Source organism: Tympanuchus pallidicinctus, unplaced genomic scaffold, assembly GCF_026119805.1.
Source record: "Tympanuchus pallidicinctus isolate F22 unplaced genomic scaffold, pur_lepc_1.0 scaffold3, whole genome shotgun sequence".
NCBI classification, from domain to species: Eukaryota; Metazoa; Chordata; class Aves; order Galliformes; family Phasianidae; genus Tympanuchus; species Tympanuchus pallidicinctus.
Window position 1 is genome coordinate 87,332,935 of NW_026294747.1, and position 56,404 is coordinate 87,389,338.

Consider the following 56,404-nt stretch of genomic DNA (forward strand, 5'->3'; position numbering starts at 1 on the left):
TATTACGGTCTATGGTATTTATGCATATAGACATATACACATGCCCTAGATATTTACCATATGCAAAACTGCACAAGATTATTGAAAAAGTTCAGTGATTCTTTTGCCATAAATATCTGGATATTCGCTCTTAATCTGCTCAAGTGGCAGCTGCTTTTTCACTTATGAACTTATGAATAGGAAGTTCTCTTCCTATTAGGAGGAATGTGATCGCCACATTTAGTGAGAAAAATCTGAAAACCTAATATGCAACACTGTATCTATGAAGAGTCAAGGGCTCAAGAGTGACTCATCTCTGAGAAAGAGATGGAAAATAAGGATTCGTAGGGAAGAAGACACAGATTTGGTTTTTCAGCTTTATAAACTGTCTTCTTAATGCACACTATATTGGTTGCTTGCTTTACTGAGTTTTGACAATCTCTATTAAATTCTTTTTTCCAATACTGAAAATATTCTTTATGTGTTTTCTTTACATATCTGTGTTTTCTTTACATATCTGTCTTGCACTATCTTGCATCTTATGTACAAGTCTAAGAGAAAGCCCAGATGTTCATATATTCTGCAGAAGAGTACCTGATAGGATACGCATGGAATTGTTTCTTCTATACATACTTCACAGTACAGGTTTTCTTAGTTTCCTTATCCCCTCAAAAAAACATAAAAATAATATCTCAGTGATATTATTTTGATAAGCAGATATTGTGTTATTCTACCAATTACATGCATTTTATCTGGAACCCTGTGCAGAAAGGTAGAGTTCAAACTATAAGTTCAAGCTGTGGGCAGTCCACCCCCCAGAAAATCCTATAGTACAATAGTTTGCCAGGAGAGCAAGAAACGACTCTGGAATTTGGATAATTCAGTCTGACTACTAAGCATTGCTGTTTCTATCAGATTTATACTACTAAATAATCCAGAAAAGTAAATTTAATGTTACTGACCATAGAATCACAGTCTGGTAGAAGCTAAGAACATTGCTAGACCCAATGTTGTAAGATGAAAGCACAGTTTGATGTACTTTTCTGCTTGAAACTTGACATAAAGGTGTTACTTCTAAACAAGAGGTCCCTGTTGATTCTAAATGATAGCATTCCACCACAAAGCTTCTTACAAAAGGAAAGCAACAAAATTTAAACTTGAAATAGCTTTTAGAGAGCTGTTGGAGGCCATTTCTTAAGAAGCACACAGCTGGAAGCACACAGAGAGCACAAAGTGTGCATAGTGAGGGGGGTTGGCTCAGCTGGTATAAATCAGCCTAATTCCAAACTTATAGAGAGATTTCAATTTACACCAGATGAGTACACAACTCTAACATCAAGAGGAAAAATGAAAAGGAGAAGAAATTCAACTTCCAGAAATTAAGATAGGGATTTGGCATGTTTTATTTGTACAAGTGATGCCTGCAGCCATATTTATCTTTTTGGACCTGGGATTACTTTAAATGATTTGATCAAGACTAGTATATTTCAGATTAAGAATTTCCATGTTTCCTATGGTCAGTCTACAGTGACATGCAGCATAATTTGCCCAAAGATACATAAATGATTGAACCCAATAAATAAATAAAGTGTTATGTAGATAAATAAATAAATAAATTTGTTCTCCAATGTAAATAAAAGAAATAAAACCACAGATCATGCGTAGGGACAGAAGTGTAAGGAAGCAATTAAATATTTAAGATACACTTGAAATATGCAAAACACTAAATCTTCCAGGGACTATCTTCCAGGGACAGCTTGAGGAAGCAAGTTCTATTTTCAGAATAAATGCTAGTTTGTTGGCCTGAAGCATAGGAAAACAGGACAGAAAGAGGAAGTCGTTAGATGACCTCAAAATTTCAAGGTTAGTAAATTTTTTTTGCATTGAAATGAAATTATTTATTAGTCTCAAGAGAATGTAGTTTTTAAATAGCAGTGCTTTAAGATTTTACTTCTTCACTTCTTATTGGCAATACAGTTTTATATTATTTCTTTGTGAAAAGCAAATTAAACCAATGCCTTAGCTTTCAGCAGTTCCTGTGGATGGAATGAATTTGTATGAGCAAGAGACAAGAAATCTTACTTTAAAATTTCACTTAGAAAAATACAGTTTTGTTTCACTTCATGAGCATGGGGCTTCCTGAAGTTCTCAAACATGTTGAATGTACCAAGTTACCCAAAAAATCCAATCTGTGTCTGTTTATGAAAGGCTGAAAGGAAAGACATGGGAGAAATCTTATGAGAACAGCATGCTGTGATATCACCTAGATAAACAGGAAACCAAGAGCGTAGCATTATGTCTGCTTGCAGCTTTTTAGAACATCCAGATCACAGGACCAAGTAAGTGAGCAAGTCCTGATGACAGAGGTGGGATGGGATGGGAAGGTTTCTACTGGCAGAGGAAAAGTATAGCCTAAAGCAAGAGATGGCTGCCAACCCAAGGAGAACCTAATAGCTGCAAGCAGAACTCAGCAAATGGCATCCTTTTTCAACATCCTCACAAAGAATCCTAAGCAGACCATGTGGATACAGCACCTAGATGCTTGAATGCTGAACGGAATACCTGTGTTTACACATCTTGTTGTTAATGTGGGAATAAGGGTCTGAACACGAATGGGTGAAATCGGTTTTAATTAAGGTTTAATTTGAATCAAAAATCATCTTCTCCTCCCATAAGAGCTTGCACTGACCTTTGCTAAATTGTTGCTGCTATATTTCAACACTATTTCCTGCAGCAGGACCTGAGGCATAACTATTTCCAATATTCAGAAGCTTAAAACTCACTCTTAGTAGCATACTTGCCTGGGAGGCATCGAATGTCCTCGCATGTCTGTATTTCTCTCATTAAATTCTCCAGACAAGTGATTTTTCTGGATCTGTCCAGGTCTATGTCACATTTGTCTTGCCTGTCGGACATGATCCTCTAAATGTACTCTGAACAGATCCCACTAGAGTCTGGCCTGGGATAGCTTTAGCAAACCTTCTCAACACGCTGCAGGATGTTGTATGTTTTCATAGGAAGGCCTAGAACTCTCTTGAAGGAGTTTGAAATGTAAATTTTGAGCCTGATTCAGCCTACACGTGTGCAGTATATTTGGCATTTCCATTTCAGATCTATGACATCAGTGCATAGAAACTAGCACATTCCTGAAGTACAAGACTTATCCCTACACTTCTGGTAGAAACCTATGCTACCACTGGCAATATTTCTGCTGAGCTTCTTGATATTCAAGCACACAAATAAAATGTATCCAGAACTGGATTTGATAATAACAGTCTTTTACCTGAGAGCCAAAATGTGTCATTCACCCACAATGCTGCTTTCCCTGCTCTGTCAGAAAAGCATACCTTCCAAGCAAATACTGTAGCATCCCAAATGGAACTCATACTTACATAATGTTTTCTCAGCCCCTGCTCTCAAAACTGAGCCATCTTGTAGAAATACCTAAAAGATTTTTGACAGACAGAATAAAATTTACTGTTTCACTTTCTCTGCGTTTTTGACTTTGAGCATCATTCTATAAGTGGCTTTCGTGAGACAAAAAATGTGTAATTAAAACATTGGAGAGACATATTCTTTCCAGTCTTTCTCTGTCCCATCCTCTGCACTTATACCCAATGACAGAATTATTAAACTTATTGTGCTTGCTTTATGGCAAAGACTCATGATTCAGCAAGAAATGCAGGGAAATTAATCCTCTTATCTTACACTCGCACTAATATCCAAACATTGAATTACTGAGTTAAAGATGGGCATTGTAGTACCACCACTGCCACTGTATATGGAATGGGTAAACAAGAAAAGCCATCTGATAGCAAGGAAGAAAGCTAAAAAAAAAAAAGCATAGCTTATATATAGTTTGCATAATTAAAGCTTGTGGTTTGTATAAGACCAAAATGATGGCTCTCATGTAAGCTTTTTACAATTTTCCTTATTCAATGAGTCTAGCTTCTCATAACTCTCTGCTGGTGGTCTGGTTATATGACCACAAACTCATTAAATTCTCTTACCTCATTGCTGTGAATGCCAAGGAAAACTTGTCTTTAGCTTTTCTGGAATGCATGTTACATTTGCTGCTGGATTTGGTAATTTTTTAGTAATTAAATTGTTCTCATAAATATCACTAAACCTGGCTTTACAGCCAGAGGGAATGTGAGTATCTACAGCAGAATACTGGGATGTTATACAACAGTGAAAGGAAAACTGCATGGAGCAGGATTGAGCAGTAGGACAAATACTGGTTATAGACAGAGCTGCAGAATGTCAGTTAGGAAAAGGAGGGAACCCAGAAAGTAAAGTTCCCTTTACTTTGAAAGGTATGTAAGCATATCTTACATATCTTTCTGATCTGTCTGATCAAGAGATCAGACATATGCAGAAAGTCTCATAGATGATTGTAGTAGGTGTCTAAGAGGCATAGTTATAAAAAGAGGACAGTAAGCAGAGTAGTCAGAGATTTAAAAGGGCCAGAGAAGAGCTGAAGTCTCTAAATGATTAGTCCTGAAAGGAACAATACGCTTCAGCTTCCAGAATGCAAGCACCCAAATGGAATATGATATGTGCACAAAATTAAAAATTGGTTTTATGTTGATAATTTTAATACTGATAGTTATAAAAGCTGTGGTAGATACTTATTTTCCCTTTTTTATTTTTTATTTCAATATCTTAAAAAAAAAAAAAAACCCAGAAAATTAAAAAAAAAAAAAAAGGAAAAAGTAAAAAATTAAAAGATTATTAATATGCTAATGAGGATCAATAGAAAGCATTGCGTTGCTGAATCAGCACCATGAACATAAAGCACAAATATTTAGTAAGAAAAATCAGAAAGTTATTTTGAGACATAACCAATTTGGGGTGTTGTTTTTTTTTCCTCCCTCAGATACATTCTTATTATTTTATTTGTATGGTGTGTTTGTTGTTTCTTTCAGTTCGTTTGTTGCTTTTTTTGTTTTTTCTTTTGTTTTTCTTTGTTTTGGTTTTTCTATGGGTTTTGTTGTTGTTGTTTTTTGGTTGTTTTTTTTTTTTTTTGAGTGCTCTTATGAGGACTCAAAGGAGAAACTCTAAAGTAGAAAGTAGCTGCATGAAGATGAAAATGGTTCTGTAACTTAGTAGGTATTTGTAGAGAAAACTGTAGAATTATTTGGGGTATTTAACAAGACATTTTAATACCGTAAAATATTCTTTCAGTTTATCAGCAAGAATTTTCTGCATTTGGCATGTGGAATTCTGGTGAGGTTTTGTATGACAATCAGCTCCAAGACATAGAGGAGTTTCTTTCCAAGGTCCCCCACAGCAGAAAAATGATTCTATTAAAAATTTACGTAAGACTGAAGTTCCTTCTCCTGCAGTGCCACCAGTGACAGGGAAAAGCAATAAATAGCACAGGACAAGAACTGCCTTTATCACTGTTTTGGACTGTGGTTGTTGCAGAGTTAAGCAGAATGCCTGTACTTTGACATCAGGATTAAAAATAACCACAGAATGTAGTGATACTGGGAAGAGATTGCAGAAATATACCTGATTTTTGAAAAGGCTGTCTTTGTTTTGATAAATGTCACCACTAAATGTCACCTCACATTTAGAGCTATAACACTGGCAAAAGGAAAGATTTCACAAAGCTGTAAACAAATTAACAGGTCTGATAATCCCTTCCACTCCTTCTCTTTCACAGATGACATTTCTGCTAGAAGGCTCTCAAAAAAATGTTCTCTGATGTGTATTTCAGCATGTCCAAACCCAGCATCACTGTGCCTTGAGATTTTTTTGGCATAAGTGTCTTTGTTTTTCCACAAAGGAAAACAAGGCATGGAGATTTAGTTATTCTGTTTACAGACTATTTAAAAGAAAGAATCTGAGGTAAAATACAGATATGGATATTTTTAGGTTTCTCTTACTGTTGATGCAAAACACAGCACCAAAGCTTATGGAACTTAATTGGCCCAATATCCTGAAAAGTTGTGGATGGTTTCCTGCAGCTAGTTGAAATAGTCGTAAACCTAATTTTTATATCTTGAATACGAAGTACTCCAAACCAAAACCTTACCTCAGCCATCTGCATCCTGATCACCTTCATTGTATTTTGTATTTTCACTGCTCAAGAAATGGCTTTGTTCTTTTGTGCTTAGAACCACTGAAACTTAATGGAGTTTTCAGAGAGTGCCTTGAATCTGTGCTCAGGCTGCAGGCCCATTTACACGATGGATATTTTAATCCAAATTTTAAACTCTTTAATTGCTAAGCAGAACAACTCACAGAGATCTTGAAGATATTCATGGCCTTTGCAATTTGGGAAGGCTTGGTATCCCATCAGCTTCCCTTGGTGGCTGGAACACATGTGGCCAGCTGGCTGTCCCTGGCTGAGGGAGCAAGTTCTGCCTCCACTTTCTGTAAGGCTGGGTGAGCTATTTTTTCTGAGGGACATCTTGGCATCTGCAAATAAACAGTGCTTTCAGGAAAGCCTGTGTGTACACAGTCTTAGGCGTTTACACAAGGACAGGATGCTTCTGAACAAAATGCTAAATTTAGACTGAAACTTTTCAGCCACCAAAAATTTCTGTTCAAAATAAATCTTCTTTCTTGCTCCAAACCATTTTGAAATCTGTCCTCACAAGCTCCTAAAATCTATGTGCTTAATGATTTTCTCCTTGAGCAAAACAGAATGAGTGTTTTAATCAGAATCAAAGAAAATGTAAATGGCAAATAGAGCAAATCTACTTTTTGTTTGTCTGAGGTGGTCTTCCCAGAATAACAGTATGACAGACTGGCTGAGGTGGGTCCATCTGGCCCAACTGCACCTCAAGCAGAGACACCCAGAGCAGGGTACCCAGGACCATGTCCAAGCAGCTTTCTGTGGAATACGAAGGTAATAAGTGGTGTTTGAGCTAATTCCAGGGCAAACTGGAGGACAATGAGGTGATTTCTAAGCAGATCATACTAATGCCAAACTATTAAAAAAAAAACAACAAACCACAAAACAAAACAAACAACAAGAAACAAGTCATTATATGTCATGTAAGTACATATACTTCATTATGTGTACTAGGAAAAAGCAGATACACATAAAATACATAGCAGAGGAGACTGTTTTCTTTCAAGAGAACATATATTTTTCATTTCCTGGATGCACCAAAATTTTTATTTTCTCACAAAAACTTTCTAGTTGATGTAGCAAAATGACAGTATATTACCATATGTATTGTTACACAAACATTATTACATTTTATAGGAGGAAAAACAGATTTTGCAGATGCAGGAAAAGGATAGGAGTGGGTAAATAGAGAGAACTTCAGTATCAGTTGCTGAGAGAGAGATCTTTGAAGCCCTCACTTTTGTGTCATCAATGTTCACATTGACAAGACATCAATTTTGAAGTCATTCAGAATGTAAGTATGTGGCATGAGATTAATAATTTTGAAATCTTATCCTCTATTATAAGAATGTAGCCACAGAAATTGTGCATTTCTGTGTGATCAGGAAACAACTCAGGCACATGTGGCTTGAAAAGCAGAGGAAGGTGCAAAGCTTACAGCATGAAAGACATAAGACAAGACATCTGAAGTTGTAATGGGGATAGAACTGTGTGCAACCTCTATGACTAGTTGTACTAATCCTTCTGTATGATTCTTCCTTCATCTTATTGCTGCATACAGTGTGCTCTATACCCCAACACAGACTGTCTTGATTTGGGTCTCTACACAAGCAGGAAAAGCAGAATTTCTTGATATTTCTTAGACATGGAAACAAACTACTTGAGTTGATTCTAATTTTTTAATCCTGTTGAAGTCATCACTGGATAAATATGGGTGTTACTCATAAGATTTCCTTTGAATATAGTCATTCTGGCTGCAGAAGTTCAGCACTTTCTCCTTTCACATGCTAATGTAGATATAAACCAGTAAGTTTGCATAAATTATAGGAAAGGAAATGAATCAAGAGTGAATCGCTGCTTCCACCTTTGAAGACTGAAAGCAGCGGAGTTGTGAAGCACTTTCCAAAATAAAAATCACTATGCACTCCTCATTATGATAAAGCCAACAAGTACAAATCTGTTTTTCCAGGCAGTATCTTAGAGAGAGGTTCTATGGGGTCTGTCTCCAAGAGAAGAGACTGTAGCAGAAATTACAAATAACATTCCAGTTACTGTGTAGCTTCTTTTTGAAGAGAGCATTTTTTTTCTGAGTATATACCTAATGGGTTATCTCAGCAGCCAATGTATGTATGAACAATGAATGTATGTACTGAATGTAGCATTTCAGTTCTGAACATTCAAGCCATCTGTGTATTTATGCCTCAGGCAGCAGCTGTAATTTCATTAGGCAGAAAATAATTTGGGTTTGCTGTCACTGATAGCTGGGAATAATTCTAAAGAAAGTAAATGTACAAGCTGTCCTTTAATAAATGTATTTGTGTGGTGGAGAGGGTAGAATTAACCTGACAGATGGCATGAAAAATTCACCAATTATTTTTGGCTAAGGCAAAGCCTTTGCTACCCTGCCTATTTTCAGTTTTAAGTCCCTGAATGTTGCAAATTTTGACAATGTATCTTCTTACACAAGATTCTTCAGAGCAACAATTCACTGGTATGGTGACCAGAGTGAGTGGGGGTAGCGTGGTGCCTACCTCCACTGTGCAGGTAGAAAAAATTAAGGCATTGGAACCCCATTCTGTCCAAGTAATGGGGAGAGGAGAGTAGCGGAGCACTTCTCACCTTCGAGTTGCTCTTGGGAAGGCACTTAGCCCAGATTTCCTCGCTGTAGCTTGAGCAGGGATTGCAATAGGCTTTTTTACAGCTACACTGTGTTATTGACTAGTGTGGTCATGCCTTGTTCAAATCCTCACGCCTTTTGTCTCAGAAAACATTGTTTACCAGAGAAATCTTATTTCTTATAGATTTAGTTCCCTTGTTCATTCTAATAAGCCACTATGAAGATCTACTCTTCTGTTCTCGGAGATGATGAACATCAATTTCATCTCACTCAAGAAACTACGCACTTTCCCCGTAACAACTCTAGAGTACAGATAATTTCTGATTAGAATTAATTATATTTATTAAATCTAAGATGTACAAATACTTTTTTAAAGGATCCAAACTCAATTATTTTACTGCTAGTATCACTTGATGATATTAAACATAACACAGAATTTCACAAAGTATTCTTTTTATGGTATGTGAGCATGACTCCAGTCTTAGAAGAAATTCTTTGCTGTTTGTATTTTGTGATGCCAGACTTTTAGGAAAGGCACTGTATGCAGGGGAGTTTGCTTTCTGCTTTCACATCTGTAATAGGAATTTAACTCCTGAGATTTAAAGGTTCCCTGTGAAGCAGGCATGGCAAAGCAGGATAACATTCCTGAGGTAAAAAAGGGATTCCTTCCATCTGATTTCATGACCTCTATCTAAGTCCTAGCCAGTTACATGCATACAATAAATAGTGCTAAAATATCTTTGCTCTGTATCAGTGATTTCTTTTGTGGTGGGAGTATGGACCGTTAGGCCCTTCATAATCTGATGCTACTCAGAAAAGAAGGCCTAATGTAAAGTTTAATTGCTGGTAAAGCCTACAGTAAATATTTGTGATGTTCTTCAACTCCTTTCCCACAGTTTTGTACAACAGAACAAACAATAGCAAGCTCAAGATTCGAATGGAGATGCAGAAACGATGCCGTTGAGATAAGTTTAATGTTATGTGCCTAACGCAGTGTTACCAGGATGAAGCTCCCTGTTGCAGAGATAGATGACCAACTTGCAGCTGAATTCTCTGTTAGATGAATCACAAAAAAAGTTTTCCTAGTGACTTTGAAGGAAGAAGAGATCAGCTGCCATGACTTCTTCATTCTGCATTATCTCTGAGACCTGGAAGCATGATAGTTCTCAACATCTCTCAGGGATGCTTCAGACCTTGAAGAAAATACTCAGCACCTTTTGGTTCGCACCCAGCCATGTTTCTTAATGGCTACACTAAGCAAAATATTTGTCAGAAAGATATGACTGTAACTGTTGCGTAGTTGTAATAGACGCATAGTAACCATTCTCATTTCCCAGAAACATGAGATTTCAAGTGGGCTCTGAGCTGGCAAAGCAGTGAGTTTTTTCTTTCTCATTCTTTATGGCAGAACAGGTAATATCTATCTTCTCCACTCTGGAAGCCCCAGATAGCTCAGGAGCCTTATTCTAGCACAAGCTGTATAGACAAGTGCTGCAAAGGGTGTTCAAATAATAATAAAGGCCTGCAACTTCATGTTTGAAATCAGTTTGAAAACTTATATATACCTTACCATACTGAATTTAATGAGCCTGCTTACCTGAAATATATCATGGGAATGTGTGCGTGCATGACTCAGACCTTTGACAGAAATGTAGGTGGAAGAAAAATATCCTGAGTAAATATGCTAAAATGTTTAACAGTCAGATGCTACAAGCAAGCCCATCCTCCAGGCCATCATTCCTTTTGAAAAGCTATCACCCTTTATTACAGTGGAGCAAATGGAATTCTGAATGGGCATGGCCACAGCATAAAGGGATGATGAGTACCCTGCTACCTGGCAGGGCAGGCCAGGGCAGTGGTGTGATAACTGTGCCAGTCACTGGGAATTAAGAAGTAAAAGGAAGAGAGAGAAGGCAGCCTGAAGGCTTTCTATGCTACTTATTTGAACACAGAAATGATTGAGTACATCAGCTTAAGGCATATCCAGATTGCAAAAGCATATATATGTGTGGTCTGAAGATCCTTTGGTTTGAAAGTCCATTGAATGAATTTCATTCAAAAAACTCATCAGTAAAATCTCATTTCTTACTATATTTTCACTAACCTTCCAAAATACAAGGAATTCTCCCGAAAATGTTCACAAAAATGTTTTAAATCCCATGTACACAAAATATATTCAGAGAAAGCTTCTTTTGTTTTTCAAATATGTCTAAATTATGAAAGAAAAAAAGCAGGTTTAGTAAGATTTTTTTGTAAGGGGAAGATTGTAAATGGTTGTGAAACAGTCCATTCACAGAGCCTTAGTTTTCCTTTGAAGAATTCCTTTCTGTAAAAAACTGGAGATTCCTGTGGTGCTATGGGCAGAGGAGATTCTCTTTCAGTGTAGACAGAATGTGGGATACAGTGCCACAGAGATTTATTGACTGTTTTTCTGGATATGAAGGTCTCTCTTGCCTCCCATAGACTCCTTTCTCTAACCAGCCAAATGTCAGGAAAAAAATGGCACGTGTAGTAGAAATGCTGTCACAGCTTGAAACCATGATTGAGCACCTGGTACGAAGGCAGGACCAACCCAGGGCAGCTCAGGTGCAAGCTATGCACCTGATCAGTGGATTCAAGACCCACCCCTTCCCAGACCTCATTTAAGAGTTGGCAGTGGAGGTGAGAATATTGTGCTGGAAATCCCTGTCTACCTGAGTCCTTCCAAGGGTAAGTACATTTTTCTTCCTTCATTTTTGTCTACAGCTGCTGTATTTGAGCTTGTTTTAATTTGTTGTGGCCTAGGACTTTTCTACCCCTGCTATTATTGCTGTACTTTTCATCATGTGATGCTGTAACAATGTGGAAGAAGGAACTGGAACTGGAGTAGTAGCGTCTGGATCCTTAAACAAAAGCAAAGGCTATACAGTTTTCTTCAAAAGAGCAAAATATAAGGCAAAAACTTCAGTCATTGCTCCTCAGCATGCTCTGTGTTAAGGAGTTCTTGAGGAACACTGTCTAACCATGGTTTTCTGGCTGGAAAGGATGCTCATTGGGTGTAAAGTTTGTTTCCCAGAGGAAAGCTGCTAGAACAGAAGACCTTATTTTGCTATGGAGCCACAGAAGCTGCATCCTTTGCACAATCTTTATCCAGCTAATTATTCATACAGATACATGCCCATCTCTGGAATATTGCTAAAGGAAGAATGAAAGTACACTCAAGTAAACCCCATCTCAATGAAGTACCGAAGTGTTAATGTTCAGTCAGGTGAGGCTTTAGAGTAAAATGGATGAGGTGATCAGTGTTCTGCACATTACAACTGAAAGGTTATAGTGAAAACTATAACTTTAAAAAAAAAAAATAATACAATCCTTTGTATAAAAAAAAAAGTATCAGACAGCGGCCTTACTTTTGAGCTGTGTGAGATGAAAAAAAAAATCTGTAGGTAATCTCCATGTTTGCCTTACTGTAATTCATCAAGGAGTGCAGTGTGTTGCTTTCCCATTCTAGAAAGCAGTCCCTTGCAGGTATCTTATACTTGAAGGGCTCTCTCTGCTGCAAAAGGAGTGTAAGCTGTGCTGAGATGTGGTAAGCTTTCTGTGATGGACATTTTCCATACAGCGTGTACAGGGAGCTTAGATTATTACATTCTCATTTTTATAGGTTACTTGACACCATTTCTGCATTAACTGATGTGTTGATGTATGCACATACTTGGAAGTTCTCCTGAGCTGTCAGATTTAAGAAAAATGGAAAGTTCATCAGTAGTCCAAAAATGCTTTTTGTGAGCCATTGTTGTTTACATTGGACTGCTCACTCCAGGGGTTATTTTGGAATGTGCTTTGCACTGGGATTTGAGGTTTTTCAATAGGGAAACTCCAGTTAATATTTACGTTCAAAACATTCTTTTTTAGTAAAAAAAAAAAAAAAAAAAAAAAAAAAAAGCCAGAACCATTTGGGTATTTATCCAAGATGCATTTTGTTGTTGTGCGTTCAGTACTTTATCCTGCTGTGCTGTATCTCTTTGTTTAAGGTTTGAGTATAAGATATGTGGTATGGGTCACTGAGAGATTTTATTTGTCCTCTTTTTCCCACCTCACTCCTCTCCAAAAAAAAAATATGGAAATTGCCTTGATAAAGGGCCCAGTCTTAAGTAAATGGCAGAATAATATATATATATATATATATATATATATATATATACTATTATTATTTATAATACATATCTGTATTATATATAGACCCAGCTATGCATGGTTGCTGTGGGGTTCCATGTTCTATCCATATTGTCCAGGGCTATTTTGGACCAGAAGACTTTGGAAGACAGTAAAAGAAAGGACTAAAACTTTCTCAGGAAAAAATATTTTAAATAGCATAGAAAGTATTTAACATCCCACTTCTTCAACAGGAAGAGGTCTCTTTAAAGCACAAACAGGAATGATGATTATATGTTGGTTAGGTGTAGTAAGGGAGTCAGTAGTCTGAGATTTGATGCAGAGTTATGATTTTGCTTAGCTGCAGTTAAAAAATGATAATATCTTAGCTATTGTACAGTTTCTGATTTCCTGTGAAATAATTTTAAGCATGAATAGTTTTCATATGCCAATAGCAAAATGCTGTTAGGTCTAATATATATGATTTAATATATCTATTGTATGTAGAAGCACAAGTACAGATTTCTAGCAATCAAAGTGATGCAAAAAATCATTTCTACGTAATTACAAAAAACAGATTACTTTAAACTGGATGCTTCAAACCTCTACTTGAGAGACTGAAACTTAGAAAATGCAAAGGTTGACTCATTATACTGTAGCTTCGGTCAGTACTTCTCATGGTGCAAAGGAATGAATTCCCTAACAAATAAGAAGGAACACAATATCTCTGTTGCAGCCCAAGTTTAAGATGCATGCAGTGCTCATGTTTGCTGTATAGAAATCTTCTCTGCTTCACCATCATTTATAGTTAAGTCAACTAAATTAAACTTACTAAAATGTTGCACTAGTTTGTTCTCACCCATACTATGGAGAATAAGAGGCTAAGAATTGGTCTGAAATATTGTTTCTTTCTGTGTTCTTCACTGGGAGACAGAAAATATCTTGGTTGGGTCAGAGTATGCTTTTATTTCAGCATGACCCATTTAAACTTGGGGGAAGGATATTGCTTTCAAATGGGTTTTTAACACAGACCACAGAGAGGCTATTCTGCAGTTTAAATTAACAAGGACATGCCTTCCAAATTGTATTCTGAACTGGATCTGGCTTTGGTAGGGAAGAGAGGTTTGTTGCTCCCACAACAAGGGCTTATGAAACATTTTAATAAACAGTAAGGCTTTCTCTGAAAAGAGTGCCTTGACAACCAGTATGCAGTACTCAGATATATGCATAATACGTTCAGACTGAAAAGCCATTGTATTCTAAGAAACCATGGCAGACTAGTGGATGAAGTCCTTATTTTCACAGTTTTATTTATATATATATATATATATATGTATATATATATATATGTATGTATGTCTCAAAATCTTATCTACCACAGTTTCCACTTGTTCAGGTTACCAAACCATATCACTTGAAAAACATTTGAATATAAAAACTATAGCTTCTTGAAAATCTCTACAAAAACATAGCTTTTGATATGAGAGAGTCAGGTTAGACAATCATAAATAAGTCTTACCAGACCTCTGCCCCATTCTAGGCTTTGAATACCCTGAATCTGACAACTGATGAGACACATCCAGCTCAAAAAAAAGCTGGAAAGCAATATCAGACCTTCTGGATACAACATGGACTTGATGTTGAACTAGTTTACTTTTTCAAGTCCCAGGATGAAATGAACTGTGTCAGAAGATGTTGCTCTCTGTATTGGTGCGCTCCTTAAAGTACGAAATTTGTTTTGTTTGCTTGCATGGAGGCTTAACAATGTAGACATTCTTTTGGAGTATGGTTCCAGATTTCATGACTCACTGATGGTGACTTTTTCATTTTATTTTCCAAACTGTCTCATTGTTTACTTCCAAAATTTCCATTGACTTCAGAGGAAGTAGGATGGCGCCAATGAAGTTCTTGCAGCTTAAGAAATCTGTCCAAATTTGTCACTAGCTTGAATAATTTGGTTTAAGAAGTCCTTTTATATGCGGGCTAATTGCTATAGTAATTAATACAACCATTTGTATTTTCCAGAATTCTTTCTCTTTTGCTCACATTATAATTATATACGTATTATCTTACATCAGTGATTAAATTAAAATGCTTTCTTCTTAACCCTTTAATTAATAACCCCCGATAATGAGCTGTAAAGCACTGTCCAGAGTAAAAACTAAAGAAAATTATGTGAAGACCACTTGTAAGAGCATGTTATCTTTTTTTATTGCTGGATTTCAGATAATGCCCCAGGGGCTTCATTTGGGTGGTCAAGTAACTCTGTACGATGAGTAATAAACAAATAGTTCTACACCCAATTCTGTTTTACTCCCACTGAGCTGAAATACCTTATGCAAGTAGTTCCACTTCAGTATTCAGGCATGCAGTTAATCCTAGCTATTTATATGGCTTGTTACCACACCCTTAAACAAAGGATACAGTAGAAAAGTAGAAATCTGACCGATAAAATGTTTTTTTTTGGTTTTTTTTTTTTTAAAGGCAAAAAAAAAAAAAAAAGACACTATATTTGTGACTCAGGGCCATCTTTCATGGCCCTGTTCTATATTGTCTTTCAGCAGTACATGTTTAGTAATATTAATGAGTTCAGCTTGATTTTTATTTTTTTTCCCCTTGGGAAAAATACCTAATTGAGACCTGCTTGTTTTACTTTTGCTGCTACTGAAAATCATAAGACCCACAGGATATTCAGAGCTGTGGGATGCAGTTATGTTGTAGGAACTGAGTATCTTAAAATCCTGTCAGATTTTGCAATTTCATATGTCAGAAATTCTCTTTTATTATATTTTTAATTATAATTTTTAGTTACTTTTCCTTCTAGCCACCCACTCCAAAAGAGTGGAAAGTTCAGTGGAAAATCTAGAAAGATTTACTCTATTAGTGTTTTAACTGAAAACAGAGTTTGGCAGCTAATCTCCTCCCAAATATCTAAACATCAGCAACTACTCTGCTTCCCCTCTGGAGCAAAATGTATGCTGTACTCTAGACAACAAAACACAGAATGTGAAATATGCATGCATACATTTTGGTGTGTGCATACTCTGGCAAGGCTTCTTAGAAAGTACAACTGCAGCTCAAGTTCAATGAAAAACTGAATACTATACTGAGTACCATACTATCTGCTTTTTTTTAGGGGTCAGATTTTCACCACCACCCCACCCTCCCGTTATAAAGGCTAATTCATCAGAACTACAAATGAGACTTGATTGATACTAATCAAATATGGAGGAGGCTCCAAACTGAGTCGACTGGGTCAAAATTTCTGAAGGAAATACACTGGTACTTCCATCATAACCTGACTGGACTTTATCTGCAGGCAGAAAATATGGTAAACTTCACTTCCCATAAACATTTAGGAATCATAAAAAGTACTGTATGTGTAGATACCTTCTGAACATTTCATAAGGTACTCGTGTACATGACTACCCTGCCAGTACATGCTGATAAGCAGCAGTCTCAAAGGGTCCTGCTACAAATTGCCTTTTATTGGGAATACTTTTTTCAGCTTTCAGTTTAGCTAAACCAAGAATTAAGAAAAAAGATCTGTGGCTGCTCAACCACTTTAAAAATTGGATTTAGAAGATCTTTTGCAGCTGTGGCTAGCACTGTTTTGGCTCTACATTGTGACTGAGTGCTACCATCTTGTCACAGGTCTTAAGCATAAGCAACTGTTCTCCTTACTTTAAGATTCAGCTATCCAGTATTTAAATGTAGCTGTATAAAAGAAAGACTGTGTTGTTGTGCCTTAAGAAAAATTCCCTCAGGAATAAATTTCTCATTGCTCCTTTATGTTCCAGGGTAGCAGAAACATAATGAAAAAATGTATTTGAAAAACGTCATTGTTCACACTTCTAAAAAATAAGTAAATTAATGGTTCTTTCTGGGTGGGCACTGTTTCCACAGCAGGATTTCCAGTAAGGTCCTTCTTTGTCATCCAAGAAACTGTCTAAATGGACCAAGGAAGATGACAGCTACTAACCTGTAAGATATATTTGTTGGTTTTAGATGTACCCAGCTGCCTGTTAAGATACTGTCTTGAAGCTTTTGTAGCTTAGCTTACCCAGTGCTAGTTCTATCTAATTTTTTTTGAAAGTTCAAGGCATAGGCTGTGTGTTGACAGGAAGATTGGGGTTTTTTTTCTTTTTTTTTTTTTTTTTTTTTTTTTTCCAACTGTGAACTGTGGTTGAGTGAAGGAGACTTTTTTTTTTTTTTTTCTTTCCCGTTTCTCTGTTTTCTTGATGAATTTACTGAGAATAGCAGAATTTCAGTATCTTCTCTCCCCTTCTCCCCCCAGATCTTAAGTCACTTAAATGGTTGCAAATCAGATTCTTGTTGTCAGAGTTCATTAATTCAAATTAGTGTAATAAATTGTACATTTTTGGTTTGGCCCAAGGGAGCTTTTGAAGTCCTTTTTGCCTATGGATTCCTCAGATGCTAACTATTTTGGTATTTCACTGTAAAGTAGTCTATGAACAGAATGGCAGTGAGAGGGGCTTGACAAGAAACAGAAGTATGTAACACAAAACACCAAAGTACTCACATTTCCGTTCACCTCTGCTAATAATTTTTCTCTTTTTTTTTTTTTTTTTTCTATGCCCCAGAAAGTAGAACTTTTATAGCAGGCACCCCAAGCCTGTTATGAGCCTCTCTGTAAGGGCAGCTGTTGCTTCATTTAGTACAGAGATCAGAAATACTTCCTTTTTTTCCCCAGATACAGCCATAAATCTCAACAGAATGCATCAACTCCAGTTCACTGTGCCACAAGGCCAATTGTTTCATTTTCTTGGTTTCTTTGAAGTCATCTGAGCAGAGGAGGGAAGTGATTTGGGACATAGCTGTGCCCTGTGATGGAACTCTTTTTTTTTTTTTTTTTTTTTTTTGAGTTCTGAAAACATCCTCAGAGTGTGCAGACCAGTCACATTGCTATTCTGTTTACTTTAGAGAGCATTCATTCTTTTGAAGAAGCTACTGATGTCTTGAGTGATCTATTCTGAACATAATTTATTTTTTTCTTTTAAAGAAAAAGGTGCAAGGCATGAAATGATTTGTTGACCATAGCTGCATCACTGTACAGTGATGCTGTCAGCTCCACTAGCAGTATTTATGATGATAATGTGCTATGAAAGATAGGCAACTGTACTTTAAGGTCTACATGCAGAAACATAAGGCTTTGCTATACTTAAAGAATGACATGAAAACCAACCACAAATGTGTAGTTAAAGGTAAGGGACTGTAGTATTTCTAACTCCTGGAGATTCAGTGGAGCATCTCACACTAGAAGAGATGCATAGACCCTGAACAACTAGAAGTCCATAAAGAGGCACCTAGCTAGATGATTGCTACCTCATAATATCCTTCTTCAACAAGCAGTAAGAGGGCAAGATGCAGCATGTGACTAAGGACAACTGTACTGTACTCCATGTCCTGGCAATCACACAACTCATTTAACTGCTAACAGTTTTTAGCACATTATCCTCATATAGGCAAATCCAGATAGAAAGATGATGGGAAACATTTTTTTCAGTGACTCAGGTTATCTGTATGCTTAATGAGGGGGAAAGCTCTGCCTTCTTTCACATAAATAAATAACCACCATGTGCCTAAAATTCTGTCAAAATTATAAATATTTTATATGAAAATGTTTCAAGGCAGATGGTTTATCTAAAAATAAATGCTATTTCATTTCAGTGAGAAGTAAAAACATATCTGAAGACATTAAAATGGAAAAGAAAAATACTTGGGGAATCTGCTTCAATTAGAATGGCATTAAAGAGTTTGTTACTCTATCTCAATTTAAGTAGACATGATGTCACGCTAGCAGACTGGTTTTAATTTCTTCCAAATACCCAGTTGGGATGATTTATATCTCAATATTTCTGGCAAAGACACTTAGGAGAGTTGACTATCTTTCCTGAAAAGCATAAGAGGCTTTTGTTGACTGAATTGGGGTGAAGAATATCTACGTGCATTTTTAATTAAAATATAATGAGCTGTTTAAATTGGTTACTCTTAAGCTTCTCCAACACAGGCCTGATTGTAGCTCTATCATTTTCTAAAGAAGGCCTTTTAACTTCTTTTTATTCTGACTTTGCATTTTCTATTCACTGTTCAGTTCTGGAAGAAATTTACAGGATGGAACTTAGGATGGACAAAGAACCTTGTTGACCCTGCAGGTGTAAGTACTCTGCTGCAGTTTTCTATCTCTTCAGACACAGTAGTGCAGCTCTTTACCAGAAGGCTTTTTTAAATATTTCTTTTTTAAAAAAATTATTCTGATTTTATTTTTTTTTTTTGGTAACTCTTACTGAGCAGCCACGCATGGTGTTGTTCTGGTGCAATGGGAATGAAGTTTCTCAACAGACTAAACCAATCTAAACCAGCTTTGCCATGATCTTTCCTTCCTTTCTCTGGTGTTCTCCATTCCTCTTATGCTGGCATTGATGATTCCCAGTGACTTGGAGCTGGTTCAGAGGACTTAACAGAAATCTATTAGGGTTCTCCATAGTTTCAGAGCTAGCACAAGAGAGGAGGTGGAGGACCCAAAGCAAAATATTAAATTGTGATTATGTCTGTGCTTAGATTGGCTTAATTCGTCATGGAATTGAAACTTGAGGGTATGGCAAACACTAACATGGGGGACACAAACTGCCAGGGCAGAAAAGAAAACTGGAAACTTCTGAACTGGCTTTTACAGCAATGCCAGTATCCTGAATAATTTCATCCACAGGGTTAAGATCAGCACAGATGGAGCCCAGAATCACTCATAATATGGTCTGTCACAGTTTGGTCCCCTCCATGTCCCCGTGCTGTCTGCTGCAGCACAAGAAGCAGAGGACCAGCAGATTTTCCACAGGTAAGAGACTGTCCTCTGAAGGAAATCTCTATGGATCATGCTCAGATAGGGAAAGAATCTTAAGAACTCCCATAAGTAGCATAGTTTTTGAAGACGCTGCCTGTTGTATGACTTCAGTGCTTGAGCTGCTGTCTTCCACTTTTTTTGTCCTCAGTGTATTAATAAGTATTAAGTGCTAGCCCTGTTAGTTGAATTCTTTCTTCAGGTGACTTTTGTCTGGGATAGTTTTTGTGCTTTTTGCAAGCAAAGCTGTACAATAGTGAACATTCTGGATGCATGTTCATCCAGTAAAGGCTACTTGTGCTCATGTAGAAAAAATACACTCAAGCCTACGAGGACAACATCATGTCTGATGTATGGAGAAGGGCTGTGGAGTCCCTTGGCAGGCATAGCATTGCTAGAAAGAGTTTTTTAAACTCTCTTTTAAGGAGTAAGTTTAAAAGCAAGCATTGCTACATTCTCAGTATTTATGCTTTGAGGAGGATAATAATTTCAGAATAAATTCAATCTCTGTTCGAAGTTGGAAGGGTTTCTTGGAAAAGTCTTAGACAACTCATTAGGGACAAAATTAACAGTGGCATGGAGGATTTCAATTACTTTACATACAAATTAATCTACAAGAACAAGGAAGAAAAAAATGTCAAAATGATGTCGCTTTTGTAAGTTGATTGCTTTGGCATATGTATTTCTCTGTGTTACTCCATAATAGCTGCCATAAATTTAATGTAAGTTTCAATATTTTTAATTCAGTGTATTTGGCCTGACTGGGAAGACAAAGATCAGTGGGAAATATTAAGTATACTTACTCAGAAATAAAGTCTAAAATATCACTGTGCCCTCTGGATGTTAAATTAAGAAGGAAAAATGAGTTAAATTCTGGCTATGACCAAATGTGGATGACAATAGTTAACGTGGGATTCCCATCTCAGTAGAAATTTACTTCAGCATCAGCGACATTCAACAATTGAAGGAAATAGTGGAAATCAATAGCAGGATTTCCTTTGACAATTCACTTTTATTCTTTCTTCCCTTAAGTCCCTTTTTTCTTGACTAGTAAAAATTGTATACATCAGTGGCAGCTGGAGGGAATGTAACTTTAGGTCTGAAAATACCTCAGTCCATCAACAAGGAGGTGTGGCAGCTGGTTGCTGCTGTCATACAGGAAGGAAACTGCAGCCTTCACTTTGAGCCATGAGAAGCAAGTCAAGAAGGGGACACTCATGCTTACACTGTGAACACAGTGGGGCCAAGATCCAGAGGAAAATTGTGAGTAAAAGATATCATCACGCAAAGTTGCTTAGTCACTTGTTTCCAGCAGAAACCACTGCATATGTAGGTATGTTCACAACAAGAAAATGAGATGCTGCCTGTACCTGCTCTAGCAGGAGTATCTCTTTAGAAATTAAAACTCCCTCTTGAAGATCCAGCTTCTCCACTCCTTATTCATAGTACTGTGAGCACCCTAGAAGCTGAACTAGATCTCATTTCTGGGTTTTAAATTTAATCAGTTTGACCAACACTGTCTTGTCATTTTGGAATGAAAAATCTGCAAAAGGAAATAATGGGAGATTCATTTCAGAAGGGAATTCCTGATATTTTTGTTTATAAGACTAATGCTCCTACAGTAGCTCGTTCTCCTCTGCTTCACTGGAGAATAAGTCATGAGATGAAGATCCCAAGGACAGGAGGAATGGAGATATGCTGCACTTGGGTGGGAATTATGATGGACCTTTGTAGGTTGGATCCTGTTACTTGCTTTGGGCTCACATCAGAGAGATCAGCCTTCCAATCAGGCACTGTGTGATCATAGCTAGGATACTGCTGGGGATGCCTAAGCTGCTACAGTGTGACAGAAGCTCTCCACTGTGATCAAAACCATCTCTGCAAGAGAGTACATGGCTTAACCACATAATACACCTCCAAATAAAGTCTTTTGCTATCCATTAGCTTTACATGGTTTTTGAAGTTGCTTATGAACAAAAGGTAGGAAAGAAAAAAAAATTATTAAGACAAGAATAACATGTTCAGAGCTGTAGAAAATTAATACCTGTTTTCTATTTCATTTGTTTTTCAGAGATCTACAACATCCCATTGATGAGCTATGTGTGCAGCTAGCAGGAGTGTTGCACAAGGCAGCTGAAGGATACTGAATCAACAATTAATTGGCTGCCTGGCTTTTCTTGAGCTAGCAGCAGGGTCTAAAGAAAAGCACTTGGAAGAGCTCAGAAAGATTATTGTGAAGGACAGTATCTTGTGCAGTAGTCCTCTTACACAGAGAAAAACAGCAACAAACCCAAACCTTTAGAAATGCAAGTCATTTTTCTTTAGAAGACTGCAGGAGAAGCAGTGCTTTTTAGAGGAAACGTGAGAAAGGAAGCTGGTAAAATTCATACTATGGCCCATTCTCGTGACACATCATACAAGAAACACAAAGAGAAGTTGAACATCTTGCACAACAACCATGCTATCTTTCATTACATCCTGTACAAAATATAGCTAAATGTACTCACTAAAAAAAGTAGTTAAACAGTTTTGTTATGAAAATGTTATTAGTGCTTTGACTTGTATGTAGATAGGGAAAGGAAGTTGTGACTTCTGGGTGGAATACCTACCTTGACTCACAGAATAATTAGGGTTGGAAGAGACCTCTAGAAATCCTCCTGGCCAGCCTCCTCCCAGTGCATGTTCCCTAGAGTAGGTTGCACAGGAAAATATTTTGGGTCTTGAATATCTGCAGCGGAGACTCCACAAACTCTCTAGGCAACTTACTCCAGTAATCTGTCACCCTCAGAGTAAAAGAGTTTTTTCTCATGTTCATGGTTTGTTATTTGTGTTTCAGTTTGTGCCCGTTGCCCCTTGATCTCCTGTGGGCCACCACTGAAAAGAATCTGTGGGCCAGCCTTGCAGTTATTTGCAGGTATTGATGATAAGATTCCCCTCAGTCTTCTCTTGTCCAGGCTGAATAACCCCAGGGCTCTCCATCTTTCCTCATACAGGAGCTGCTGCAGGATTAAGTCAATCCTCTGGAACCTAGAAGTTCCCCATCTTTTTTGAACTGTGTAACCCAAAACAGAAAATAATAATTGAGATGTGGCCTCATCAGGGCAGATCAGATGGGGAGGATAACATCCCTTGACCTGATGGCCACTCTCTTCTTAACTCACCCCATCATACCATGGGCCTTCTTGGCCACACACCTCATCGTAACATGTTATTCGCCAAAATACCTCCGTCCTTCTCTACAGTGCTCCTTTCCAATAGCTCAGCCCCTAACCTATATGCAGTTATTTCCTCCAGGTGTCAGATTCTTCACTTGCCTTTTTTGAACTTGCCCAACTTTCCAGCCTGTTTATGTCTCCCTGAATGGCAGCACAGCCTTCTCGTGTGTCAGTCACTCCTCCCAGTTTCATATGATCAGCAAACTTGCTGAGGTCACAGATGATGATGCAAGACCAGACTCTAAACAAGACCAGACTCAGCACTGACCACTGGTGAGCACCTTTAGGCCTCCAATTGGACTCTGTGCTGTTGCTCTCAGTCTTTTGTGCTCTGTCAGCCAGCCAGTTCTCAATCCACCTCAGCCAGTTTTCAGTCCACCGTACAATGATGTTCAGACTTCTTTCACAATGCTTGGAATGCTTATTTACTTAGTTAAGAATATGTTGATCTAGAATAATTATAAGAATTTCATCAACTTCTTCATTTCCTGATTTAATATTAAGGTTTGGGTGTTGTGATTTTTTTGTTGTTGTTTTCTAATTCATTTCATTCTTGTGATTTTTTTTCCCCTCAAATAAGGTAAGATAAACATCAAGCTACCATCATATAGATAGTATTAGCTATTATCATTATGACTTCATTTAATGCACATAAAGATACAGACTGAAGTTCATCATGCATTACACCTGGGAAGGATATTCAGAGGACCAATTTGAATTCAGTATAAAAAAACATTAATATTATTGATGCTGAGATTTTTCTGTGATCCACTACCAGAAAAAGGACTGAGACCAGGTCTTTTATTTCTTCCTTTCTAACTCACCACGCCAATACCATGCCACTTCACTGCAGCTAGTATTTAGTAGTTTTCAAACAGCATCCCCTTCACTATAGTAAAACTCTTTTATTTTAAGAAGAATTATTTATTGGGATCATTATTGGGATTATTGGGATCCCTGTCTCTCCAGAATTACATGTTCATGATGCAAACCTTATCCAATGACCATTTTCATTCACACAAAATAAGAAATCTTTGTCTGTAATGCTGCAGCTCTTGCTTTTGATTATTTCCCTAACTAATGGCTTCCGAAAAAAAAAAAAAAAGTCAGATCAAGTAACAAAACCTATTTTCTTTTTATTTCTATATCTATTGAAAAGTGCTTCATTAATTCATACTTCGTTAACTTCCATCTTTCCATCTGAACATACTGTTCTCTGGTTTGGGGGGGGGGGACACAGAGAAACATTTGCACACTGTGGCCAAAGCACGTGTACAAACCTAAGACACTGTTAAGTCATCCTTTGAGTTCTGAATGTCATTAATAAAAGCTGTTTTTCTTCCATCAGTGACCGAAGCCTCCATTAAGACTAAATGACTTATATAAAACTGAACTCACAATCCAAAGCCTTAAGGGAAACATCCAGAGCACAGATGCACCACTGCTTTTCAAAACGTTTCTCAATGACTGATCTCAGCACAGATCGATGGATATATGAAATGTGATATGATCGTACTACAACTGGGGCCTAAAATAAGCAAATAGGCTTGCTTGGACCAACTTGCCTCTCACACTCATATCATTGCAGATTAAGACTTACACTGAATTAATTTTTTCTAACAAATATTAGAAGCTGTATCAGTTTCCAGGTTCTCATGAAACTGTAAGTATTTCTAAATTCTAGGTTTAAAGCTTTTCTTCTTTAACTTAAACAGCAATAAACATGGCTTTCAAGAGACTCACTGTAAAGGTGTGATCCTCTTAAAAAAATATTTTTTTTTTAAAAGGGAAAGTGTGCACATCCAGCCACTTACCAGGAAATCATACAATATTCTTGATTACTGAATTGTTAACATACAGGACTGATATTTTCTACTCACATAATACACCCACTTCACCTTGTACGCTTGAGAAACCTTCAGCCCTCTTATAACTATTTACCAGTATTGCTGACTAAATGATGTAACCTGAGAGGTGACCCAACATCTCCTAATGACAACAGAAATTTCCCCATGCTTTAAAGGATTGCTTTTTAATTTTCTTTTGACTGTGTAAAATAAGCCAAACTTTATTTTGTGTTCATTTTTCCTTGAGAGGAAAACTTCCTCTCAAGGAAAAGCTTCCATTAAGGTTTAAATAATTCCACAAACCATAACATGAGCTGATTTGTGAGGTTTAAAAGCTAGTGAAAATAGACACCCTCGTGATTTCATTTTCTTTGCTGCTTATTTACCTGTGTTACACAGGTAGACAACTACCCAGATTAGGCAAGTAGATATCTGATGTCTAGAAGGAAGAGAAGTAGAGAGAAAGGGAAAAGGAGAGATTCGTATGATCAACAGGACAAGAAACACCGATTTCAAAGGTTGGGAAATTTAACTTTAGTAACAGTATTAGAGTCCTATATGAACTAGATGGATTGAGGGCACTACTAAGGCACTTGACTAAGCAGTTTAGAGAAAACACTCAGGAAAACAATTTTAGAAACCTTTTTCTTCGATAAAAAAAAAAAAAATTGAAGATTTGAGATACATTTCAAGATCCTAGATGGCTTTTGCCAGACTAAGTTCCTATTGAACATTGTCATCACACATGTAAGTCAGTGGGAAAAAGCATGAGTGAAGTCATAAGAGTGAGTTATGTGTTTGCCAGCTCTATAAGGAGAGAAAGGATATTGCCAGGTCATCACTATTAACAAGTTCTCAGACTTCTCATGCATGCTGTGAAGGACTAGGTCATTGTTGAAGCTGTTGAAGCTGCAGTCCATTTCCTTCAGAAACCTGAGACAGGAAACAGAAGCACAAGGGAACAAAAGAAGCAGCAGAAGTCCAGAGACAGTTCCATTATAATCACATGTGATTTTGCAAAATATTTCCCTTCTCTTCCTCCATAAAAATACGTACATTAAACAGAGATAAGCTGCTCAAGGAGGAGGACTTCAGTCTTTCATGGATTTGCCCTTTTTTACTTCATATTCAAACTTTTGACACATGATTAGTATTACTTATCCTTGCAAGCAAAAAGCCTGAAGTGCTTGGCTATTCAACCAGGAAAGACTGATAAAACACACACACACACCAAAAAAAAAAAAAAAAAAAAAAAAAAAAAAAGCCCTCTGGATTCCCTCCCTCTGATTTTAAAGGGCATTCAACAGATTTATTGCTTAAAAATATAATTTTTTAAAATTGTTTCTTTTTCCCTGAGCTAAGTATTTGCCCTCCTTTTTTACTGGAAAGATACCACCACAATATGGCAACTGAGTCAAGATTAATAAGTCAGTGTTATTGCTGAACTGAAGACACTAAAAGAATATTTGCATTCCAAGGCTCCACTGACTCCAGTAAGCTCTGTACTGAGATCTCTAGGGATGACATAATATTAAACTAAACAGGTTTTCCAATAATCACAGTAATTCATCCTTCCTAGTGCAACAAGACATATAAGAGATCACTATTAGCCAAGAAACTTTTTAGATTATTAAATACATTTTCTCCCAATTAAATGCACTGAGGACACATTTTAATTGCTCCCCTCAGCATTTATCATTGAAACAAACAAACAAATTCTCATTCCCACTGAAATGGTTAAATGCTGAAAGTTATCAAGGACCTTTTCATAATAGAATTGGCAGTATTACCCCTGGGCTAATGCATACAGTAAAGGAAATTAAAAGAGGCTGCAAAGGAAAAGTAGAAGTAGAGCTGGCTCTTACCGAGTCAATGGCAAAAATCCTTAGCACTACAATAAGACAAGAACAAGACCCAACAGCATGAATTTACTGCAAAGCCAAAAGAAATTTTAAAACATAAGTAATAAAGAACAGCAAAATGATGAATCCTAAGAAGTTAGATATCACATTTATTAATACATGAAATAATTTTCCAAATATACATTTTAATTTGTTTTTAGAATTAGTATGCAAGTTATTAATACAAGAAAGAATTTATTTTCTTAGTCCATTTGGTTTTTCCCCCCCTCACAGTATACATGCAGCATAAATGCATTCATATTTGTGTATATCTGTACCATGTGTGTCTGCAAAGAAAGAAGGACAATAATAACATGGGCAGGAAATAGAAAATGTTCCATTTTCTAAACTTACCCTTGCCTCCAAATCATTACAATGCCAGATTTTATCAGGAACTCTTCTTTAAAAAAAAAAAAAAAAAAAAAAAAAAAAAAAAAATTAAAGAGAATTTCAGTTCCAGATGGAGTCTACAGTGATGCTACAAAGATAATATAAGGAAGAGAAAGTGGAAACAGATGCGTCATTTTCACAGAGATGGATTACATTAGCGTAAAACTCTCCAAACATTATGTGTGTTGTGACATCTGCAGCAATAAGCTCAGACCTGAGCAGATCTTTTCCCTTCCCCCTGTAGGTATCCTGGTTTGAATAGCCACTTCTAACTTTTCAGCTTCACAGATTGTAAAGGATCCTCTAGCCTGACACCTCATAGACTTCAGATTTTCCAGAATTAATTCTTAGAATCACAGAATCATTAAAGTCGGAAAAGATTGCTGTAATGCTAAAATGGGATCATAATAGCAAGATGGTAAAGTCTCTGGCCACAGCAAATAAGAACAAGCCCAAAAGCATACATGCAAAAACAAAAAAGGGAGAAAAAAAAAAACAAACGACAATGACAACGACAAACAAACAACTGCTTATCTTTAGAAGACCTCAGGTAGGGAGTCAAGAGATACCCTCACCTCCACTGCCAGCCCTTAAATGAGGTCTGGGAAGGGGTGGATCCTGGCTCCACCCATTCCAGTTACTGAATTGCATAGCATTCACCTGAGCTCCCTTAGGTTGCCCTCTCTTCTCCCCAGGTGCTCAATCACTGTTTCAGGCCATAAATTAGCATTTCTGCTACAGCCTCTAAGATCATCTAATCCAACCATCCATGTGCTACTAATGCTGCTCACTAAATCATATTCCATGTCTTGAAACATGCTTGCCTTGAATTGTGCCAGTTGACAGCATGACTCTACTTGCTATCTGTACTCATGATTTTTTTCTGCCAGGTTAAAATTCTGCCTATTCCAAAGCTTTTTTTCTCCACATACATGATATTTAGTTGCAAATCTTCTCTGCAATATACTAAATACCTCCCAGAGGCTTTCACTATCCATAGGTACAAGGTTCTCAGGCCTGACCTCCTGCTCTTGAATCTGCAGGCCTTGCACATCTGAGAAGAGCCACCTCGAAGGATTACCAATGATTTTTTCACAGTCATCATTTTCTCTGTTGCGTTGTTGTCATTTAGACAAATGACCTTCCATTTAATCACATGAAAAGAAAACATGTATATATATATATATACATACACATATATATATACGTGCATCAGTACTCCAAGCTTTTTTGCATGGATATCTCGATACTCAGTTTCAGTACTTTCTGAAAATCCCAACATTCTATTTTTTCATATTAGTGACTAAAATGTTACCAATGCATAGGCAAAGAGCCACTCCTCCTGTACTATTGTCAGCTCTCTAAGAAGCTTACAATTCGAAACCCACTACTGAGGTTTTAATATGTATCATATTATTGATTGTCCCTTTTAACTCTTGACCAGAATGCCAAACGTCAAATGCTTAGTTTCCATTGCCTTTAGCATTGTCCTTTTTTTTTCCTGGATTGTCTGATGCTGAAGACACCCTCTTCAATTCTCACACAGAAGTTGTTCAGCATCCCCCCATGATTCTTCCAACTATTGGAAGCATTGTCTTACTTATTAAAAATATTGGTACTGGCATAATTTTCTTCCCAGTTCTAGATGAGAACTAATGTTTAGATGGTAGTTTATTAAGCATAAGCTTACCAAGAAAAACAAATGCTCAATGTCTTTAAACATCAGATGCTTAAACAGTTTAAACATCAGTTTGGTGTGAATGTATCTCTTAGTTCTTTTTCCATTCTCAGGGCATGAATATTTACTGAGCAATTCTACTCCTTTTTATAATTATAGACAATTCTCTGAATTTCTTTTAATGATGGAACAATGCAATAGGTGGATTTCTTATCAGTATTTTTTAAAATTTCCTTCTGACATTCTAGAAATTACCCAGAGTTCTCTCTTCGTGCATTTGTATTGAAGTATTGAAGAAGTCCTATCTATCTATCTATCAAATTTCCCTTTCTTTCATTTATAGAAATGTACATTTTCCTGCTTTTTTTTTTGTTTGTTTGTTTTGTTTGTTTGTTTTTTTGTTTGTTTCATATCTGCTTTTACTTTTTCTTCAAATAAAAGTTTGGTTGTTTTATTATTATTATTAGTTTGTTTTCTTCTGGCTGTTTTGTGTCTCTATTTTTTTAACCAATATGGCCTTGTCTCAATTATGGCTTTTGGAGTATTTGATAAAATATTCCTAAGTAGCTCCCAACTATCATTCACAATTTTCTTTTAAAATGTTTTCTCCCATATTATTCAGCTCTTAAATTTTTTCAGTTTTATCAAGCTGTTCTTTCAAAACACCAATACAACATGCGGGAAGGTGAATGCATGTTTTTTTTACTTTTTTTTTTTTGCTACTTTGAAAACTGTTTACTTTCTCATATCTGATATAATATTGCTGAAGATATATAGCAAAACATCAGCAATGGTATTAACAGCAGTTTGAATTTCCCTTTTGTGTATTGAGGACTTAATGTTCTGGAAGTAGAATTCTGAGAATAAAGGAATAGAAAAAAAAGCCTACCATTCTAATAACGTTGAGAATAGCCACGTAAGTCATTTAAAGATTCAGTCATCAAGTTCTGTCCTATGACTTGGTGCTTCAATATTCTTAGCATCACAGCGAAACCAAAAACAGATTTTGATTTGTAATTTGTTACCAGATAAACAGATTAACCTTATTCCCGAGAGACAGGTCACATCTTTCCAAGAGACACAGACCTTCACATTTGAGATTTCCACCTTTCCTCTGACATGTGTATCTTGACATCTGACAAATACTCGGTGGTAAGTCAGCCAGGCTTTTCAGGAGAACAATTGGTCTCTTTGGAAGCTGGTAGGGAAAAGGGCTTGAGTGAGTACCATTAAATCAATTTATATATCCAAAAGCAATAAAGTTTATATATTCTAAAATAAAATAAAATAAAATTTTGATTTTCATACGCATTCTGTACTGGACTACATTTGATCAGCAGGTCAACAGTGAAGGTGCATCACCAAGATGAGTTGGGTAACATTTCACTTTGTGAAAAAGAACTACATTTGGACATCATTTCATTTTTTAATAAATTATTCAGTTGTAAATTTTTAAATCAATTTGCTAATTTAGCAAAAAATAAGAAACAGACAAAGAAAATCATTCTTCTTTATGCCCTTGGTCAGTGTTTAATACACTAGAAACTGATATTCATTGCTGACCCTTTGGAACAGAAATTTCTCCCAAGTATTACATAATTCAATTATGGGCTTTGTTTAATGATTCAGAGAACAGTTTAGATCATTTTTCCAGTGAGCTCCTTAATGAAATAATCACTGTTCTCTTGTTAACAGGATTAAAAGATATGCAGTAACTGACATGAATTACAAGAGAATTAGTTGAAGAAATCACTCGAAGAGATCTAGTATGGAATAGGTAGAAATAATTTGAATGCCAAGATCTATTTCCTTATTATTTTCAGGGAGAAGGGGCTTCTGAAACTACTGATGGTGAACTGAAAGACTGTCAAGATTATCCTGCCAAACTGTTTATAAATTAGTTCAAAGGGATGAGAGGTGGCTATCTACAGGAAATTTGCCAAATCAAGTAACCCTTCAGATATACTAATGTACCAAAAAACAGTTCCAGACAGCTTTTAAGTGTGTGAAATGTTTTGTCAGTGCCTGGTCAGTAATAATGCTCATTAGAGAACCAGGGCAGCTATAGGAGGGAGTGCTTTTGCACAGATGTATTAATTATTCACTGGCAAATACATTGAGACAGCAACAACTTTTTGCTGAATGCTGCTAATCAAGGACTATTTCTGGAGTTAGAACAGACATTCTGGTAAGCCATTTCCATTTTGTGAACCATAAGAAAAGCACAAAATTTCTCAAAGTAGTTAGCCTTAATTTCATTGGTCATGACAAGAATGAATGAATTCAATAGGTAAGCAGAAACGATCTCATAACTGCTTTTCTGTGTTTGAAGGCTGGAAAAGAAAACAAAACAATGTAGAGTGCTTAGAGAAGAAAATGTTCTTGTTCATTAAAAAAACCCCAAGATTTTACAAAGAAGATACCACAAAGCTAAGTTTCATTTTGAGAGAAAATTTAATTCCAAATGTTTGTAGTATGAATCTAAGAAAGAAAAACTAGGTTTAAGGAGAATAATTAACCTTTTCTCTGATCGCTTAACAATTAAAATAATTCCCATATCTGTTAGGAATTTGGTTCCATTTATTAAGATGTTGTAAATCTACCTCACCCTGTTTCTTTATAAATGACTGATAAGCCAAGATGTAAACACTCAATCTCTCCCAGATTTTCTTCATTTCATATTAAAACATGAAGTAATAATTCACAATAATCACAGAGTGGAAATCTGTTTTCCTATTTCCTAAGGTGAGGAGTCTAATTATTATGCTGGGAAGTTTTTTCTTCTCTGGTTCAATAAATATGTAGATGACTTGCACAAAGAAATACATCTACGAAAGAGCATAGCTTTAATTAGGATACTTAAAAAAGATGACTACAACATTCTTCCAAGTGTAAATTGTCCATTCTGTACATATAACATTATTTAAATGCTTTTTGTTTGAGAAGTGTTTGGGATCCAAATCTCCCGCTTTCTGAAAACGTCCTCTGACTACATATTACTATTTAAAAGACAGCTTAAGCCCAATAAGAAAATAAAATGAACCTCAACCAAGCTGAATATAGAAGAAAGATTTGAAGAAATATTAACGAAGGTGAAAATAACCAAAAATGAAACCAGTGAGATATAGGAAACCATTCAATTAACCACATATTCAGCAGTCAGACCAAAATAACAAATAAAAACCTTTTTAAATTAAAAATTCTATTTAAAAATTCTTTTTTTGAATAATGCTGAGACATGATGCATTTTTTTTTCCCTTAGAAGTTCTTTTTCTTTCTTTTGTAAATAAAAGCACTATCAAAGAGTGTTAAAGTTTTCTTATTTATGTGCAAGCTCCCTCCCAACCTCTCTTTTATTTCCACTGATGTGAAATGGCAAAACTGGGACCATTATTGTACAGTAATTTCATCCATGATTTTACCAAAGGAACAAGCAAAAGAAATGTTTCCATCTGATCAGAACACTAGGGATTAAGAAGGTATAAAAAGAGAGGAAAAAATAATACAGCCTGAAAAATAAAACAGGCTGAATAAGTTTAATCAGAAGATCCTAAAGGATTGTGCCAGTTCTGCTCCTATTCAAAATTTACACTGGTGTAAATCCAAAGCTGACATGTATGGAGTAATAACAACTGGGAGAAAATAGAGAGCAAATGCTCTTCTAATTTCATTCTAATTTATGTATTGTTACGTGAGTCAACTGGATCTCAAAGAAATTAGGCAGTGATAGAGATTTTAGAGAAGTAGCAACTCATCTGAATGACAACAGTTTTCCAGAACAATGAGAAAAACCAAGACTCAGCTGTTTGAAAGTGGCAGAAAATATCTGCAAGAAAAAACTGCTATGTTGAACACAGTTAGGAGACTGACGCTCTGCAACTGAAAAAGACTCTTCTTAAATGGATAAGACATATAGGAGATCTCTTTCCTTTGCTGGTAATGGGCACAGACAGCGATGCAGCGTCAGAGCTTCCCCTTCCCCATGCTAGTGACAGTAGTGACGCTACCGATGAAGATGAGATTTCTTTGGATGCACACATTATCCAAAAAACAAATAGGAAGGGACAGCAGCAATGAGTTTTTTTAATAACTGTAGGAACGCTAAGGAGGTTGTCAGGGAAAACAGAGAGCCACAGGGAGACAGGCTGCATTGTGAAGGCTGAAGTTGATGTCATGAATTCCTGGAGTCAAGGGCAAAACCTCTCCTGGCATCTGCAGAGCCAGGAGCTCACCCTCGGAGTGCAAAGCACAAAGGGGTGAGCTGTGCTCACATCGAGCTGACTGCAGAGCCCAGACAGGCAAGTACAGCTGCTCGTAACAAAAGCTGTTCTCCTGAGATATTTTGATTTCTGAGAGGCGCAGACATTTGCCCCAGTCCTGTTTCCTTAAAAACAGTGAATGCAAAACTTTATACAGGAAGCAACTCATTTCCACATCAGAAAGAATTCCATCAAGAAATCATTACTCCGCTAAACCTTACATAATCATTTAAAAGTAAATCTTCTTATTCTCTACTAATAGCAGGATAAATGGAACATAAAATGAGCATGAAAAAGAACTTTCTGAGCTCAATATGACAGCATGCTAATTTGTGACAGCAGTTACTTCTCCCTAAGTTGAAAGATTTAAAATGAATTTCAGAGCACAGCAGAAGTATGTCAGTCCTAATATGTCAAGGGAGTTACTTTGGAAAACCTCCCTATATACCCAGAGATTGATATGAGTGAGGGTATCCCTATGTTCTATTACAAGTAATGTATCTGTAGCCGGCCTTTGTCAGAATGCACATATTAATCATCCAATTTTACTGAGTAACAGGAGTAACATTGCCACTGGAAAAAAAGACTTGCAAGATGGCTTTTAGGAACACCAGCAATCCAGAGAAGAATTAGCCAGGATGAAAATTTAAGTCCCAGTTTTCAAAAGCTTCTTCCATCTCTACTCATTTTCCTTTGTTGAAAAGTGACAGTGATTGATGTCTTCTCCCACCCAAAGTATGCCGTGGTTATTGCTCCTTATGGTTAGAATTAAGCTAACAGCCTAGCTCAAACACTCACCCATCTAGATGAAGTATTTATTAGCCATGAATCCCTCTGTTCTTACACCACCTCAAAGTTCTTGTGTACGTCACTGAGAAAAACAAAGGGAAGGACTTTGGCGTTCAGTCAGAGGACTCCAGCACCAAACCCTCTAATAAGGCAGGCAGGCATGGAACGACTCTGAGGGAACAGATGTTTAAACCATATAAAGCTGAAAAAGAAAATAAAGAGCAGCTGAATTACAAAGGAGGGAAGGACACAATGTTTGTCTATGGTTAAACTACTGTAAACTTTGAAATCTGTATTATGGAATCCATTAAAAAAACCATAAATTTGCTTTTAAAGTAATAGTCGTGAGATTTTTACTTTGCCATTATTTATGGTATAATGAGAAGGTATGTTACTAGAGTCCCACAAAGTAAATAGATGGATTTCATTAAAATTGTCCTGATAAAGAGTAAAATTGAAGAAAAAAGGAAATAACAATTTTTATTTCATGCCAATTTATTTTCATAGACTGATTTGTGCTGCAAAAAACAAGGAAGAAGAAAAGATGGGGAAAACTTTTCCCTTTCTTCCATAGCTTAAGTAGAGTTTTTAAATGGCATTTGAAGTGCGGAAATGACCTACTTCCAATTGCTTCTATATTAAGAATCTGGCCGCATATTCAATACTTGCCTGAAGAATCAAAGCAACATACAAACTCAGATCAGGATTGATTTGTCAACACATTGGTTAAATAGTAGATTTATTGCTGAGCATGTGCTGTAAAACTGAGTACTTGAAACTCTGCCCCAGTAGGGTCCTTCAGGGACATACCTCCTGGCTCACTCCCTCCTGTTCTCCCTTCCTTTCTCCATTCTGATGGCTGTAAGAGGAAAGCAAAAATCACAGGCAGATTATGGCTTTGTGCCCCTCTTTAAGGTCATCCCCATGCTAGAAAGGGGCTACTATCAAGGTCTGCTCAAAGTAGAACCAGGACTGCTGTGGGTATTGTGCTTTCACAGGATACTCATTCCCCACTGAACTACAGGAGCCCCAGAAGCTCACCCACCCACTGCTCCAGATCTGCTCCTGCTAGAGCAGTTTCTCACAAGATGAAGACTGTTATGACCAGAGCAAAAAAGTTGCACTATTTTATGGATTCCATTTCAAAAGAAACATAGAACTATAGAATGGTTTGTATTGGATGAGTCCTTACGTATAATCTCCATCCCTCCTGCCATGGGCAGGGACGCTTCTCACTGGACTGTCCAGAGCTTCATCCGGCATGGCCTTGAATACCTCCATAAATAGTGCCTCCACAGCTTCCCTGGGCAATAACAGATGAAGATTTCTCAGGAATGAGTCTTTTCCCATCACTGGGAAAACAACGCTGCATCAGTGCCAGTCCAGGGCTTGCATTAGGAAGGCTGGTCTACTTACTCCTCTTTCCCGAAAACACTATGTGGTGTTCGTGGATGGTTTATCCATCTTATATTACAAGGCAGAAGATATGTCACCCAGCAGCAGACACTCCATGCAGAGTGCAAATGGGAAATGAACGAACCATTCAGCTTGCATATGATTTTCCCACTGTGTAGAAAACACAAGTAGGAAACAGGCCCTCATAAACTAAGACTACTAATTTTAGTCTTGTGTTGTAGTTATGGACATGATAAAGTCTGTAGCTACAGTACATATAGAGGGTTCTGCCCCCAATTCCATCTCTCCAGGGTCCATCTCAAATGGCCCACTAGATCTAAGATAACACTTATCTGCATCTTAAGCATTGTTTCTCTCCTGCTGCTATTGAGTTCTCTAAGCACACTAGTGCTTTCCCTCTTCCAGCTTACACCCACCACAACTGAAGGTGAGAAGCCAGAGCTGGGTGCAGATTTCCAGGTGAGTGCTCAGCCAGCCTTGGGTTAGAGGTGCTAAGGCTTCACAAAAAACACCTCTTCTATTTTTTTTTAGACCATATTTTCATTTTTCAGTGGCAGATCTTAGAAATAGCTCTTTAGTCTACTTTCATAATTTGAATTATCTTCCATTTTCTTGTTGCCTACAGATGCACTTCCGGTTTATTATTCCTACATCTGAGCCTTTGCATTTCGTTTTAATATATATGACCACATCAAAGACCTGGAGACACTTGTCCACCTTTGTAGAACAGTGTTCCAATTCTTGTGCATATTAATAATATTTTCCAAATCTGGGTCATCTGTTCATTTCTTAATAGCCTCTGATGCGTTGTTCTAAGACCCACAGTCCAATGCAAGGTGAAGTCTGCAAACAAATCAAATCTCACTAAACACCTGCGAAAAGAAATATTTTTGCAGCTTTTCATCATGAAACATTGCCCAGTGGTGCACATACGCTTTTTGGATGTGTGCTTGTGTGCACAGAATATGAACATTAAAAGTGTGTCCTTTAACACTGCCCAATCAATCATGTTGGCAATTTCACACTCTCAACTCTTAAGCTAGTGGTCTAAGAGGCTGAATTTTCTTTGGGATGGAATGTTCTCAGACAGAATGTAAATTCAAATTACAGAGCAACTTTGATGTTCCCATTTCATGTTCTAATTCTAATGGTCTAACTGTTGATGTTGATTTACTAGGAATAGAATAATCATAGCAAGAAAAGAAGACCCATGAAGTCCTTTTCATGCAATTATTTTTAAATCGGCAGGCCTTCTGAACACCACTGCCTAACAGTGACACCTTCTGGAAAAAGCTAGGAGTGAAGAAGATAACCGCTCAGCAGATAGTGTGCAGGATGGGGCATGAGATAGCTGTGGAGCACTTGTTTTGGTCAGGATTTGGATGTCAAAACACCTATGCAGAGCACTATCATGGCCACCCTATGGTTTCAACTCTTCTCATGGCTCATGGTTTCACAGCTTTTGGCTTATGGCTTTAGAATTCTTTAAGAAGAAGAATCTACCAGAATAAATTCTCCTGCCTATATTCATTTTACTCCATAAGGGAATACTCAAATATAGGATGGCAGCATCACATCTAAGCAGTTGCTTAGAGTCTCACAGAGGTCAAAGTGAACAAATAAATGGAAATAGAAATACTCTATGCTGAAATATTCTTTGCATTCAAATCCTTTTGGAATATTTCTGTAATTTGAAGGGCCATGTTAATGCTGGAAGCTTAAGCTAGAAGCATTAATTCTTTAAAACAGAATAGTAATTTAAGTGTATGGACTTCCAGATTGGGTAAATAGGCAAAATGGGAAAAACGATCCTCAAAGTCTCTTAGAGGAGCAAAGCAGAAGACATAAAAATACATTTTCCTTTTCTAGACTGTAGTTCAGCTGCTGACAATCCACTGCTGTGACACAGTTCCCAGTTTCATCCGATGCTCCCTTGGTGTTAACTCAGAAGAAAGCTTCACTTTAGGCTTCCCACAATAAACTATTGCAAGAGTGGCTGTGCTGTCTCTACCTAAACTTACAGACAAAACTTACAAGCAAGAAGGGCTTTGAGATTGGTTGCTATTCAAGCAAATAAAAGTTTTGCAAGTAAGGTCTGATATCCCAGGATAGTAACATTCTGTTTGTTAGCAGCACTGCTCTGAAGATTGCTTTGGTGAGAAAAGTGTAGAAACAAAAATTACATTACAAAAATTACATTACAAAAAGCTGAAATCTCACTGAAAGCTGAGTCCTAGGCCTCCCCATCCTTACATCCCTCCCCCAAAGACTGAAACACAGTGATTTTTCACATTCTCAGAAGTGACATCACAAATAGGAACTCCAAAATGTCTCAACATCCTTACCAATGTTGTCACTGGTGACACCAGTGCCATGAGTTTCTGTGCATTTGCATAACAGTACTAGCTATAAATTTCCAGCTTACTCGTTATTATACGTAAGCATTAAATCAGCACAGACATACTGATTTAAAACAGATGAAGAACAGACCTTTAGTTTGGACACAAGATCATTTAGGAGAGGAAACTATTATATGGAAAATAGCCATTACAACTATCAGAACAGAACATTAGTCAAGTGAGCTCAGCTATATTCGTGGGATATGGATCTTATGCCTAAATCCAGCAAGCTGGCTGACATTCACACAGTCCAGAGCACAACATGCTGAGTGTTGAACCTCTGAGAAATGTGGCCTACACGTACATCATGGAGACATCCTCAATTTCTGAACGCCATAGTCATTCAGGCTGCACAGTTGGCCTATCTGGTGTTACCCAACATAGAGCCAGTACATGGCTAAAACTTTCGGTTTCAAGAGACTGAAAATCAACCCAATGCTATCCGTAACAGAGACTTGAACCTTCAAGAGTCTGCCCAACTCCTATCATCCTCTGTGTACTGGTAGTTCACGTCTCTCATTCCATCTGAAAGAGGACCCTAGGGGTCCCCCAGATAAACACTACTTACATTGCAAAACAGGACTCTGGGAAACTCTACTTTGCAGATTCACTTTCCAGAAGACAAGAAGAGAAAAATCTGCAAAGCAATAAAAAAAATCACATATAATCAGTGTTGATGACAAGGTCTAAAAATCATGAAATCTCCCGTCTTCATTTTCAAGCGTACATCTCCTTTAGCTAGGTCTTACAGTCTCATCTGAAGATGAGGTGTTCAGATGACAGATCAGAAAATGCGGGGTCCAAAATACTGGGTAGTGTAGGATTTGGAGTAAAGCAAAGAGCAGGCAATGCAGATTTTATTTCTTTGTGAATTCAACATCTGACTTCAATGCACTTAAATCTGTGCTATGTTGTAGCTGCCCACTGTGCGGGAGGTCACAGGGTTGGATTTAATACATGTACTATGTGTGATGGAAGAAGCCATATTATGTACTGACGGTAATTCATGAGAGCAAAAAGGGAAAGAGGGAAAACTAACAGAAATGAACTGATACCAGGGAAGAGACAAACACAGTGATTTAAATGAAGGAGTTTAGGGCTAGAATTCAAGCAGATGACTATCTTAGAATTAGATTTTCTTCTTCAGGGTTATCAGATTTATCACAATGAGCTCAGACCAGTTTTGAAAGCTTGCTATAGCTGCCCTTACTGAGGCTCTGGAAATGTTACTTTAGTAGAAGTGCTGGAGAAACCAGAATAAAACATTTTTGTAAAGAACAGCTGAAAACAGTGACTATAAGATCCTTGAGATCAGCTGAATACTAAACGAAAAAATAATCAAGATACATGGGTATTCTGTACTGTATATAGTTACCTCTCATATAAGATACATAGCTATATACCTCTCATATATCTCTCATATAAGATACATAGTGTATAGTTGCCTCTCAGAAAAGATTTAAATTTAAGTTTCTTTTCAATTCAAGAAATAATCTTCAGAAAGGACTCTTTTACTGTAATAGCAATCCATATTAATTTACTACAGCAATAACAGGAGTCAGTTTGCCAGTTGGTGTTTTGCTTTTACTATAAAGCTTGAAATGGAAACTGTGGCCTGATGAAAACTGTAAAATTCCAGTAAATGGGATTAGTCATCCTTTTGTGTGCCCTAGTTCCAGATATCAAATAACAAGCAGTGACACCCTCAGCTACCAAGTGGAAGCAAACATACTTCAAAAAGGAATAAAAAGCCACAGACAGGATGAGTAACATTTGACATTTTCATCTCCGGAATTTCTGTAAATGTCTCTTTCCCAGAGGATAAATATATTCAAAGATATTTAGTCCATTGTGGTATTACTCTTTGATAAAGCACTGTGAAATCCAGAGGGGGGACATTAATGAGAGCATTTTAATATTTAACTTTTTGCAGCCTGTGATGATTTAAGCATTTGAAATCAAGATTAGTATAGCTGATGACAAAATTGCATGAGTTCCAATCTAGCAGCTTCTTTAAGGCTTTAGAGAGCTAATAGTTTCTTGAGTCTTTTAATTTTACACCCAGGAGAAGAATTCCATTGAATAAGATCCTATTGATTGTACAAATATGTATGCCTGTTTGGATAGAATATGAAATGCATCAGACTTTAGAAAAGATTATTATTTCTTCTTTAGAGCCCAGCGAAAACCTTAAGTATCTGCATTCTGCACACCTTGATCACACAATATATTAAACCGAACCAGTGCTTGGGCAGTCCAAAGCAAGGCAACAGATTTAAAAAGGATGCGTAAGTAAGTAAGAAAGAATAATGGTCAGTTGCTATCTAGAAAAGCACCCAACTTTCACCAGACTTCAGCACACTGAAGGGAGATTGAGCAGATTACCAACACAAATGTGTTGCCAAGAACTTTTTGTATAACAGGGTTTCATTATTCCAATCCACAGACAAATTACATGACAATAATGTCACATTTTAAAAATTTAATTGCAAATTTCACTGTTTCGCTAAAAAATGAAATCAACTGTAGCAATCTCTGTGAGCGCTTAGTCCTTTTGTTATTCTAACTTCATGCCGTGGATCAGAAGAAAAAAATCTCGATGTAATACTCACTGGCATCAGTTAAATCCAGATGAGAAATACTGGTAACTCCACAGTGCTGGAAACACACAAAATCCTTTCTCTCCATGCTCAAAGAAAATCATGCTCCAGAGCAATCCTGCACCTGATGAATGGGGATCTGCCTCTGGAAACTCAGCCCTGGGTGCCTTTCCCTGTTTTTAATTCTGCAAATGACAGGTTACAGCAGCAGAGCACTAATACTAAAACCTCAAGCATGTTCCTACTTCCAAATATGAGTATTTGGAGATAGCCGTAGTAAAGACACCTCAAGTGGACACTCTGGCTCCACATCAGCTAGACTGGGGGATCATGCCAGGTGTTTCACTCAGCCACATTTGCATATGCAGAGAGAGCAATTCCAACAGGTCTTATAGGAAACTGCCAACAACTTCTGGAGTTCAGCATCTGTCATTGTCCTCCAAAAACAAAATCCCTTAGGTTTTGTTTTCATCTCAGCAAACTAGGCTGTGAAAGAAGATGTAGAAAACAAATATACCTGGATAGGGAATCATCTGCCTGAGCCTAAAAAATGATTAGAATTAAAATTTCCACTTTACCTGCTACTTCCTTGCTGTCTCGAGTTGTCTCTTAAAGAATATTAGCACATATTAAAACAGGCAAACCATGACTTTGCTTTTGCATTATATGCCTTAGTAAAGGACTGCCATGGATCTGAACTCTGCACAGCTGACTTTGACCATGAACAGTTTTGCTGACTGTACCACGACCTATAGCAGTGTCATGAAACAAGGAGATCACTATCCTTACTACTAATGTCTGTCCAAATAGAAGCTTTTGCCTCAAACCCAGTCCTCACTGTGCTGAGCAGAAGGCAAGTACACACGGACAAAGAAAAAACAGCAGAGTGGCTTCAGAAAAGCCAGAAGATTGGCACCACCATAGCCACCTTATTTGTCATGCTTTACGACTGAAAGTTTGGAGCTAGTCCCCAGAACAAGCTAAAGAGAAGGATATAACCAAAGAGAGATGCTTTGTCAGTGATCATTCCTCTAAGCCAAATCCACCTCTCTCCTCTCAGAAAGGCACCCTGCCTTCACCACAGGCATAGCCACCAGCTGCACCACATTCTATCAGGAAGGATGAAATTTTACCTTGCTTTTTAATAAGAAGAGGAGAATCCATACCATCTAACCAAATGTTCTACAGACTTTGAGTTGAAATGCATGATATTTTAGTTTAGTTTTAACAAGTTTACAACATACCCTTGAACTCTCCAATGCAGTAATAAATGAACATGGAAAACTAAGGCACCTTTCCAGTGAGTCTTCCTTTCCAGGCTCACAGCACATGCAGTGGGAGAGCAAAGGCAGTACACACATGTGTACATAGCCCAGTGAACTGAAATGGGGCTGCAGGAGAGCTGGCAGCAGCGCCAGCAGAAAATCCCACACCCTCTTACCACCCTTCCATGCTACAGCTGTCTGCCAACTGCTCTGCCTCTGTGGAGAAGAGCAGGAATAGGGAAATTTTATAATTGAACAGCATATAGCTTTGGTGCAAATAGAGAGAAATATAGGGAGAAAGAAAATATATTAGATATATATTGCCCTTCCTACTGTTTTTAAGGAAATAAAATAATTGCAAGAAAATGACCACTAGCAAATATAAGGTCTCTGTAGCAGTTGAAAGACAGCAGAACAGTGTGGAAGATGCCATTTGCTAGCTGAAGTAAGGATTGCAGTCTAACTCTTCTACAAATATCCAAAAGCCTCCCTTTGAATTCTACAAAATTCAAATGCACAAAACCCAGAAACTTTGGTATTTAAAGAAAGTAAAGACATACAAAGAAATGACTCAGAAAACCTGAATCAGGGCACAATTAGCTAACCGGGCAAGACTCATTAATACAGCTCTATGCCCACAGCATCTGCTGGTGAGCTGTATCATCCCTTAAACTAAAATAAGAGGCACACTGGAAGTATGTCTCCTGGAAAAGAGTTTCTAATAAAGCCACACTGGCATGAGCAGCACAGATCACACAGTCTAACACAGAGCAGACCTACCAGAGAATGAAACCTATTATCAGAGCTTCGTGTTCCCTAGGCTGCATGCTAAAAGAAGCCAGAAGGTACAGTGTAGAAGAGAGAACTCCGAGCAGCATGTTGCCACTTTTCTAAACATACTGATATGGAAGACTGAAAATCATATGCTGATGATTTCCTCATTAGAATAGCACATAGCACTATTTGCAGACTAAGTTACTACTCAGCATGTGCGTTATGTCCCTAATTTGGCCCTTAATAGGAACATATTGATACACACTCCACCAGATGGAATACATTAGACATTAACTATAAAAGTTGTTTTTGTTTTTAGAAGTCTGTGTAACTTTGCACACACACACACATACACAAATCCCACAGACTGTATATTAATCATGTTTACTGATCTCTGGAGTGTATTAGCACACTTTGAAGTTAGCCTACTGTGCCAAGCCTCTGTCAGTTGAAGGCATAAATTTCCGTCTTTGCTCCTTGTGTAACTTTTTCTGTCTTCCCCCCACACCCCCAAATGGAGCAAGGTTAGATTGGAACTAGATGTGGTTTTCATATTGGCCTGCAAGAGCTTGCTAAGATGTGTGAGTGGGTGACTTCACTTTGAAGGTACGTGTTCTACTACCCAAGCCATCTTTTCCACTCAGTTAACATCTCAAACAAGCATCTTTTTTTAATCTTTCTGCAACAGAACGAAAATTTTTCAAAAGTACAACTCCACCCACCAGTACATCATTAGATAACCAAGTTTTGAACATATGGCTGCTAGTTACCTTTACAACACAGTGATTACAAATAAAGCATCTGAGATATTCCCCCACATTTTGAAGTGTAGTGAAAACACACCTCCTTTAACTGAATGACTATTTTGTGTCTGAACACAAAGAGTAAATGTTCCATTCAGATGAAAACAACTGAGAGAACTGAGCAGAATCAGTCATATAGCATTTCCTTCCTTAAGACACAATGCCATGTAGCAGTAGAAAAGGAGCTACTGTTCAGCCCTCAGCTGGTGTAGGCATGCACAGGCATGGAACTGGCACAACAGTGGTATCAGCAAGCCATAGTTCCTTGTATCTCTCTGCAAATCCTGGTAGGGTGGGGATAAATCCTGGCAGTCTGTCTGAGAATTATTATGGATGCCATGCATCAAAGGGCCTCCTGGAGACCAAGGCATAAACACAGATTGATAAAAGATGCTCGGGAAAGTCAGTCTAAATTACAATTTCTTCTCCTGTTAATCGTATCTTCAACAGAGCTACAAGTAAATGCAGTACTGCAAAAGTATAAGCATGTTCATTCGCTCTGAAAAGAGCCACAGAATGCATACAGACAAGAGACACACATAGACCTCAACTGTAGCTAGCAAATAAGTCAAAGAAAAGGAAGCAAATTGGATTTTCCTCTCTATAAGGGCCTTGATGGGAAGCTGCTGAAACACTTCTTTCTTCAACTGTTTGTAGCCAAGGAATGCGTAACAGGCGAGAAGGACTGCACAGGAGTGGTATTATGGCAAGAATGTGACACAAAAAACTGCATCCAACCCCTGGAAAGTATAATCTACTCATCTGAACCTGAAAAGTTTTTGGCTTGGTTAATTAATCAGCAAGCAAAAAGGCTCTGACTGCACAGCCAAACAAATACAATGTTTCTGAGTGTGTGATTCCATTCTGAAACCTGTGCCAGCTTGAAAAGTTTGAAAGGCATCTCTCTTTCTCTTCTTGGAGCTGTCTGTTCTGTGCTGCACTTGGAAGTTGGTGGGTGCCAAAATTTGACCCCAACTCAAGATCCTTACCATTTTCTTAATTGCTTTTCTTCTACCAGATACCTGAGTACAAGAGATTTCAGAAAATTTGTTAAAGTCTGAAGAATAATGCTGCTTTAATTTTGAAATTCTGAATAAAGCTTAAATTTTCTACCCCAGTCTCTTCAAATGTCTACCTACTGTAGGGAACTTGCTTTAGCAGACGGGTTGGACTCAATGATCCCTAGAGGTCCCTACAAACCCCAACGGTTCTGAGATCTCTCTAAACACAGACATTGACAGGAAAAAGCTATGTGAAGAGAAATCTTATAAATCATATTAATATGCCTGACTGGTCAGTGTTGCTTCATGAAAGATCTTCCTGTTGAAAGAAATGCACAGTATTCACAAGGAAATATTATTAGGGTGACTACAAGGCACCTGAGCTGTAAATTCCCACTTTGGAGTTTTCTATCAGAAGTATAACTTGGCAGCAGAATAATTTAGTGCATTAAATGGAAGATGCTTGAACAAATAACCACCAGCACACTTACTGCTGCATGAAAATGAGATCTCTCTCCCTATTCTCAACATGTCTGGAGTACACAAGCTCTCTCGCTCACAATGCAGTGTGAATAATGGTAAAATATCAGACTCTTTTGAAGGCTTTAGAATTTGTTTCCATTCTGAATGGATTAGATATCAAGGCTGTGACACAATTCACAGTCAGTTTTCTGATGAATATGAAATGCCTGCTCTCCTGGGCTGGGAAAGGATGTTACTTAAAGGGTCCATTAGTCACCAACACTTTTTTCCCTTTAAATTGTGCAAGTTTTTGACCATAGGGGTCAACAATAGACTGTGCATCTGTTGCTGGTTGGTCTTCCTGAGGACTCACATCTAAACACTTGGGCTGACGTTTCCCTAATTGCATTTCCTCTTTTTAACAATTTACCATGGTCCCATTCAAGAAGGGGCTCGCTCAAACTGGAAATGCTTTTTAAGGAACCCAGAGACAAATCCTGTTCCATTATTTCTGGCTGGGACAGACCTGCTAAGCAGAGCAGTCATAGTGGAATTTGCTGTAGGGTAGCTGCTTTAGCAGGGGGTTGGACTTGATGATTGATGGGTCCCTAATGGTCCCTTTCAAGCCCTAGAATTCTGTGATTCTGTGTTCTTCGTATCCTCATAAAACTAATATACAACTAAATCAGAGCCATTCTATAACTGGCCTAGTGGACATTTGCTGAGCCACAAGCCCACCACTTCTCTGTTTCCTCTTGACTATGGGCAAGAACATACGATAGCTTATGAACAAGGGTATACAGAGAGGAATGACAAAAGTTCCTACCAAAATCAACAAAACTGCAAGAAAACAATAGAAAAAAATACTTACTGAATCACTCAGCAGAGAATAAAACAACAACAAAAAAATCTCTCTCCTCGCTAAAGACCAATAAATACATCAGAGCAGGAAGCAAGCAGTGTGATGCAGGATTATTGATGGGTAAGTGTTCTTGTTTCCAGCAACTATTTTGATCTTAAATGCATGTTTCAGACGGCTTAAATAGTAAAAAAAAAAAAAAAAAAAAAAAAAAAAAAAAAGGGAAAAAAGATTTTAAAAAACCTCTGCCAAATACAAACAAGCAATCGTTTTTCCTTGCTTTTTCTTCCATGTTACTTAACTCATTCTGTTGTGTATGTGTATTTTAGAGTAACTATCTTCAAGAATCAAATGCATTCACCCAGGCTGTGAAGTGCAAGAAAGGCAAAACACTGAATACTCTGTGTATTCCTTCTGCCTGTAAGACTTAATGTTTTGCAGTGGCTGCAGTGCATAGCTCTGCAAAGTAATAGCACCAGGCTGTGATGGAGAAATTCAGTTTCTGTTTAACCCACGAGCTGAGCATGCCATTGATAGTTAAGACAGTGCCTGAAGTTGACTATTTTAAAACCAATCCCTCTAGAAACAGAACATCCCTACAGATCACCAAGGGGATGGTGGATTCAACATATGGGTTTACATTTCAAATCAAATCCAAATTTTAAAACTTCCTTTTCCTCAATAAAAGCAAGCAAACAAACAAATTAATCCGGCTTTCTTTGATTTCCTGTTGTTATATCCTTAAACCCTAGGAGTGAAATTGCCATTCAGGACCAGCCTTACATACCCGCACTGTTCCGGGACACATCAGAGAGTACTCGGCATCTCACACCAGGTGGCACTGTTAGTCCGTCCTCCATTTGCTAATGAAATCAAAGCCCATCGGCACTGACGCCTTGTCTGTCTGAAAAGCCACGTTACGTTTCTAAACCTTCTTTATGAGATTTTCTAGATTTTAACTTGCTGTGTGTGAGTAAAAGCCACAAAACGCAGCATCTATTTTATATTTATAGTGACTTGAATTGTGATAGAACGACATTAAAGCTCTAGCAAGGCAGGGAGAAACAACTGATCTGCATTGGAAAATTAACTTCAAAGAATTATACCTTAGTCGAGTGTCCTGTGAAGAGAATCTTAAGTCGGGTAGGAAAGGGGGAGGAAGAGTAGTGAGAGAGAAGAGAGACAGAAATGAGGGGGGAGAGGGGGAGGGGAGGGGGGGAGGAATGAAAAAGGGAAGGAAAAAAAAGATAAAAAGGAAAAAGTAAGAAAAGGAAAAAAGGAGAAAAGAAGAAAAAGAAATGAGAATGAAAGAAGGAAAGAAAGAAAGAAAGAGGGAGAAAGGAAAAGGAAAACAAAAGAGGAAGGAAATAAAAAAAAAAGAAAGAAAAAACATCTGAGCCAACAAAAAAATTTAAAATTTTATCCACTTTTGATTAACTTAATTTGTGCTGTGGATAATGGGCTGTAATGATGATAGATGATATTTACTTTATTTCTAGCCATTTAGTTATCGATTACTAGAACTTAAAGGAATAGATGAAGTAACAGAGGTTTCCTAATCTTCGTCAAGAAAACAATGTGAAAATCAAGAAACTTAGAGCCAGCTTTTTACAGAGAACTGTAAACCAGTGCACAGGGCAGCTGTATCAGCCAAAGTGTTTCCCATGAAGGAGTGTAGTAAAACTTGAACGTGTGGTAAAGCATTCTGAAATCCAGCTATGGCCTCCCGTGTTGCTTGGTTTGGTACTCAACAATTTGCAAGGTTGATTTGGCAAAGGAAGGCAGAAAGAAAAAGCAGATTTTGCTAGATGACAAAGAAAAGCAGCAACTCATTTTCAGACTCTGCTGCATGCCCACAATATTTTTTGAATACTCTTGGTAAATTACTTTTCCTTGCAGTCTCCACAGCTTGTCCCTGGGCCACAGGGATGTTGGGTGCAGCCAGGAGATGATATGGTCTGTCCTCAGCACCAGACTTTTGTGAAGGAAAAACTGAATAGGAGCCAAAATAAGAAATAGCTGTGGTGCTTCTCACTACAAACATATCCAGTGGCTGCTCCTACCACCTGGGACAGCTGTACATGACTCGTGAGGGTAAAGCAGGCCTGACACATGTCCCATATACAGAGAAGAGGTACACAAGCACTTAGAAATGCTTGCAAAGGCCACAATTCCTGTCCAATTGGAGTGCCACACAAATAAAAGGTCTATTCACATATATATCCAAGACTTCCTAGAGGACATCCTCCATCTTTGCTTAAACCATGCACCAGGTTTCCAAGTGACCAAGAAGTTTTTGGAGGCACTTACCAGTTACTTCTGAAAATCTGGATCTCAGGTGGTGAAATAGGAGTTGGGATAAATCTGTCTCTAACAAAGTGTCTGAGTTTTAAATACTAGAGATGAAAAACTCTGTTGACTCATCCCTTATTCCTTCTAGTGGTTTCAAGCATCATTTTTTATTGAGTCAGATATTAATACTTACAGGAACGGGTGCTTTTAAAAGCATTTATGTGAGCAGTTTTTTTTTTCTTCTTCCAGTTTGTCACTTGCTCGCATATCAGAAGTTTAGAAAAAGACACAAAGCACCACTGTGCTCACAAGCAGCTCTCTGAATAGTCCCTCTGCAGATGTAACTCAGCAGGAAAGCTAAGCTGCTTGGATGTGTTAATTAGTTGGCAGCTTACCTCAAATTTTCAGCAGCAATGTTTAGTTCTATAGGGCTGTATCCAGGCATACACTTTCACTTTGTTTTTTCACCAGGCAAATCCTGTAAAAAGGAGAACAAACCTTAAGTTTAATAGGAGTTAATGCATTACTTCACAAGCTCTTCATGGTTGAGTCTAAAGTCTTCCCTTCAGTGATGTAATTGAGACAGCTGCAAAAAACCAGTAATTACCTCAGTTAAATGAATCAGTCGGTTCAGTAGAGCTCCCTGTAGATAAATAATGACAGATATATCTACCCATCAGCTATTTTACCCAACTTTGGAAGGGAAGGAAATGCTGCATATGAGCCTCATCCTCCTGTGGGTGTGCATGACCAGCTGTATTGAAGTGAGCAAGAGTGAGGTTAACCCTGCAACCAAAACCCTACAGCCACAGAGCAGCTGGGTGCCACTGACATACAGCCATGAGGAAACATGGACAGCATCCGGCATGACACTCAGCTCCATAAATGTGAAAACAACTTTCCGCTATGTTTCTTTTTGTTTTAGTGGCTCATTACATTACCTCTGCCAAATGCATGAATGAATAGTGAGATGGAGACTTTTAAGTTATATTTTCTGCTTGTCTTTTTATATAAATAAAACTATCCACAATAAACAGTTGTTTCAAGTGGTTCTAATCATGGTCTCTTTCAAAGAAGGGTGTTTAAGTGCTATTTTATATCTTCACTGATTTGGTTTAAACACATTTTAGAGTACCATGTTTGATCTCCAGAGCACTGACTGTACCTCCAGCAAGTACATTATGGAGCACCTCCCCTGTTTGGTACACTGCAGAAAGTTATCAACATTATTTAAAACATTAGACAAAACCAGAATCATCCATGAGCACAGGATGTATCTGGTTTCCAAAAGATTGGGGTTTTGTTCTTTTCTCTTTCATCAACCAGCAAGTAATTATCACTTGTGATATTATTTCCACCTCTACTTTCTGGACTTCAGTAAGAAAATACCCACAAACAAGTTTGTTTCTTGAGTAGTTTTACCTCTCCAGTCTTTCCCAAATGCAGGGTAGTATCATAAGAGGACTTCAGTCAGTTGTATGTAGATTACAACTCATTTAATCCGAAATGCTGTATACCACAGTCATTTATACTCATTTGTACAAATACTAAATAAATGCATAAGGTAAAAATAGAATACAACACCATTAACACATTCAGAGTTCAGCGAAGGTAAATGAGCATATACAGTTTTGTTTGGATGTTACAGTATTGAGACATTTCTCATTCGCACTGGCTAAGTGATATCCTTAGATGAATGAATGCCTGCACTTCCTTTACACTTGAAAAAAGGGTCAGTGAAACAACTTCACCCTTTCTGAGCAACTCTGCATGATGATATCACAAAAACACTATTCCCTGTCCCATTCAAACTCCAGAAGAAAAACATGCGAGGTGACAGTAAATGTGCCCAATCAAGACAATATGTCAGGAAGATAAATTTGTGGGGTGTTTTCATGCACACTGTGCAAAAAATGCAAAGAGCCTGACCAATTACAGGCAATACAAAAAGTCAAGAAGCAGCACAAATGCAATTTGGAAAGTGGGGAAGGGTCTGGACACTGCCACCTGTGCTCGTGGTGAAGGTACTCATCAAGGAGTGCCCTCCACCTGCAGGATCCCAGTCAAGGAATATTTGAAAATATTCTCTTCATTATGATTCTATGATAAAGCCTATTTACAACAGATCTGTAGCCTCACTTACTCCCACTGGTACATATGTGCCTTTAAAATGAAGTATCTGTGGTGAGAAAGAAACTTGGCAGTTCTTGTTCCACTGCAGAAATACTTGACTAGCTGGCCACTGACATGATTCAGTTCTGATGGTGATGCTGCTGATTTTTAATGAAGTCACCTTAGATTATGTGTGATTCTGTGATTTGGAGCTGAATATGACTTCGACTGCATCAACTGTAAATCTATACCTTTGATATCAAGATATTATCACATGCTTGAAACAGTCTTTGCTGGATACATTTCCAGCCACGATCAGGAATTAATTAGGAATTCTGAAAACAAAGTGTTACCAGAAATCATCCACATTGCTCACCACTGGACCGGCCAAGAGTTAGTATAATGAAATTAAACATGAATCATTGGTCTTTTCCTATCTCACACTCAAAGCACTACTTCTATTGTTATTATTACCAATTTTAAGAAGCCAAAGAAAGTTTTAAAGTAGATCTTTAAAGCAGTTTACGTTTGTCTTTAAAAGATTACTTCTAAATGTTCCTAGTATTGTGGGATTTTCAAGGGAACACTGAGCTGACACTGATACTGAGCATCCAAGCACTGCACACGAAGGTCTGTCCATGACACCCTCCCTGAGTGTTGGGCTTCAGCACAGAGAGGGCACTCAGTCACGCAGTCAGCTAGCACTCACTGTAAAGGCAGACATCGATACTGGCTGCCAAATACTCAGATCTACTAATGACATCCCAATCGCAACGTATCTCCTCCACCCAGCTGCATTTCAGGGCCCGCCAGGCGGTGGCAATCTTGTCTCGCATTTGTGCCGTTTTCACTGGACTCCTGCAGCTGGCTCGCAGCCTACGAACCCGCAGGATGAATAAAGAACCACAATACCAAGTAGATTTTAAACTGGCAACTACAGGCTTATTAGGGGCACAAAATCATAAGAAAAGAAAAGAAAAAAAAACAAAAAACAAACAAACAAAACCCTCATCTCTAAAGACAAAGATACTATAAAGTTCAGCCTTTTGACTGGAAACTATTATTAAAATCGTTCTTAGTAGGTAGAATTATTTTGCAACTGTTACTTCTAGTCACTTCTCAGGACTGAAAAGCTGATAGACCTATTTTCACAGGCTGGGTGTTTTAAAGACGTGTAATGAAAAGTCTTTGTTTCTTTACCAAAGGTTGAATTTGCCTATAAGTGAGTACAAAGGAGCTTTGTATGGGAATGACTCCATACATTTTACTTCCTGGAAGATTCTAGGGTAGTACAAGAATAATAGGTGTCCGAGCACACATGAAGTTGGTTAGATTGGTATTTGGAAAAAGAGCACTGCACAAAGCAGAGCGGTCCCAGTTTGCAGTCTCATGATTGAAGACAAAGAGCTGTCTTGTATGAGGTCTTATCCCACATGCACTGCCCTGAGGAACCTCAGCAAGGTAAATGGAATATTTACCATAGCAAAGCCTGTGATCCCTGCTGCACTGGCAGTAACAACTCTTGAAAACCTCTTGGAAAAAAAACTCCCTTTTGCAATCTGCATAGGAAAACAAAATCAGTCTCTGTAAATGTCTGATCGAGGAGCAATAAGTAATTCAAGATTTTACAGATTTAGACCATTTATATTAGATCATCTACAAACAGCATCAGAAGTGGGGGTTTCTCAGGGTACTCAGCAACATGCTCACAACCAGGGCTGCTCAGGGCTGTCCCTCAGATACAGCTAAGCCAGGCCTCAGTGTGTAGCTACATTCCTGTCCTCACAGGGACAGCAAAGTGAGCTGTTTCCCCCAAGATCCAACAGTGCTTTGTGACAGAAGCTTTGTCATCATCTTATACATTTTTTCAGAGTCCCTCTTGATATTGTAAGTAGTCAAATTCTAAAAGAAATAAGAACATACTGAAGTAAGCTAAAATTACCCTTGGTTCTTTGAAGCATCAACTACTCAAGTCACACTGTGGCTGCTGAATCAGAGAAGTTTTCAGTGCCTGGTTCTGGAAAACTGTGTTAATTGTTCATGCTAGTGTCTATTAGAGTATCAGTCTCCTTGTTCTCTATGAGGGGCAGTGAGCAGTGGTACAGCACAGTAACTGTAATGGATGGAAAGCAAGAATGAAGCTAAAAATGCTGTGCGCCAAAGTGCAGCCATCATTATGTTGCACACAGGCATTCAGCTAGCTTAATGAAGAGAGAGTGAAGGCCCTGAGACCAAAGAGTGTGGAAACCTTCAGTCTCCTGCAGACATGTAGCAGCAGCAATCACCCATCTCCATATAAGTCCAAAATAAATCACTGAGATAAGAGAATTCTCTCCAAGAGAATGAAAGATACAAGAACATCTGGACCAAAAAAAAAAAAAAAAAGTTGAATGTGTGTTTTGGATGCTTTGTAGGAAAAATATCTGCAAGAGTCTGTCTTGTCTTTAAGCACTGAATGCTGAGACCCAGGACATTTCCTGAGCATTAATAACTACCGAGGAGAGTTAATGGCCCAGAGAAAAGCTGAGGGTCATTAAAACCAGTCAGTCATCAGCTTGTCAGGAAATGCCCTCTGCTGAGGTTTGATATGGTTGCTCCTCTCTTACAGTAAACACAATATGTTCTGTATAGCCAGAAAGCTCTGCAGACATACCTTTGCGAAGGGAAATGTTTGGGTGCACTATCGCTGTGCAAAAAACAAACAAACAAACAAACAAAAATTCTTGCCTTGCATTTAGATTACATCACCTAGACACTTAAAGCAAATAAGGTAACATTTTCTTTAGGACCATTCAACTGACGGGGTACCTGATGAGCTACTGAGGGTCAAGGCCAATAACAAGTGCAATGTGTTGACATGGGTCAGAAGCTGTGCTGCTCTTGGCTGTTGGAAAAGCACCATGTCATGGGCAATGGGGGGAAGGAGCATGAAAACTTTCTTGCAGGTTTCTGCACATCCCTGGCAACAAACACATCCTAACTGACATTACAGAGTAGTTTAAAGCCCAACCATGGAACACTTCTAAACCTGAGAATGGTTTCTCATTTTTGTACTTCTGCTCAGGGCACTTCCTGCAGCAGACCCAACCCAATCTGGCCTGTGAAAAGTAGCAAGAAGGAGGAGTAAAAGCCTGACAAAGAACATATAGTGGCAGTGTACGTTTCATGCAAAGTTTTGTGAAAATGTCACTTCTTGGTGATACTCTTGTAAGTCTAGGGCATGGAGGAGAAGAAGAGCATCATTGTGAAGTAAACCAAATACACCAAAGTAAGCAGCGGTACAAATATTTACCAAAAGATATTTCATCTATAAAATGAGATGTGCGTGATAAGTCATACACACATATATTAAGACATTTCACATGCTTATTGTTCTGGAACATGTAGTATGTGTGTTTCTGATACGAAAAATAGTATTATTTTATCATATTCCAAAGGTTTCAGATTACGCAAGTTTTGTCTGGAAAGCCCTGAACCTCTATCCAGTAAATGCTAAGTATCCATTAGTTGAAGTATTACTTATGTATAAGGTTGTTTACATAAAATATTAAGTTATTAATAAGTGCACTTGTGGTTATTAATAGCATTTTTATCAAATGGGAACAGGTTTCTGCCTGAAGAGACCTCAAAAATACCAATTACCTGAACTCCCTGGTTTTGCAATAAGCTCTAGGATAAATGCAGTGATGTAATGGATGTCTGGACATTTCATTTGCCTGACAGTTTGCCTTTACAAAGGCAGGTACAAGTCAGTCAGCAACCACAGTCATACCTTTCTTACCTCTCTTATACTCTGTAGTACTGCTTCCAGAGCTGGTATATAAAAGCAATGTCAAGATGGTTCTGAAAAAGCAGCTCTTCCAAGGAAACTCACATGTTGAGTTCTTCTAATTTAGGATGGCCAGCCATGAACATTTGAGATGGCAAAGTTCCTTTTAACATGCAGAAGATTTGGTAATCATAGAATCGTTAACGTTGGAGAAGACCAGTAAGATCAAGTAGTTGTCACCACCATGCCCACTAACCTATGTCCCGAAGTTCCACACCTAGCTTTGGCAGGGGACCTTTAATAAAGATTGCTTGAACAGGAACTATCAACTATAGCCATCAGAAGACCTTAAACATGGATTGTAACTCTTAGGCATGCAGGAAGATCCATCCGGAAGGGCACTGACAGTCAAGGCAAGGCAACAGCCCCAGCACCACAGACATGGGTCTCCAGGCTGCCATCAGGCTAAGCAGTGGGCAACAGCTGCCCAGGACTGCCCCAGTCATTCAATTCAACAGAGACCTGGGATAACTTTGCTGCTCCAAGCAGCTCTGCTGCACCGACCTCCAATGCACTGGGGTGGGCAGCAGAATTGCATATGAGTGATTTAAGAAACACAAGGCAGGAGTTGTTCATCTCAGCAGGAAAAAAAAAATCATATAGACACCACAGTGTCTGTGTAGTAGGAACATTCTGTAACAGAGAGGCAATTCTTTCACAAGTCTCATTTCATTGATTTATTTGGGTATATTATTCAGAACTGAAAGAATAAATGTCTATTTTCTTCTGTACAGAATCTTGCTGCACTTTCAGCCGTGAAACTTCCTTTCTTCTCTTGACTGAAGGAGTTTGGCTTCTCTCAAGAGAAACATAATACTGAATTTCTCTTCCTCTGCTTCTCGCACAGGAAGGGGATGCCCTGCTCCTCATGACAAACTGTGTTTGGAGTTACCCATCATCAATTTTCAAGATGCGATGGGGGTGAAATACTAAGGACAGCAACTTCTTTTATTGAAGGGAAGAGAAAAGGCATATTATTAAGTGGTTCTACTTTTCAATCAAATGTCTTCATCTTTGGACTATTTTTTTCTCTTATTTTGTTTTTATACTTAGTAAAATCGAAGTTCATTGGAGGCATGATCTCTCTCAACAGTGCTAATTAAGCAAATAAATTTCCCCAATGTTTCGTTTCCTTCCAATCTGTTTTAGCGTGACAATATCAGTATCCTTTACAAGACAAAACCGAAGAGTAATGCAGATGCTTTCACAGATGAATCCTCCCATGTTAGAGTTCTACCAACATTGACTTCTTGTCACCAATACGCCGGCAAGTGCAATAACTATTTACTGTAGCAGTCTGGCGATACCTTTTAGAAGGGATGGGGTTTGATGGAAGGACTGAAATGAACACAAAGGTGAGGCAAGGAAGAAGGGAGGCTGCCAGCAGTTCCAATTTTAGCTCAATTTTCATGCAAACATTACACTTCTGAGTTAGCTGAGAATCTTTCAAGACAGAGCCCTATCATGAAAATGTTTTTGACTAGAATAGTGGAAATTAGAACAAAATATAAATAAATATAGGCAAAAAAATAAATTATAAACCTAATAGTTCTACTGTGACAAACCTGCAAGACTAGGAAATAGGACAAGGAGTATATGGCGATGTGAAATCAGAACTGAGAAGGTTCTGACTTCACTATCATGATGTTGTCAAATATCAAATACTTCACTATGCATGAAGCAGATGTCAGCACAAGAGCCTTGTCAGGTGGCAGAGGGATGTGTTGCACTGAGGTGCAAGAAAGCAGCCCTAGGGCTCTTACCAGTAGCAGCCAACCTTTACCAACACCCCAGACCCTGCTGGGAGAAAAGAAGAACCAAGAGGAGTACTAGGAAGTAGAGCTGGGAGAAATCCTTGAAAAGGTCTCCTGCAAATCAAAATGCGCATGTGGTTCTTTTTAATAAAAGAATAATCTGGCAAAGGTGGCCTTGCAGACTTTGTTCTGCCATCATTTTTCCTGCCACAATTAATGTTTCTACAGGTTTGGGAGACTATAAAACGAAGCACTGCAAAAGCAGCTACAATATGAGAGTAGAAGAATGATAATGGCCTAAGTTAAAAATATGATCTTTGTGACAGCACTCTGAAGAGATAAGATTGCACTTGTCAAAGCCAGCGGGAAAAGCAAGCCACAATAAACTCTATGATGATAGCCTTGATGTGAACTAAGGTTCAAACTCGGAGCAGTAACTGGCTGTGACAGGACTGACTTTTCTAAAAATTCCTCTTTAGTCATCATGTGAAAGCAGAGACCAACAACAAATCAAAATCTGAAGACTAAATGTCTGTTTCTCTTCAAATATCAGACCCCAATACACAAAGTACATGTAGTGCGAGAAAATTATTTTAATACATACAGGCTCTCTAGCACAGCAGGAATCAAGAAACAGCACAGATGGAATCAAGAAACAGATAAAGAAAAACAAGAGTGAACAACTCACTGCACATAAATAGGACATTGAGTCATTACTATTGCCAACAAGGCAATTGTTTCGGGGTGAAAAGGGGGTTTCTAGAGCTTGCCTTTCCTACAGCCACCATGACCTGGCAGGACTGACAGTTCAGCCACAGGTTCCAGCTCAGAATTTGCATTTCCCATCCACAGGATCCTGAACCTGACGCCATCAGCAACCAACAGAGTACCCTGCCCAGACTTCCTTCTGAATTTAATGTTTTTCAAGGAAAATGTTTTCCCATGAACTCATGCACACAAAAATAAATGAACAAATAAAATCTCCTCCATTCAAGATGCATTTTCAGAAATGTGTTTTCAATCTGATTTACTACTCAGACAACTGCTAATATTCAGTCTCTGAATCATTTTACAGAGAAAGG

At 37.9% G+C, this 56,404-nt stretch overlaps 2 long non-coding RNA genes across 3 annotated transcripts; one reads left to right on the forward strand and one right to left on the reverse strand.

Annotated features, from left to right (window-relative positions):
* The first annotated feature begins 11,115 nt into the window (after positions 1 to 11,115).
* LOC128086715 (uncharacterized) lies at positions 11,116 to 22,702 on the forward strand. The gene is made up of 6 exons (XR_008209497.1): positions 11,116 to 11,393; positions 18,934 to 18,996; positions 19,549 to 19,674; positions 20,710 to 20,940; positions 21,749 to 22,591; positions 22,671 to 22,702. It is a non-coding gene; the product is annotated as an uncharacterized LOC128086715 (long non-coding RNA).
* Positions 22,703 to 32,812: 10,110 nt separating this feature from the next.
* Positions 32,813 to 38,191, reverse strand: LOC128086339 (uncharacterized). Of its 2 annotated transcripts, none has more exons than XR_008209332.1 (3): positions 38,140 to 38,191; positions 34,567 to 34,615; positions 32,813 to 33,958 (listed from the first exon to the last, which is right to left on the reverse strand). It is a non-coding gene; the product is annotated as an uncharacterized LOC128086339 (long non-coding RNA). The 2 variants fall into 2 exon arrangements; XR_008209331.1 differs by lacking the exon at positions 38,140 to 38,191 and adding an exon at positions 34,949 to 35,059.
* Between the last annotated feature and the right edge of the window lie 18,213 nt (positions 38,192 to 56,404).